We start from the raw sequence: 72,089 nt of genomic DNA on the forward strand, positions 1-72,089 counted from the left end.
GGTGGCGGCCATTACCACTGCGGCGGAGGGGGGGCCAGTAACAGGGGGTAGACCACTCCACGCGCTCGGCGGTCCCGGCCGCCGGAACGTTTTTCCCCAGGCCCCTCCACCAGAGCCCAGCGCCACCCTAGGAGCCCGGTGACGGACCCGCCGCCCCCCCTGCAAAACGTTCGGGTGCCACAGTGCCTGGGGGGTCCGGGCGGAATCCTCTTCATTGGCGGGGCTCGGGGTGCGGGGCTGAAGGTGCAGCAGGAGCCAGCTCCCCACCGGCGAGGACAGTGCAGGAGGGGACGGCGGTCACCTGTGGAAGCGCGGCGTCTTTGCCGCAGGGGGGGCCCGGCGTAGGAGGAGCAGTGTCACGCCTGTGCGCCAGCAACCAGACGCTGCGGGCATGTCCGGACGGTCAGATGGGAGAAGATTGGCGGCAGAGGAGAGAGGGAGAGCTGGGGGACCGGTGAGGAGTCAGATGGCGGCGGTCACACGGAGCGGAGCCGGGGGGCGAGACGACAGTGTGCGGCCTTCTACAAGCAGTTGTCGATCCACGGCCGCTGGGGTGGAGTCGCCCGGCAGGCTGAGCACGCCTCTGCTACCTACGGCAGGAGAGCGGTCGGAAGGTGAGCTATCGGGTTCGGAGGAGGAGATCCGGGACGGCGTTGCGGCGGCTGGAGCATCCGGAGCAGCGGCTGACGGGGGCAGACCCAGGCAGCCAGGTAAGACTTTCCATCTCTTGGCTAGTGACTTTGATGCTGCTTTGTGTGGGATTGTTGGGGGGGGGGATGTGCGGGCTGCTGGGGGTGGTGTTGGGCCTGACACAGTGGGCCCGTGGGGGGCGGGCGGTCAGCCCGCCGCCAGCGGGTCACAGGATCATTTCCAATCCTTATTGGGGGGACTCCAGGTTCTGATTCACCGGTTTGCGGCCGGGGCCACGGGGGTCCACCCAGGGGCGGCTCCTTGGGTTGGGGGTCCGGGGGGACACCTGGGGCTGGGGTCACAGGCGCAGGTGGGCAGCTTGGGGTGTCCCATGTCGAGTGGGGTGCTGGTGGCCCAGAAGGTTTCGGAGGCCCTGGTGGGGGCGAGTGCGCAACAGGAGGCGCAACGGACGGCGGGGACTCCACGGGAGGAGGGCTCTGCACCTTTGGCAGCGGCTCCGCCGGTGGTCGTGCCTCTGGCGGTTTCGACGACGGGGGACGCTGGGGTAAGTACTCCGGGGGTGGAAAAGAAGGGGGAGGCGGCAGCGGCGCCCAGGGTGGATGTGGTTAGGATAGCGGACGCCGCGAAGTGCGAGGTATATGTGTGCTATGAGGGGCCGTTGGGCGCACATCTGAAGCAGGAAGTGCGGGATAAGATCACCAAGGGTGAGTATGTGGAGATATTTTCCTTGCTGCCCCTGGAAAAATTTAATCTGGATAGGGTCAAGCCTGATGACTCCAAGAAGGACGACGAGGAGAAGAGGCGGTATGGGCTTATACCGCGGACTTTCGTGAACTGGCTGCAGGCGTTCGCCATCATGGCCAGCGTGATCGGAGAGAAATATCCAGAACACTGCTCGGCTCTCTTTTGCTATATGGACGCCATTGGGAAGGCGCATAGGGTTTATGGGGGCTCGGCGTGGCTAAGGTACGACGAGCAATTTCGGCAGAGGAGGGCGGTTCGGCCGGATATCAGGTGGGATCACAAGGATATCAGCCTTTGGATGCGCTTGATGTCGTCGGCGAGGGCTCCGTCGCAGTTTTTTCAGGGGGGAGGTGGGGGAACCCCTGCCTCGGGACTTCAGGCTGGCAAGAAGTTTGGGGTGTGCTGGCAATTTAACGAGGGGTCTTGCAAGTTTGGAGGGTCCTGTCGTTTCCGGCATGAGTATTGCGGATGTGGGGGGAGCCACGCACTGTCCCGTTGCTTCAAGCGGGGTAAGCGCGGCGCAGACGCTGCGTTTAAGAGGGACAACGCCGGTGAGAGTGGAAAGGATGCAACCTTTCCTAAATAGGTACCCGAATAGGGAGGCGGCGAGAGTGTTGGGGGGAGGGTTTTGCGGTGGGTTTCAAAATTCCGTGTTCCATGGCTGAGGTTCCGCCGATGGCTCGGAACTTGCGATCCGCGCTGTTACATCCGGGGGTGGTTTCTGAAAAATTGGCCAAAGAAGTTGCGTTGGGGAGGATGAGTGGCCCTTTCTCGGATCTGCCGTTGCCGGATCTGGTGGTGTCCCCATTGGGGGTGGTGCCTAAGAAGGAACCTAACAAGTTTCAGCTTATTCACCACCTTTCTTTTCCGAAAGGGGGTTCAGTGAATGACGCAATTGACCCGGAAGCCTGCACGGTGTCTTACACTTCCTTTGACACGGCAGTGGGTTGGGTGCGTCATTTTGGGCGGGGAGCACTCATGGCAAAATCGGACATTGAGTCGGCGTTTCGGTTGCTGCCGGTACACCCGGAAAGTTTTCGTCTTCTGGGGTGCTGTTGGCAGGATCGCTTTTATGTGGACAGATGCTTGCCCATGGGCTGCTCCGTCTCCTGCGCCCTGTTTGAGCTCTTTAGCTCTTTCTTGGAGTGGATAGTGCGCGATTTGTCCGTATAGGGTTCAGTCATCCACTATCTGGATGACTTCCTCGTAGTGGGCCCCCCAGCTTCCAATGTGTGAGCGATACTTTTGGCCACGTTGCTGAGAAGTTCGGGGTCCCTCTAGCGCCGGACAAAACGGAAAGGTCCGGTGGAGGTGCTGAGTTTTTTAGGCATTGAGCTGGACACGGTCGCCATGGAATGCCGGCTACCGCGGGACAAGGTGGAGGGACTCCGGACGGAGATAAAAGAGATGGTGGGGCTGCGGAAGGAGCAGCTCAAGAAGCTGCAGTGGGTTTTGGGTAAGCTCAACTTCGCTTGCCGCATCATCCCCATGGGAGGGTGTTTTGCCGACGGCTGTCGGCGGCCACGGCGGGAGTCTCAGCTCCGACTCATTTCGTTAGATTGACAAAGGAACATAGGGAGGATTTGCGGGTTTGGCACACATTTTTGGAGGATGACAACGGACGTTCTGTGTGGATGGATGGGCCGGTGAGTAACTTCGACCTGGAGCTGGTGACGGATGCGGCGGGGTCGTCAGGATACGGGGCGTATTTTCAGGGTCAGTGGAGTGCGGAGGCCTGGCCACGGACTTGGGTAGAGGAGGGGTTGACTAAGAACCTGGTGCTGCTGGAGCTATTTCCAGTGGTGGTGGCTTTGGAATTGTGGGGTGCGTCCTGTCGGGACCTTAAGATTAGGTTGAATTGCGATAATATGGGAGTCGTGCAGGTGATTAACCGGATTTCGGGTTCTTCCCCTCCGGTGATCAGGCTGCTGCGCCACCTGGTGCTGAGGTGCCTGCAGATGAACATATTTTTGTATGCCGAAAGGTTTCTGGGTACGGCAGGCGTTGAAGGGGTACCGGAAGGGTAATCAGAGGAAGGACGGGAGGAGGCCGGTGACTTTTGCTATTTTGCAGGCGATTTGCCGGCAGTTGGGTGGTTTGTGTGCGTCAGGTTATGAAGCTCAGCTGTTTTGAACAGCCTTTTCCTTGGCTTTTTTCGGGGCCTTCCGGGTGGGTGAGCTGGTCAGTCCAGCGAAGAACGTTGGGGGGGGGGTTTGTTGGGTCAGGATGTGGCATTGGGGGAGGGTTGCGTGTGTTTGAAACTGCGTAGGTCTAAAACGGACCAGAAGGGGAAGGGTGTGGACGTTTGGTTGTATGCATTACCGGGTTCGGAGATCTGTCCGGTGATGGCAGTGATGGAGTTCATGAGGCTTCGACCACAAGGGGAGGGTCCACTGCTGGTGCATCGGGATGGGAGTTTCCTGTCCAAATTCCAATTTATAGCAGTGTTTAGAAAATGTTTGACGTTGGGGGGGTTCAACGGGGCGCAGTTTGCTTCGCACTCCTTCCGCATCGGGGCGGCCACAGAGGCTGCCAGATGCGGGTTGGACGAGGCTGCGATAAAACGGATTGGGCGGTGGGAGTCCAGGCGTTTCAGGTCCTATGTTCGGCCGCACTTGGTTTAGGCTGTTTTTCTGTGTCGGGGGTGCTTGGGGCTTGTGTAAGGGGGTTGTTGAATTTTGTCTGTGTCATTTCAGATGGAGGTCTACCACGCCTCGTCTGGATTCTTGGACACTCATATGTTTTTTGGGGTGCCAGGCGAGCAGATGTCAGGCCGGAAGGACGACAGCTGGGGATCCCACGTAGAGAGGCTTGCATCAGGTGGTTGGGTATCCCGGGGATGAAGTGGGGTAGGGTCATACCTGAAATACACCGGTACGCCAGAATGGATAGGCCCCCTGATGTGCTGGTTCTCCATGTTGGGGGGAATGACCTGGGGATTAGGTCTACTCGGGACATAATTGCAGACGTGAAGTGCGATTTTCTGATGCTTCGGAGGGATTTCCCGGGTATGGTCATAGACTGGTCTGACATTGTAGCACACACGGCCTGGCGGATGGCACGGTCTGTGGTCAGACTTAACAAAGCCCGAATTAAAGTTAACAAGGTTTTGGGGAGGTTTATAAAACGTAATGGAGGTTTAGTGGCGCGCCACTTGGAGTTGGAGGTGGGTATGTATCTTCGGGGGGATGGGGTCCATCTATCGGCAGTGGGCATTGACCTTTGGGCGTTGGGGTTGCAAGATGGGATTGAACGGGCCCTGCGGGTGTGGAGGGGCCCTTAAGGATAAGGGGGTCATCCTTGCGGGCTGTGGCGGTGTCTTTTGGTCTTTGATGGGGCAAAAGGAAACAGATGATGGAAATGTGGGGGGGAGCTCCCTTTTGGTGTATCCCAGCGGAAGGGTAGGCTGGAATACGGGATTTGGTGGCATTGCAGGAAGGTGGTTGTCTCCAGGCTTATAAACGGCCGGAGGCCTGGTATGGTAAAGGTGGTCCCGCAGTGGAATGGTGGAAAAAGGTTATGTTTAAAAGGTGGAACGTGGTACCGTCAAAGACCAACTGACTGGGAGTTCTTTTAAAATTACCATTACCAAACAGTTGATATATATATATATATTTAATAAAGTTATTTAAGTTATTGGTTTGAAGAGTGTTAATAAAAGGCTGCTATGGCCATTTATACTCCAACTCCTGTGTGGCCTGATTATTGGGTAGAGGGTAAAATTTAGAGAATAATGGTAATAGGAATTATTAGAAGGGAAAGAAGGGGTAATTACAAGGGGTAAAAGTACGGAGAGGTATGTCCCTAATGCATGGGTCATGGTAAGCTCATCAATGTATATCACCATATTTGGATTACATGGTGTGTTTGTTTTTTTTTTTCTAGGTGATGTGGAGGAAGATTCACGTTTTACCAGTGAAAGTGCCCAGATCTTGATCGGGGAGATGATGGGGTGCAATAGGGATTTGGAAATTGTACAACAAAACATCAATGATGTTAAAAATAAAATGAAGAACATCATTGATGTTTTGGGGAGAGTGTGAAAACTAAAAAACTAGATAGGGTTTTATTTTTGCTTTTTATCAAAAAAAAATTAGTATTTTGCATAATTCCAAATTTGGAAGATGCACAGAGTGTGTAAACATGCACTATCTCCCATCATGGGGGATCAATGTACATGTTTTGTGGAAAGTGTCTGAGATGAAGGGGTTGCAGCCCCAAAGCATGTACATTGATCCCCCATGATGGGAGATAGCACATGTTGACACACTGTGTGCATCTTCCAAATTTGTATTTTTCAGGGGTCACACCCCATGTGATGAAGGCAAGATCAGGCCAGTTTGTACATACTCATGTCTGATATTGTCTTCACTTTTCCAAGATGAACTTTATAAGTGCCTGTGTTCTGTATTTTACGCTTTGATACATGCCTGTTTACACAAAAAAACAACTCAAAAATAAATATGATTAAACTCGGTTTTGGATACCCAAAATATCTTGGTTTGTTGTAAAAAACCTTTACTAAACGCACATATGAATGTGCTTGTATTAAAATGTTGAATTCTCAACAATGTGTGGCTTCCTTTTTCATTGGGCTTAAAATGTATTTGTAGTGAAATTTGAGTTTGTGCTGAGAAGGAGTGTGATTTACTAAAGGCAACTCCACTTTGCACTCCAAGTGCAGTTTCAGGTGTACTTTTGCAGTGCACTTGTAGCGCATAGTGGATGTGCCTTTAGTAAAAAGCACCCACAGTGAGGTGTAAATTTGGACAATCATGACATTTTCCTGCCATGGGGCTGAAAATGAGCATGATTTTGATCAGTAATGCACTACATACATTAGTTAACAAAAAGAAGGTGTGTGTGTAGCAGACCCACAACATAATAAGATTATCTGAAGAAGAGACTGTCCCCTCATCTCACTCTGAACTTGGGTTTGCACTGTTGGGCCGCGTACACACGGGCGGACTGTTCGTCCAACTTTGTCCGCTGAACAGTGTTTGGGCGGACAGTCCGCTCGTGTGTGGGCTTTCAGCGGACAGTTTCAGCGGACAGTTTGACGGACAAGGTTTTTCGGAAATTCCGTAAAACTGTCCGCTGAAACCTTGTTTCAGCGAACAGTCCGCTCGTGTGTAGGCTTGTTCGTCAAACAAAGTTGCGCGCATGCTCAGAAAGGATTTTCACGCCGAAAGCTATAATGCAGTGTATAGGACGTCGTATTTTTCGTCCCGTCGTACGTGCCGTTCACGTCATCGCGCACGGTTTCAGCAAACTGTTCGTCCGTCGTGTGTGGCCATGTCCGTCCATGCTAAGTTTGAGCGGACTGTTTGCCGAAACTGTTGGACGGACAAAGTTGGGCGAACAGTCCGCGCGTGTGTACGCGGCCTTGGTGAAAAAGGCACAACTTGACAAAAAATGGCAAAGTGGGAGGCCACAGTCTGCCATTCCTGTGGCGTAGAAGGACACTGTGTAGTGACACAAGAAAAAAAAACTAGTAATTTTACAAATCAACATTGCATGCAGATTAGACACCCACATTTTTGGACAAAATTAGTATAACATTTTTTTAAATGAGTATTTAAAGCCTAAAGTATAAGGTCCCCTTATGAGAGTCATAACCCCCCCCCCCCCCCATCTGATGGGCCCTTGATAAAAAATGTGGGGGGATGTTTAGGACAGGTAACCCTCTCCACTTGATTGAGAGCTGAATGCCTAAATAATGTGTGATACTTTGTGAAGCCCCTCCTTACTTACACTATTGGCAGCCCACCGGACAGGTAAGAAGTGTCATAATAACAAAATGGAAGCACATGTTGACATTCTGCTATTACATAGCAAGAAAATGAATGTGTTAAAAAAAATCAAAATAGCATTTGAAAGTATTGAGGCAGGCCCTTACACTACATGCTTTGGTGAATTGTTCCATAAATGTGATCATGAAAAAGGTATTTAGAGTATGTATTGGGTTGGGTCAAGTCATGAGATAGAAGATTGCTATCAGCTGAGGGAACAGTTGGGGAGAGGGGGGTTACTAATGAGTTTGGCACAACTCCAAAAAACAATAAAAAGGTCACTTTGCATGAATTGAAGCACACACATCACATTTGTAGAGATTTTAGGGGGTGTTTAGGGGGAAAGCAATACTACGGAGCTGACAAAAGACATTGTCAAGGGACTAGACTATAGTTTTAGGGGCCAAGAAGAGCATGGTGGGGAAATTAGTGAGGCAAATCTGCATGAGGACAAAGAGGCAGAGCATATGAATTAGAGCATATTGCAATGATGGTAATTAGGGAATGAGGAAAGAAATGCAAGACATTAGCAATCATGAAATACATAGAATGTGATGTTTAAGGTTAAAACTTAGCATAATATAGTCCTTTAGCAGGAGCTGAATGATGGCAGAACAGGTCTCTGGAATAATGATCACCAGAGCCTGGGGGGGGAGATGCCTGTAGAGAACTTGAGGTCCTGAAGGCTTCTCCCTGTTGCCAAGTAGCACAACGTGGCGATGAGCCTCTGCTCCGGAGTGATGGCTTGCTGCATGCAGGTATCCTGCCTGGTGATATAAGGTGACAGCAAAGCCAGCAGACAGTGAAAAACGGGGTCCGTCATCCTGAGAATAATCCAGAAATGATCAGGATTATTCTCACGGATCTCACGGAGCAAAGGCATGTGGGAGAACTGGTGACGCTGGCGCAACCAATTCTTGGTCGTCCAAACATGTTTCATCTACGTACTCATCGTACGGTTTGTGCTGTGTAGGGGTTCTTACTTTGACTTTGACACAAGCCCTTTGGCTTATGTCAAAGTCAAAGTAAGAACCCCTGCACAGCACAAACTGTACGATGAGTACGTAGACGAAACATGTTTTGAAAACGGTCGGCTGGTCAGAACGGACACCAGAAAGCAACGCTAAACAGCAAGGCCTGAAAGGACGACCTGAATAGCAGAAGCAAGCAGACAATAAAAAATGCAAATCAAAGCGTACTATACCAAGATATAGTCCACAATGAGAAGCAAATACTTAATGACTGCACGCACTGATTATCAGATACGCAAAGACGAGCACAAACTGAAGAGCAGTAGCGATCTGAATCACTAATCTGAAAAGCGCGAATCGTCTTTCACCAAACTTCTACTAAAACATGAGATCAGCAGAAGGAGCCCAAAGGGTGCCGGACGTGGTGCTGAACTTCCTTTTTCTAGTCCCGCCGTACACGGCTTACGTCACCGCGTTCTTGGCAACCGCGAAATCAGACAACTTGGCCCGACCGTGTGTATGCAACAGTTTCAGACACAATCCGTCGGACTAAATCCGACGGGCAAAATCCGACCGTGTGTATGTGGGCTAAGAGAGGTATGGACTCCAGAGAGAGAGGTATCATTTTGGCCCTGTACAAATCATTAGTAAGACCTCAACTGGAATATGCAGTTCAGTTTTGGGCACCCGTTCTCAAAAAGGATATCGGGGAACTGGAGAAAGTGCAGAGAAGAGAAACCAAACGGATAACAGGCATAGAGGAGCTCAGCTATGAGGAAAGATTAGAGGAATTGAATGTATTCACTCTTTAGAAGAGTAGAATAAGGGGGGATATGATCAACATGTTCAAATATATAAGGGGTCCATACAGTGAACTTGGTGTAGAGTTATTCTCTGTAGGGTCAACCCAGAGAACACGGGGGCACTCTTTACGTCTAGAAGAAAAGAGTTTTCATTTTCAAATATGGAAAGGTTTCTTCACAGTAAGAGCGGAGAGGATGTGAAATAGACTCCCACCAGAGGTGGTTCTGGCCTGCTCAGTAGATTGCTTTAAAAAAGGCCTGGATACTTTACTGAATATACATAATATATCTAGGTCCTAACATTTATAGGTAAAGTTGATCCATGGAAAATCCGATTGCCTCTCTGTGATCAGGAATGAAATCTTTTCTCCTGCTATAGCAAAAAGGAGCATGCTCTTCTGGGTTTTTTTTAATTTTGCCTTCCTCTGGATCAACTGTGGTTAAAAAAATTGTGTATATTGTAAGATTTTTTAAATTATATTTATTTATTGTTTCTAATGTTGAACTGGATGGGCTTGTGTCTTTTTTCAACCAGACTATGTAACTGTGAATGGATGGAGATGGGAGACAAGAGATAGAGTGATGCATATCTAATACATTGGGATGGAGGGATGGACATGAGAGAGAGATGTGACGGAGACAAGTGTGTATTATAAATAAGGTGGAGGGATGGATGAGCAGACATAGGGATGGAGGGATGGACATGAGAGAGATGTGACGGAGACAAGTGTGTATAATAAATAAGGTGGAGGGAAGGATGAGCAGACATTGGGATGGAGGGATGGATGAGCAGACATTGAGATGGAGGGATGGATGAGCAGACATTGAGATGGAGGGATGGATGAGCAGACATAGGGATGGAGGGATGGATGAGCAGACATTGAGATGGAGGGATGGACATGAGAGAGATGTGACGGAGAGAAGTGTGTATAAAAAATAGGGCAGAGGGCTGGATGAGCAGACATTGGGATGGAGGGATGGATGAGCAGACATTGAGATGGAGGGATGGATGAGCAGACATAGGGATGGAGGGATGGATGAGCAGACATAGGGATAGAGGGATGGATGAGCAGACATTGGGATGGAGGGATGGATGAGCAGACATTGGGATGGAGGGATGGATGAGCAGACATTGGGATGGAGGGATGGATGAGCAGACATTGGGATGGATGAGCAGACATTGGGATGGAGGGATGGATGAGCAGACATTGGGATGGAGGGATGGACATGAGAGAGAGATGTGACGGAGAGAAGTGTGTATAATAAATAAGGTGGAGGGATGGATGAGCAGACATTGGGATGGAGGGATGGATGAGCAGACATTGAGATGGAGGGATGGATGAGCAGACATAGGGATGGAGGGATGGATGAGCAGACATAGGGATAGAGGGATGGATGAGCAGACATAGGGATAGAGGGATGGATGAGCAGACATTGGGATGGAGGGATGGATGAGCAGACATTGGGATGGAGGGATGGATGAGCAGACATTGGGATGGAGGGATGGATGAGCAGACATTGGGATGGATGAGCAGACATTGGGATGGAGGGATGGATGAGCAGACATTGGGATGGAGGGATGGACATGAGAGAGAGATGTGACGGAGAGAAGTGTGTATAATAAATAAGGTGGAGGGATGGATGAGCAGACATTGGGATAGAGGGATGGATGAGCAGACATCGGGATGGAGGGATAGATGAGCAGACATCGGGATGGATGAGCAGACATCGGGATGGATGAGCAGACATCGGGATGGAGGGATGGATGAGCAGACATCGGGATGGAGGGATGGATGAGCAGACATCGGGATGGATGAGCAGACATTGGGATGGAGGGATGGATGAGCAGACATAGGGATGGAGGGATGGATGAGCAGACATCGGGATGGATGAGCAGACATTGGGATGGATGAGCAGACATTGGGATGGAGGGATGGATGAGCAGACATAGGGATGGAGGGATGGATGAGCAGACATCGGGATGGAGGGATGGATGAGCAGACATCGGGATGGAGGGATGGATGAGCAGACATCGGGATGGAGGGATGAATGAGCAGACATCGGGATGGAGGGATGAATGAGCAGACATCGGGATGGATGAGCAGACATCGGGATGGACATGAGAGAGATGTGAAGCTGGGATGCATGTAAAAATAACATTACTGCCTAGGCAATGTGGTGGTGGGGGGGCGTTTTTGTTTATATTGTGTATGAGGAGGAGTCACAGTACATGCTTGCTGGTGCATGAATACAGTAAAGGAAACCATCTAAATAAACTTTATATTGCAAATGGACAGTAATTAAATAGTCCCCTATAATGTTTGGTTAAACATGACCTTGTTGGTTAATATAAAGTTTAGAGGCTGCACATGGGCGTCCGCAGCAGGGGGCAAGGGGGGTCAAGTGCCCCCCCCTGGAATCCCCAAGGTGTTGCCGCCGCCGCCGCCGCCATGCTGCACTATTTTTTTTTCTGAGTCCGCTCTCTCCTGTGTATCACAGCGCTGGATGTCTGTGTTCGGCGGCCGCTCTGTAACACAGTCCCGCCCCCCCAGACCATCTCGTGTGATAGTAGAGAGAATCAACGCTCCGCCTATCACATGAGCCGGTCGGGGGGGGGCGGGACTGTGTTACAGAGCGGCCGCCGAACACAGCCATCCAGCGCTGTGATACACAGGAGTAGATGCCCATCCATGCTACAGTGCCTGGATAGGAGGATCGAGGGGGGAGGGGGGCTGCAGTGCTCTCTTCCACCACTGCACTCTCCTGCCCCCCCCAGTGCTCTCCTCCACCACCACACTCTCCTGCCCCCCCCAGTGCTCTCCTCCACCACTGCACTCTCCTGCCCCCCCCCAGTGCTCTTCTCTTCCACCACCGCACACTCCTGCCCCCCCAGTGCTCTCCTCCACCACTGCACTCTCCTGCCCCCCCATGCTCTCCTCCACCACTGCACTCTCCTGCCCCCCCCCAGTGCTCTTCTCTTCCACCACCGCACTCTCCTGCCCCCCCAATGCTCTCATCCACCACCGCACTCTCCTGCCCCCCCCCCCCAGTGCTCTCCTCCACCACCGCACTCTCCTGCCCCCCATGCTCTCTTCCACCACTGTGCTCTCCACCACCACACTCTCCTGCCCCCCCCAGTGGTCTCCTCTACCACCACACTCTCCTGCCACCCCCTCCAGTGCTCTCCTCCACCACCACACTCTCCTGCCACCCCCTCCAGTGCTCTCCTCCACCACCACACTCTCCTGCCACCCCCTCCAGTGCTCTTCTCCACCGCCACACTCTCCTGCCCCCCCAGTGGTCTCCATCACCACCACACTCTCCTGCCACCCCCTCCAGTGCTCTCCTCCACCACCACACTCTCCTGCCCCCCCCCCCCCCCACAGTGCTCTCCTCCACCACCACCACCACACTCTCCTGCCCCCCCCCCCAGTTTTCTCCTCCCCTGTTCTTGCTGCTCTCCAGCTCTCCCCATCCTTCTCTAGCCACCACCCCAGTGCTTTCCCCCCCAGTGCTCTCCGCCCCTGTTCCCCCCAGTGCTCTCCTCCCCCCGTGCCCTCCACACCCCCCAGTGCTCTCCCCCAGTGCTCTCCTCTCCCCCCCTGTTCTTTCCCCTCCAGTGCTCTCCCTTCAGTGCTCTCCCCTCATCCCAATGCTCCCCCCCTGTTCTCCCCCCCCCCCAGTGCTCTTCAGCTCTCCCCATCACTCTCTAGCCCCCACCCCAGTGCTCTCCAGCCCTCCTTACTACCCACCCCTGTTCTATCTGCCCCCTGGTGCTCTCCAGCCCCCCTCCCCAGTGCTCTCTACCCTCCGTGCTCTCCACCCCTGTTCTTTTTGGCTCCCCCTTAGCACCCTCCACTCCCCACCCCTGTACTCTCCTCTCCCCCTGCATTTTGCGCCCACCCATGTGCTCTCCACCCCCCATAGTGCTCTCCAGTCCCCCGTGCTTTCCACCCCTGTTCTTTCTGGCCCCCACTGGTGCTCTCAAGCTCCCCCCCATTGCTCTCCACTCACCCCTGCTCTTTGTGCCCCCCCCCAGTGCTCTTCACCACCCCACACTCTTAGCCCCCCAGTGCTCTCAGCCTACCGTGCTCTCTACCCCTGTTCTTGTTGGCCCCCCCAGTGCTCTCAAGTTCCCCCCAAGTGCTCTCCGCTCCCCACCCCTGTGATCTCCACTCCCCCTCACTCTTTGCCCCCACCCATGTGTTCTCCAACCCCGCCAGTACTCTTTGCTCCCCCTTCTCTCCAACTCCCACTCAGTGCTCTCCACTTCCCCAGCACCAGAGGGCAGGCTGACTGGGGCCAGAAAATGAGGACGGCTGAAGGTGCAGGTGGCCAGGGACCACTCCATCTCACAGCAGACAAATCCTCTGGAAGGAGCACCGTCCCCATCCAAAACGAGAACAGACCCTGCCTGCTGCAGGCTGTCATGGATATCCTGCTGGCATGCAAGGTACTGTACCGAGCATAAACAACACACCTTCCCACAGACAGGGACTGCAGACTGGGACATGGGGCACAGGAGGAGCTGCAATGATGTGCACAGTGAGACTGAATTCACGGCACAGTAAAGCTGCATTTGATGGACACAGTGAGGCTGCATTTGAAGGGCACAGTGAGGCTGCATTTGAAGGGCACAGTGAGGCTGCATTTGAAGGGCACAGTGAGGCTGCATTTGAAGGGCACAGTGAGGCTGCATTTGGTGGGCACAGTGAGGCTGCATTTGATGGGCACAGTGAGGCTGCATTTGATGGGCACAGTGAGGCTGAATTTGATGGGCACAGTGAGGCTGAATTTGATGGGCACAGTTAGGCTGCATTGGTGGGCACAGTGAGGCTGAATTTGATGGGCACTGGGGAGGCTGCATTGAGCTCTTGCATCAAGTCTGCAGTCTCTGTCCATCTCCTGTAGCATGTCTGAAGTCTCTGAGGGAGTCTGGAGAGGAGTCAAAAGTGGGAGCACCGCCGGGATGGGGGTCATGGGAGAAGTCAGACTTGTGTGGACTGTGGATGGGAGACTATAGGATAAAACCTCCAAGCTGGAGCAGACTGATTGAGCCCTGCACAGTGCACCTGAGAGGAGGCCAGTGAAAGCACCGCCAGGCCAGTCGGGGGTCACTGATGTAAGGGGGGAGTGAATACGATAATGTAAGGGGCATTGATATAAAGGGTTTCCTCCTTATATTAGTAACCCACCCCCCTTACCTTAGAGTATTCTTTCTGAAGAAGGTGGTTCCCCCCCACGTTCTGAGTTTCTGGGGTCCCCCTTGATGATTGATCACTTACCACTATTAACTGGAATTTGAATATATATATATATATATATATATATATATATATATATATATGGTTTTTCCCTTTCATGAACCAGAAAATAATGACGTTATGCTGTTGGGCTGGTATAATAATGCTGTGAGGCTGGTATGAAATTTTTTCCAGGGCTGGTTTTTGAAAGCATGGGCGTCCGCAAGGTTACTCAGGTGGCTGCGTACCATGCCCATATAGCCTAGAGAATGTACATCTTTTTACATTGCAATACATCTGTTGTTGCCATATTTTTATCTTGATGAAAACAGCCTATACAGTGACAGTATGAGATCAAAATATGGCCACAACAGATGTATTGCAATGTAAAAAGATGTACGTTCTCTAGGCTATATGGGCATGGAACACAGTCAGAGTAACTTCCAATACAAAGTGAAGATGAATTATCTGTTATATAACACATATGTATTACCAGTGGAAAGATTTTCATGAGATTGTCGAAAAGGGGCGGAGCATGAGTGGCATTGAAATGATGCCCCCCTTTAGAAAAAGTTCTGCGGACGCCCATGAGGCTGCAGCTGTTTTCTTATCTTAGACTTTAGTTTAGAAGATCTTCCGTTTATGATTCCTAGTCTGCAGACTGCTAGGGGGCGGAGTCAAGGCGGGGCTGTGTAGATCAATGCAGAATCCTAATGAGGAATAGAAGGAGCTGCTGCATCACTGTAGACACACCCACAAACCACCAGCCCCTGTGTCTCTCTGTGGTATGTACAGAGCGTCTCCACGCAGGGCTGTAGTACTAGCCTGGGGGCGAGCGACTCCCCACCACCACACCAATGGCTCAACACAGTGAGAAGCACCAGGAAGTACTACAGAAAGTGAAGATTTTGAAGAGGGACCAGTGACAATTGGAGAGGAATAGAGGGAACAGGTAAGTGAAATAGCTCTGCCTCAGCTTAGAAGAAGATAATTAGCTAATAAAAAAAATAACTTTACAACCCCTTTAAGCACTTATTCTAAAGCTCTATAACCAAAATACTAGTAAAGGGGAGAAGTCATATTATTCAGTATAACAGAACTCACCACTTGCACGATACCTGAATATTACAAGGGAAACTTACTTCACTCGAAATGAATTTGCCCCTCTTGGGACATCATATAACACAGTGAAAACAAGGCTACAGGGGGCTGCCTTACCCCATACAGCCCCGTATCCCACACAACAGATATCCTCCTATTACTTTTATGCAAATGTGATAGACAAGAAAAGCCAGATAGAGCAAAAGTTTGTGGGTCCCTAACTAATTGCCTTATTAACCCTCATCTTATTCTCCTTCCCAAAAGGAGCGTAATATTACGTTTTTAAACTTCTTACAGGCTTAGCTAAAGCCAGGCTTCCCAAAAGCCACTTCTTAACAGGTACGGTCCATCTCCCTTCTCTTTTTTTTTTTAGAGACTAAGGTTTTATCAGAGCTGAGGCAAGAAAAATCTTAGGACAGGTGAGCCTTATCTAAACTCAGTCCAAAATTCAAAAATCTGAAGCGGTGCCTCCATCTGAAGAGAATCAAATGGTATTTCTATATACCTGACAAGACCAGCTAGGTATAATCACAGCAATTACCGCACTCACAGGACCCTCTCAGTACTGAGGAGATAGCTTCTTTGTGAACACAAAAGAGATGATGCAGAGTCTAAATGTTCAAAGCAATCTGATTTAATTCTGGGCGGGTATACAACTTATATACATCACCATTAACCAATCATTGCATGGAACATGGGTGTACATTTCATATCATTACATGTCATTAACCACTTAACGACCGCCGCATGCCATTGTACGTCATCACAATGGCATGTACAGGCACAAGCACATACATGTACGTGCTTGCCTTCCAGCGGGTGGGGGGTCCAATCGGACCCCCTCCCGCTGGATGCGGCGGTCCGTTTCGCTTCAGGAGCGATCTGGTATGAGGGGATGGCCGTTGGTTTCTGGCCATCCCCTCTCAATCGCTCCTGGCGAATGAGAAGCTTCCTCCCACTGTGTATTGTATACACAGGCAGGGAGCAAGTGATGTCATTCTCCTCGGGGCAGTCTTTTTGACTGGACTACGAGGAGAAGACTAAAAGTAAGTGTGCACCAACACTACACTGACATGTAGGCACACATAGGCACACAAACCCCCCCCATCACCCCCCGATCGCCCCCGATCCCCCCCGCCCCCCCCAGTCACAGTGTCACTGATTGCAGTGATCATTTATTTACTGATCACTGCATTCAGTGTCAGTTGTAAAAGTAAAAAGTGTCAGGGTAGTTAGTGTTAGGTCCAGGGTAGCCCCCTACCACCCCCCAATAAAGGTTTAACCCCCCGATTGCCCCTAGAGTTAACCCTTTCACCCCCTTTGGCCAGTGTCACTAAGCGATAATTTTTCTGATCGCTGCATTAGTGTCACTGGTGCCGCTAGGTAGCTAGTTATTTTTTTAGGTTCACCGCCAGGTTTTTATAGCGCTAGGTACCCCCATATACTACCCAATAATGGTTTTAACCCCCTGATTGCCCCTAGTTAACCCTTTCACCAGCGATCACCGTATAAGTGTCACTGGTGACGCTGGTTAGCCAGTTAGTTATTTAGTTATTTAGGTTCCCCGTCAGGTTTTTATATAGCGCCAGGGACCCCCATATACTACCTAATAAAAATTTTAACCCCCTGATTGCCCCTAGTTAACCCTTTTACCAGTGATCACCGTATAAGTGTTACTGGTGACTCTGGTTAGTTAGTTTGCTTTTTATAGCATCAGGGCACCCACCATTTATTACCCAATAAAGGTTTAACCCCCTGATCACCTGGCGGGTGATATCAATTAGGTTTTAGGGTCAGGGTCTGCGTCGCCCCAGGCAGCGCTAGGTTAGTGCCAGTACCGCTAACAGCCACGCGCAAAGCATACACCTTCCGTAGTGGTATAGAATCTGAACAGATCAATATCTGATCTGATCAGATCTATACTAGCGTCCCCAGCAGTTTAGGGTTCCAAAAAAACGCATTGTTAGCGGGATCAGCCCAGATACCTGCTAGCACCTGCGTTTTGCCCCTCCGCCCAGCCCACCCAAGTGCAGTATCGATCGATCACTGTCACTTACAAAACACTAAACCCATAACTGCAGCCAGGGCCGCTGATAGAAATCATGGGGCCCCGTACAGCCTACCTGACGGGGCCCCCTTCAGCTCCACCCTGGTCCCTCCTCCAGCCCCACCCCTCGCCCCTCCCCAGATGGTCAGAGACTGCAGATATAGTACAGGAGATGGTCAGGGACTGCAGACATTCCACAGGAGATGGTCAGAGACTGCAGACATACTACGGGAGATGATCAGAGACTGCAGACATACCACAGGAGATGGTCAGAGACTGCAGACATAACACAGGAGATGATCAGAGACTGCAGACATACTACAGGAGATGGTCAGAGACTGCAGACATACCACAGGAGATGGTCAGAGACTGCAGACATAACACAGGAGATGATCAGAGACTGCAGACATACTACAGGAGATGGTCAGAGACTGCATACATACCACAGGAGATGGTCAGAGACTGCAGACATACCACAGGAGATGGTCAGAGACTGCATACATAGTACAGGAGATGGTCAGAGACTGCAGACATAGTACAGGAGATGATCAGAGACTGTATACATAGTACAGGAGATGATCAGAGACTGCAGACATAGTACAGGAGATGATCAGAGACTGTATACATAGTACAGGAGATGATCAGAGACTGCAGACATAATACAGGAGACGATCAGAGACTGCATACATAGTACAGGAGATGATCAGATACTGTATACATAGTACAGGAGATGATCAGAGACTGCATACATAGTACAGGAGATGGTTAGGGATCGCAGACATGATTGATTCAGGAGATGGTCAGAGACTCCGTTTATGGCTGAACCCAGTGTACAAGTATATAGTATCACAGGGCTGATCCACTCTATTTAAACCACCTCTGCAAAATAAAGTCAGTGATTTTTCTTTGAAAGTACAACCAAGTGACAGAAGACAGCTTCACATCCAATTTCCAAAATACAAATTTTCTTCCAAACAGTGAACTGGTCAGGATTACTGAGGGCAGTAACCAGTTAATGGGTCTGTGAAGCTTCTAGCCTGATTCAGAAGTAAATCCTTCTCCAAAAAATAATTAAAATATCAAACAATCTGTGCAGCACACACAGAGCTCTGGCTAAATAGTTGATTATAAGCTGAAATGGTTAAAAGCTGCTGCAGAGTCTTCCAGGAATCTTATCAGTGTGATCAGGCAATGTGCAGGTCAGGTTAGGCAGATAAAAAAAAAAGTAACCAGCAAGACAAGAGGGAGGGGAGGCTGATCGATAACCTGTACACTGGCTGATCACATAGATATCTGGAAGACACTGCAGCCGGCCAGTTACATGTAACTGTGCTCCAGATCCTGTTACCTGCAGAACTTGTATAGCTCTAGTCATATGTCCTTGTGTCTCCCTCCTGGCTCTCCCCCATTCAGCCCCACTCCAGCATTGTTTACAGTTAAAGGTGAGGCTGAAGAAGGGGAGGGCTACACTTTTTTTTTTTTCGTTTTTTTTTTTTTAATTAGTTACTATGCATTCTTTCATCCCTGTTTATATTGCCTGGGCCCCCCCTGGTGGCTGGGCCCAGTACAACAGGGCCAGTCTTACTGGCTTATCAGCGGCCCTGACTGCAGCGTTCGCAGAGTCAGGCCTGATCCCTGCAATCGCTAACAGTTTTTTCTCTAGTCGTCTATCCAGGACAGCACTAGAGAGATACGCTCCACCTCCAGAGGCAGGAAACACAAACCAGATCTTCAAAGGGCGGTCTCCGTCCCTTCCCCTTCAGTCTTTGTGTTTCCTCCACCGGAGGAGGAGGCTGAATCAGGAGCTCTCCTTCCCCTGACGGTGGGATTGCCCATAAGAGACGGGGAAGGAGTTCTGGGTACCTGTTGTTGGTAACAGACATCTGAAGTCCTCCAGTCGGGTTGACAGCAGCTACGAACCACCGTTCTCCTTCTGAAGCCCGGGGAGGGCTGCCGTTTCCCCGCCTGGCGATAGGTTCAAAATTGGGCGCGAAGTCAGGCGGGGGGCGGGCACAGGCATCGAGTTCCGGCAACGCAGGAGGAGGATAGAGGATTTCCGGCAATCCACTACCGGTTCCAGGTCGCTCGGCGAGCGTGGACATTCGGGACCTTGGCGGCTATTTTAAAAAGCCCCGGCCACATAACGTTCGTGCTGCATCTCTTACGAAGGGAAAAGCCTCCAGGCGGTTAGGCAAGATTCCGATCGAATATGGATGCAGTGGAGAGTGGCAGTGGAGCCGAACCAGCTCAGGTAGGCAAACACAGAGGTGTCTTGTACCTACAGGGCTGGGAGAGAGGGGGGGGGGGGGGGGGTGATGGACTAATCAATGCAAAGGCATTCTGAAATGGTCCAGGTGTGTTTTTCCTCCCTCCCTCTCTCAAACAGGATCCGGACTAAAGAATCTTGCGAATCCTGTTAGCGGTTGGTGGGGTGCACATAGGTGTTTGGTGAAGGTGTCCTATTTTTGCTAAGGTTTCGCTGACGTTAGCTTGTCTGTTTTTCCCTTCTTTCTCTCCTTCTCTTGCCTTAGGCTCTGCCCAAAGAAAGAATGAGTAAAATTAAAAGAAGGATGGTCTAAGCCCCTTTGCAAACCATGCATAGACAAATTGGTCTATAAGGAAGCTACGGGAGCTTGTAAGGATTTTATTTCTGGAGTACAGAAAGAAATGGAGTCCATCAAAGCGATGTTAGCGGACCCTGAAACCCCACAACCAGCCGCAGTTCCCCCTGCTTCCACCCCAGTGGAAGGTGACGAATCAGGGGAAGAGGAATTTGATTCTCTGGATGGCCTAAGTGAGGCGGCATCATCCAGAGATGTTCCTGTGCAAGGGTCAAGCTCTCCCAGATACAGGCTCTCACTCGAGGAGGTTGATGCCTTACTAGAGGTCGACCGATATGGGTTTTTCTCTGGCCGATGCCGATGCCGATATTTAGAAATCATGGCGGCCGATAGCCGATATATGATGCCGATTTTTTTTTGGGCCGATATGTTAGGCCGATTTTATTTTATTTCTTTATTTTTTTCCTTTTTTTATATATTATTATTATTATTTTTTTAATCCCCCTTGATCTAACACACCTTTCCCACTGGGGCGTTTTTCAGGCGCTTTTGGGCTAAAAATAGCGCCTGTAAAGTGCCTGCAAAATGGCTCCCCTGCAGTCTGTGTGAAAGACAGAGTGCTTTCACACTGAAGCGATGCGCTGGCAGGATCTTAAAAAAAAGTTTTGCAAGCAGCACGTTTGGAGTGGTGTATACCACTCCTTCACCACTCCTGCCCATTGATATGAATGGGCACCACTGCCGAAGCGCATGCAATGCGATTTGGCAGCAGTGCTTCATGGGCGCATTTAACCTCTTCCTTGGCTGCTAGCTGGGTTAGATGTGCCCCACTAGCAGCCAAATAGCACAGCTAAAATTATGGTAAAGAGCCGCTAAAACTTGCGTTTTACCATCAACGCCTGCCCGCTCCAGTGTGAAAGCAGCCTTCATAAGTGATACAGAAAATTTCTTACATTTAAACATTTATTAAACAAAAACAAACCTCCAATCAGTTTACTTGTATGTATGATTTAGATAAAAAAAAAAAAAAACTATATATTAAATAAAAACAGGTAGTCAAAACTTTTGGACAAAAAAAAAAAAAAATGGGCTAACTTTACTGTTTTTATTTTATTTTTATTTTTTAAATAGTGTATTTTTTCCCCAAAAAAAAGCATTTGAAAGACCTCTGTGCAAATGCCGTGTGACATAAAATATTGCAACAACCACTATTTTATTCCCTAGGATCTCTGCTAAAAAATATATATATAATTTTTGGGGGGTCTAAGTGATTTTCTGGCAGAAAATACAGGATTTTTACTTGTAAGCAACAAGTGTCAGAAAAGATTTAGTCTTTAAATGGTTAAACTGAGAACTTCTACACACAGAGATGACTTCATTCATTCAAGTGTAAACATTGTATCATTTTGTTCTTTTCTTGGCAGCCTGCCCAGAGAGGAGGAAGACGTTTCTATGGCAACTTACACTGACTTCTATACAGAAGTCATTTCAAAGTCCCGCTGCAGTTCTATATTGGCTTTTTACCAGCACAATCGGCCGATGCCGATTAATTAAAAAACGGCAAATATCGGCCGATATATCGGTCGACCTCTATGCCTTACTGGGGGTGATTTATGAGACGCTCGAAATTAGAGAAGAGCCAGTCTCCCTGTCCTTGCATGACCGGATGTATCAGACCCTAAAGACAGATTCAGTTAGGGTCTTTCCGGTTCATAGCACACTGATAGATTCGATCAAGAGTGGGAGGAGCCAGAGAAAAAGCTATTTTTTCCTAAAAGTATGAAGCGGAGATTCCCCTTCAGCGAGGACCCCTCTTGTGTTTGGAACAAAGTGCCCAAGGTAGACGCAGCTTTTTCCGAGTGTGCAAAATCAACAGACCTCGCTTTTGAGGTCATGGGTGTTCTTAAGGAACCCATGGATAAAAGGATGGAGGTACTGCTGAAGAGGTCATGGGAAGTAACCATGACTAATTTAAAACCTGCAATGGCCACGACAATAGTGGCTCGCAACTTGGAGCTCTGGCTGGAACAATTACAAGGCCATTTGGAAGGGGGGACCTCCAGAAAGGAAATTCTGGATTCCCTTCCTATGCTACATAAAGCAGCAGGTTATATAGCAGATGCCTCTGCGGAGTCTGTTAAATTGTCAGCCAGGACCGCTGCCCTCGTAAATTCATCTCGCAGGGCACTTTGGTTGAAGTCTTGGTCAGGAGACTCGGCCTCAAAAGTGAGGTTATGTGGCATCCCCTTTGAGGGAGACCTCTTGTTCGGGCAGGATCTTGAGAAAGTCCTGGACCGTACTGCGGACAAGAAGAAGGCCTTTCCTGTCAAACCTAAAAAGACTACAAGTAAACGCTTTTTTCGTCCTCGAAGGCAGGTACAGTCACAAGGACAGACCTCTAAGGAGTCAACCCCTAAGAAACAGTGGATGGGAGGAAAACAGAAAGGCAATCTCTTTTCCTCTTCTAAAAACCACTAAATCCCAGTGACTTGGTTCCTGTGGGGGGGAGACTGGGGCAGTTCCTCCAACAGTGGGAAAACGCTACCCCAAATTCTTTTATTCTGAGGATCATCAGGGAGGGTTACAAAATACAGTTCAAGCACATCCCACCTGCGAGGATGTGTCTGACCAAGCCTCCCAAGGATCCCCAGAAAGCGACAGCTTTGCTGTCGCAAATTGGCGATTTAATAGACCAGAGGGTTCTAGTGCCAGTCCCGCCACAAGAAATAAGCCACGGTTTCTATTTGCACGTGTTTGTAGTGAAGAAACCGTCAGGCAAATTCCGGTTGATTTTGAATCTGAAGTTACTGAACAAGTGGGTAACTTACAAGAAATTCCGGATGGAAACAATTTTTACAGTGAGATCAGTACTCCCTCCAAATTGTTTCATGGCCTCTCTCGATCTAAGGGACGCGTATATACACATCCCGATTCGAGAAGACTCTCAAAAGTATTTGAGGATAGCGATTCTTTGGGGAAGTCAGATTCGATACCTCCAATTCAGGGCTCTGCCATTCGGTCTGTCTTCTTCCCCCAGGATATTCACCAAGGTCCTGGCAGAAGCGTTGGCTCCCCTAAGGCTGAAAGGGATCGCTGTCATACCATATTTAGATGACCTTTTATTCTTCGCCCCTTCAGAGCTCCAACTGCAGGGAGATCTGAGGGTAGCCATCTCTTGCCTAAAAAGGCTGGGGTGGTTGGTAAACGAAGAAAAGTCGCACTTGATACCAACACAGGCCATACAGTATCTAGGTTTTCTGGTGGATTCAGTGTCACAGAAAGTCTTCCTCACAGGGGAAAAAGTGGAAAAGGTGAAAGAGATGGTAACCTTCTTGCAGTCCAATCGGACAATTTCCATCCGATCAGCTATGGCAGGGTTGGGCCTATTAGTGGCAACAATCCCTGCAGTTCCCTGGGCAAGAGCTCATTTCAGGTGCCTCCAGGCCAATATTCTGAGCAGCTGGGACGGGACACAAGAGTCCCTGGACGGGACTATCCATCTATCCTCAAAGACCAGAAGGTCTCTTTGGTGGTGGAAGAGGGAGGAGAACCTAGTACGGGGTCTATGGTGGTCTCCTCCAGTGTCTGTTCGCATCACCATGGATGCCAGTGCTTGGGGCTGGGGGGCCCACTTGGGGTCGAAAGTAGCCCAAGGATGCTGGGGGAAGACACAGTCCCAGAGGTCGGCCAATTGGAGGGAGTTGCAGGCAATCTGGGAAGCCTTAAGGGCGTTTGCCAGGGATCTGAAGGACCACCATGTACAGGTCCTCTCGGACAGTATAGTGGTGGTTTCCTACCTAAACAAGCAGGGAGGAACAAGATGCCCGTCCTTGATCAAGCTAACAAATATGATCATGCATTGGGCAGAAGAAAACCTAAAATCGGTTTCAGCGGTCCATCTAAAGGGGGCGGACAACCACCTGGCAGACTTTCTGAGTCTACACCGGGTGTACGAATCAGAATGGTCAGCGAACACCCAGGTCCCAGTATACTTCTCCCTAGAGAGGGAGGCAGGGGCAAAAGGGATAGACGCTTTGGCACAAAACTGGCACTTGCTACGCCTTCCCCCCATTCAAGCTAATTCCTCTAGTCCTGAGGAAATTTTTGCAGGAGCGGACCACATTGATACTGGTGGTTCCGTATTGGCCAAAGAGACCATGGTTCTCAATGCTGCTGTGCCTGACAGACGAGCCTCCCCTCATACTGCCCGAGAGAGAGAGGATCTGCTGTCCCAGGGTCCAGTTCTGTTGCCAGAAATACAGACCCTAAAGTTATCGGCCTGGCATCTGAAGAGAGTCTCTTGAAGTCTAAGGGACTCTCGGATAGGGTAAGCTAGTCAGCAGGTTCTTTAAGGGGTTGACCAGGATTAAACCTGTTCCTTTCAAAATTTTACCCAAATGGGACCTGTCAATTGTGTTACAGGGATGGGTAAAAAAGTCTCGGGAAGAAGAACTTTTCTTGAAATGGATCACGCTTAAAACTGTGTTCCTAGTGGCTATTTCCACAGTCAGACGCATTAGCGAGCTTCAGGCACTTTCGGTGAAAGAGCCATTTTTACAAATTTTTGAAGATAGGCTGGTGTTGCGCACGGACCCTGGGTTTTTACCCAAAGTGGTGACAAAGTTCCATAGAACACAGGAAATTGTTTTACCTTCGTTCTGTGGGTCTCCCACTAATCCTAAGGAGGTAGAGTTTAACCAACTGGATGTGAGAGCCTGTGTCTTACAGTATCTGGAGATGTCAAAAAACATTAGAAAATCAGATGCATTATTTGTTTTACATGCGGGTAAAAAATTGGGGTCACAAGCTTCGAAAAATACAATTGCAAGGTGGATCAAACGAGCTATTGTAGAAGCCTACAAAGGAATGAAAATGGAATGTCCTTTTTCCCCCCATGGCTCACTCCACACGGGCACTATCGACCTCATGGGCAGAGCGAGCTGGAGCAACACCAGAACAAATTTGTCGAGCAGCAACTTGGTCAAGCTACTCGACGTTTATGAAGCATTACAGATTGGACCTTATCTCAGCGCAAGACCAGGCGTTTGGGAGAAAGGTCCTTCAAGCGGTAGTCCCCCCTAATCTGGTAAGTTCTCGTTGACTCTCTCTAGTGCTGTCCTGGACAGACGACTAGAGAAAACGAGAGTTAGACTTACCGGTAACTCTGTTTCTAGGAGTCGTCCAGGACAGCATGGATTCCCTCCCTATATGCTGTTATAATGCTGGACAAGTGTTTTTGTCGTTACAGAAGCCGTTTCCGGGGAAGTTCTCGTTTACAAGACTGAAGGGGAAGGGACGGAGACCGCCCTTTAAAGATCTGGTTTGTGTTTCCTGCCTCTGGATGTGGAGCCTATCTCTCTAGTGCTCTCCTGGACGACTCCTAGAAACAGAGTTACCGGTAAGTCTAACTCTTGTTTTTTGGTAGCGTTTTATATTTAAATCCGGAAGGCGGTGCTTGGTTTTCGGGGTCCTGTACGCGGCTAGGCTCCCAAAAAGTCCCCCACATGTGGTATCCCTGTACTTGGGAGAAGCAGCAGAATTAATTTTGGGGTGTAATTTGACTTAGGCCCATAGCATGTGTGAGCAATATATCATTTAGTGACAACTTTGTGCAAAAAAAAAAAAAATTTGAAATATTCCTGCAACTTGTGGCAAAATATAAAATATTTCATGGACTCAACATGCCTCTCAGTAAATAGCTTGGGGTGTCTACTTTCCAAAATGGGGTCATTTGGGGGGGTTTTGTGCTATTTTGGCATTTTATGGCCTTCGAAACTGTGATAGGTAGTGAGGAGTGAAATCAAAAATTTGCACCCTTAGAAACCCTGAAGGCAGTGATTGGTTTTCGGGGTTCAGTACGCAGCTAGACTCCCAAAAAGTCCCACATATGTGGTATCCTCGTACTCAGGAGAAGCAGCAGAATATATTTTGGGGTGCAATTCCACATATAACTATGGCATGTGTGAGCAATATATCATTTAGTGACAACTTTTTGTAAACTTTTTTTTTTTTGTGTCATTATTCAATCACTTGGGACAAAAAAAAAAAAAATATTCAATGGGCTCAACATGCCCCTCAGCAATTTCCTTGGGGAGTCTACTTTACAAAATGGGGTCATTTGGGGGGGGGGGGGGGTTGTACTGCCCTGCCATTTTAGCACCTCAAGAAATGAGATAGGCAGTCATAAATTAAAAGCTGTGTAAATTCCAGAAAATGTACTCTAGTTTGTAGACGCTATAACTTTTGCGCAAACCAATAAATATACGCTTATTGACTTTTTTTTTTACTAAAGACATGTGGCTGAATAAATTTTGCCCTAAATATATGACTAAAATTGAGTTTATTCGATTTTTCTTATAACAAAAAGTAGAAAATATATTTTTTTCTCAAAATTTTCGGTCTTTTTCCATTTATATCGCAAAAAATAAAAACCGCAGAGGCAATCAAATACCATCAAAAGAAAGCTCTATTTGTGGGAAGAAAAGGACGCAAATTTCGTTTAGGTACAACATTGCATGACTGCGCAATTACCAGTTAAAGCAGTGCAGTGCGAAATTGTAAAAAGACCTCTGGTCCTTAGGCTGACAATTGGTCCGGGGCTAAAGTGGTTAATACTCAAATGCCCAACCCCTTAAACATGGCTGACATAGCAACTATAGTAACCATGCCATCTGCTTCCATGACTCATAGTCATGCCTTTGGTGTTCCCCTTTATACAGGAAAATATCCCAGACCCCTCCACACCACATAAGCTTTATATATAAAGGCACAGAGCAAAGACGCTGCTGTAAGCTATATTTTCCTATATGTGTACCTTGCAAAAACTGTTACAGTCTATCACTGTCTGAGAATACGGAACTTAAACTAACTTGCAGATTATAAGTTAATCTTATATGAATTTATATAAAAATTGAGTCACTTCTGTTCAGTCATATTACTACACAGTGAATTCAGAACTGTCTACTACCGCCGACCGAATCCCTCATATTCTGTGTGACGTGCTCTCTCTCATACTTACCTTCCAGCTCCGCTCGGGGCAATGCGAAGAACGTAGCTGCAGACTGCCGACGCCACGTCCGGTTTCCATCTGTTCCACGAAACCCGGAAGTAACCTCCACCTACATTTAAACAACAATGCTCCCCCCTGTAGTGATTCTACGGATGGCAGCTGCTCTGCGATTTCAATTGAGAGCAGGTAAAAATCCTGCAAATGAAGTCTCACGTCTGCAATCTTGTGATTGCAATAACATGGCCCTTCCCATAGTGCACTGTGTCCGGCGCCTGAACACAGTGCACTTAGTTAAAGGACTTTTTTTTTTTCTTAAAGGGGCCGTTTTAAAAAGAAAAAAATTATTTTTATTTTTGGTGACTACCAGAGAGGGGGTGACACCCTGGCACCCCCTATGGATGGGCAGCCACTGCTCTCAGGACTTCCATGTGTATATATCTCAGAGCTATTTGTTCTATGCAACTGCATGTACATTCATTCTGTGCAAATGGGAGGTCAAATCAAATGTCGCTATATTCTCTCCAGGAGAAAATGCAGAATAGTATGAATCAGAAAAAATACTGCATTATGGCCACTAGATGGCTCTGAGGATCAAATTAATTAACCCCTTCCCACCGAGCGTACACAGATCTGCGTACTCTGCTTCCGGGGGGTATACCGGGATGATGCCCGCACCTGCAGGCATCATCCTGGTACCGTTTTTTCCAGCAGGCGATTGGCTATACAGCCATAACAATCGAAGCGGCTAAAAGCCGCTTGGCTGTTATGCCGGAGGAGCGGGAGGGGACGTCCCCCCTCCCACCGCTGTTACCGGTGCTCCCGCTCGATTGGGAGCACCGATTCAAGATCCGATGCCTCCGGCTGCTGGGGAGGAACTGGAACGAAGCCGTAATCGACTTCGTTCCATTATCCTAATAGTAAACACGGAAGCGACATCATGACGTCACTTCCCGTTTACTTGGCTGCCAATGGCGCCGGTTTTCAGCGATCTGAATACATTGAAGTGTAAAGGAGGGATGGGGGGTCTTTTAGACCCCCCCCCCATCCCTCCATAAAGAGTACCTGTCACCACCTATTACTGTCACAAGGGATGTTTACATTCCTTGTGACAGCAATAAAAGTGATCAAATTTTTTTTGTTTTAAAAAAAAATTTAGTCATTTTAATATAAATAAAATAAATTAAAACATTTTTTTTAAAGCGCCCGCCGTCCCCGCGAAGCAAAGAAAACGCATACGGAAGTCGTGCCCGCATATGTAAACGGTGTTCAAATCACACATGTGAGGTATCGCCGCGATCATCAGAGCGAGAGCAATAATTCTAGTACTAGACCTCCTCTGTAACGCTAACCTGGTAACCGTAAAAAAAATTTAAAGCGTCGCCTATTGAGATTTTTAGGTACCGTACTTTGTCGTCAATTAACGAGTGCGTGCAATTATAAAGTGTAACATGTTTGGTATCTATTTACTCGGCGTAACATTATCTTTCACATTATGCAAAAAAATTGGGCTAATTTTACTGTTTCGTTTTTTTAATTCATGAAAGTGTCCCTTTTCCCAAAAAGTTGCGTTTAAAACACCGCTGCGCAAATACCGTATGACATAAAATATTGCAACAATCGCTGTTTTATTCTCTAGAGTCTCTACTAAAAAATATATATATATAATGTTTGGGGGTTCCAAGTAATTTTCTAGCAAAAAATATGGATTTTAACTTGTAACTTGTAAACACCAAATTTTAACTTGTAAACACCAAATGCCAAAAATAGGCTTAGTCATGAAAGGGTTAAATGCTCATTTACTATGATCATCAGCTCCATCTAGTGGCCTTATTGTGGTATGTTTCCTAAAAACTCTTGTTAGAGCGGACCTTTAGGACCCTTTCACACTGGGGCGGGAGCGGCGTCGTTTTAGCGGCGGTAATCGGCCCCTAGCGGGGCAGTTTTAACCCCAGCTAGCGGACGAAAAAGGGTTAAAACCACCTGCAAAGCACCGCTGCAGTGGCGCTTTACCGGCCGTATAGCCGTGCTGCCCCATTAATTTCAATGGGTAGGAGTGGTTTAGGAGAGGTGAATACACCGCTCCAAAGATGCGGCTAGCAGGACTTTTTACCGTCCTGCTAGTGCACTGCTCCAGTGTGGAAGCCCTCCGGCTATTTTTTAGTGCTGTAGCACCTGAAAAAAGCCTCAGTGTGAAAGGGGCCTTAGTCATTTTTGTTCATCTTTCCATTTATTAAATCTTCTGCCCTTCTTGTTTTAACTATGGACAGTAAAAAAAATTTTCTGCCAGTAAATCCCTTATACAGCCCACTTCATTTTGCTTGTCTGGTCATTAACCTAGGCCTATGACATCATGCACAGCTCTCTAGAGAAAGAAAGAGAGAGTTTTCAAAGAAGGGAGGGGGATGAGTCATAAGAGGGCCAAAGAGAGCTTCAGAGCTGGAGGTGTGCCTCTGTGTGTCTGTGTAAATCCAGGAAGTGAACGAGCAGCAGCTTCAGCTGCCCACAGTTAAAATGGTTGCAGCCAGACTCAGTGGAGGGAGATTTCTGTAGCATATTTGGCAAGTACAGAATCACAGTATATATAAAATAATATGCAAAGTAGTTGGAGGGAAGCTTCAGAATGGCAAAGAATTTTACAAATTATGTGAACAGACTGCAGCTCCTCTTTAAAGCGGAGCTCCACCCTAAAGTGGACTTTTCGCTCATCTGAACTCTCCCCCCCCCCCCCCCCCCCGGTGCCACAATTGGCACTTTTCAGGGGGGGAGGGGGTGCAGATACCTGTATTATACTTCCAGGCATAGATAGCCACAGAATCTGCGGGTATTTACGCCACTTCCTGTCCCCCGCCCCCCCCCCCCCCGCTTTCTGCTGGGAAACACATGGGTCCCAGAGACAGTAGGGGCCATCCGTATTGTGCAGCGCGACTTGTGCATGTGCAGTAGGGAACTGGGAAGTGAAGAGCGACAGATCGGCTTCGGGTGCCGACATCGCGGGTGCCCTGGACAGCCAAGTGTCCATATTTTAAACGTCAGCAGCTACAGTATTTGTAGCTGCTGACTTTAAAAAAAAAAACTCCCGCTTTAAATACATATTTACTATGATCATCAGCTCCATCTAGTGGCCATAATGTGATATGTTCCCCTAAAACTTTATTGTTAACAAATGAATAACATTTGACCTGGAGAGTAAATAACCTCATAAATATCATTCAATTTTGCCCCCATTCTACATATGTGAAAACATTTTTTTTTTTCATTATATCTACAGCTCAAGCCTTTAAATATACAGGTGAAACATCTTTTTGGCGGATTTTGGACATTTGTGATTGCATTCAGTAAACCCTTCAGGGAAAGGGGGTGCTGAGAGGAGTCAGGAGACTCACTGAAGTTTAGGAAACATAAATCAATTTTTTCTTTCTGATTTGGGGGTCTGTAAAGTTTAGCAAACATTTCTGTATATGGGACAGACCCCATGATGTCCCCAATAGCACATTATTATTATTTTTATTATTATACTGGATTTATATAGCGCAACTTATGACACAGGGGGCGGAGCTTGTAGAAAAGGGCATTAATATTGAGACCTGCCTAGAGCGGTGTGATGTCTAAATGCAGCGCAGAGTATAATGTATTGTATGGAGTATGAGATAATCTGCATGAGCAGTAATATTCTGCAGTGATCTGATAAATGAACATTGTACAAGATGATTTAAAGGGACAGTCCACTGATAATTATGGATGGGTGTAATGCTCAGCAGGGATGAACATATCATTGAGGGAAATTGGTTTTGCCCCCCCCCCCCCTCCCAAAAAACAACTTGCTCCTCTCATTAGCTTCTTAGCATAGACCCAGAATAGAAAGGACACAGTTTTGTTGTGCTGGAATCATAAAAATAGGAAAAATTCATGTAAAAGCAGCTGACACAATATGCGAGGCAGGGCTCAAGTCCTGCGGGAACGCATGGGAACGGAGTTCCTGTACTTTTTCCACAACAGGAACTCAGTTCCCATTAGCAGCCGTGTCCTGCAAGACTTTGAAGTATGCGAGGTGTGTGGCAAGTAAGTGCCGCACACCAGGGGTGGACTGACCATTCACTCTATATACAAAATAACATTCCCCAATAAAGATCAGAACATGATGTTCACATTTGCATGGAAGCACAATGGAATGAATGCTGATTATTCAGAGAATTACCGTATTTATGTTTATTGAGGATTGTTTTTTTTATTTTTTATGTACTAACAGTTAAGCTTCATACACACAATACGAACATTGGATGAAAAATACCACTTTTGAAGTGTTCGTGCATATGAGCGTATCATTTTTTTTTTTTTTTGGTGGGGGAGTGGATCTTGGGTGGGAGTTCCCACACTTTTTCCCCCAGGACTTGACCCCTGATGCGAGGATTGCACAGTAATTGATGTAATAAATGGCGTAGCGCTAAAATTGTATAACGAGCTTTCAGTGTTTCAGATGAATAAAACAACTTCCCTTTAAAAGTCCATAATTACAGTGATGAATCTTGTGAGATCCGGTTGCAAAGAAGCACTTTTGCCTCCAAGAGCTAAATTTCAAGAAGTCATGCCAGAAAGCTCCGGGCATTTCCTCAATCTTTTTCTTCTTCTTCGTACCGGGGGGCGGTGCTGTGCGGTGTTTGAGGTGCGATGCTCTGCAGGACTGGGGGCAGTGCTGTGCAGTGTTTGAGGTGCGATGCTCTGCAGGACTGGGGGCAGTGCTGTGCAGTGTTTGAGGTGCGATGCTCTGCAGGACTGGGGGCGGTGCTGTGCAGTGTTTGAGGTGCGATGCTCTGCAGGACTGGGGGCGGTGCTGTGCAGCATTTGAGGTGCGATGCTCTGCAGGACTGGGGCGGTGCTGTGCAGTATTAGGGATAGTGTTGTGCAATATTGAAGCTACAATGCTCTGCACTACTGAGGACAATTCTCAGCACTATTTGAGGTGCGATGCTCTGCAGGACTGGGGACAGTGTTGTGCAGTATTTGGGGGGCAATACTTTCAGTATTAGGGATAGTGCTGTGCGGTATTTGAGGTGCAATGCTCTGCTGCATATATATTATATAATAATGTCAATTTTGTTTTATAGCAGAATGTTGCTGTGGATCCTTGTCAGTGTGTGCGCCATCACTGCAGGTAAGAGATCCTCTTCTTTCATCTGATAGATTCACATCTCATGTCACCATATATCTTATATCTGGAGAGTGGTGATGTCACTCCTGTATAATATATTATATATAGAAAATAGCGATGTCACTCTTCTATAGTATATCTTATATCTGGAGAGTGGTGATGTCACTCCACAGCTGTTTTGCCTCCTTAATTCCTCAGCTCAGCAGAGCAGCTTCTCGTACTCCGGTGAATATGGCGGTACGGGCGGAAAGCGATTTTCACACTCTGGAAACCAACTGGATGGACAAATCACAGCCCTGAGAGTTCGTAGCGACCGTCACTACATCACCGGGTGAGACACACGGCACAGGTTTTCCTTTTCTTGCTTCATACTAATACATGTGTATATTGGGGGGATTCCCAGTGTCTGTCCCTATTCTCTATTATCACTGAGCTCAGCTGCTCCGGGTTTAGAGAACAGAGTTTGGCAAACTTCAAAGAAGTTCAGATGCTGAACCCAATGGGAGCCAAATCTGTCTCAGGGCAGTGCCGGGACAAGGTCATTCGATGCCCAGGACGAAGATGGCAAACTGTGCACCCCCCCCCCCGGGTGTAAAGAAAGAGTTAGTGTCAGTGGTAATCAACTATGTTTCCTGTGTGCAGGGCCGGACTGGGAATAAAAACCAGCCCTGGAAAAAAATTCATACCAGCCCCACAGCATTATTATACCAGCCCAACAGCATAACGTCAATATTTTCTTGTTCATGAAAGGGAAAACCATACATTTTAAAGCACATTTGATGAAGAGTGTATTATATATAGATATGAAATCACATAGGGATATATATATATATATATATATATATATATTTCCAGTTAAAAATGGTAAGTGGACAATCATCAAGGGGGACCCCAGGAACTCAGAACGTGGGGGGGCTGACCACCTTCCACAGAAAGAAATACACTAAGATAGGGGGGATGGGTGCCCACCAAATGCAGCTTTACTCTGCCCGTGAATGCAGTCTCACTGTGCCCACCATTGCAGCCTCACTGTGCCCATCAAATGCAGCTTTACTGTGCTGTGAATGCAGTCTCACTGTGCCCATGAATGCAGCCCCTCCTGTGGCCCATGTCCCAGTCTGCAGTCCCTGTCTGTGGGAAGGTGTGCTGTTGATGCTCGGTACGGTACCTTGCATGCCAGCAGGATATCCATGACGGCCAGCAGCAGGCAGGGTCTGTTCTCATTTTGGATGGGGACGGTGCTCCTTCCAGAGGATCTGTTTGCTGTGAGATGGAGTGGTCCCTGGCCACCTGCACCTTCAGCCGTCCCAATTTTCCGGCCCCAGTCAGCCTGTCCTCTGGTTCTGGGGAAGTGGAGAGAACTGGGTGGGAGCTGGAGAGAAGGTGGAGCAGAGAGTACTGGTGGGGTTGGAGGACACATGGGTGGGGGCAAAGAGCAGGGGGTAGTGGAGATCACAGGGGTGGGGAGCAGAGAGCGCTGGGGGGGGGAACCTGAGAGTACTGGGGGGGACAAAAAGAACAGGGGTGGAGAGCACGGTAGGCTGAGAGCACTGAGGGGGCTAAGAGTGTGGGGTGAAGAAGAGCACGGGGGGGGCAGAAAAACAGGGGTGGAGAGCACGGGGGCTGGAGAGTACTGGGGGGGTACAAAGAGTAGGGGGGAGTGGAGAGCAATGGGGGGGAGCTTCTGAGCACCAGTGGGGGCCAGAAAGAACAGGGGGAAAAGCATGGGGGACTGGAGAGCATTATGGGAGTTGGAGAGCACTGGCGGGGTTGGAGAGCACATGGGTCGGGGCAAAATGCAGGGGGAGTGGAGAGTACAGGGGTGGGGAGTGCTGGGGGAAGCCAAAAAGAACAGGAGTGGAGAGCACGGGGAGGGGTAGAGAGCACTGGGGGGCTGGAGAGCGATGGGTGGAGCTTGAGAGCACCAGGAGGCCAGAAAGAACGGGGGTGAGGAGAATGAGGGGCTGGAGAGCACTGGCGTGGGGGCTGGAGAGTGTTGGAGAGAGTTGGAGAGCACTGGGGGGGGGTGAGAGAACGGGGGGGAGAACAGGGGGGAAGAACAAAAAGAACAAGGGGAGAGAGCACTGAGGGGAGTGAAAGAACAAGGGGGAGTGTAGAGCACTGGGGTGGGGTAGAACAGGGGGGAGAGCACTGGGGGGGGGGGAAGAACATGGGGAGCACTGGGGGGAGTGGAGAGCACCACCGGGGGGAGGAGAACGGGGGAAAGCACTGGGGGGAGTGTAGAGTACTGGGGGGTAGAACAGGGGGGAGATCACTGGGGGGGGAAGGAGAACAGGGGTAGAGAGCACTGGGGGGCTGGAGAGCGATGGGTGGAGCTTGAGAGCACCAGGGGGCCAGAAAGAACAGGGGTGGGGAGAATGGGGGGCTGGGGAGCACTGGCGTGGGGGCTGGAGAGTGTTGGGGAGAGTTGGAGAGCACTGGGGGGGGGTGAGAAAGAATGGCGGGGAGAGTACTGGGGGGAGTGGAGAGCACTGGGGGGGGGGGAGAACAGGGGGGAAGAACAAGGGGGAGAGAGCACTGAGGGGAGTGAAGAGCACTGGGGGGGGGGGGGGGGAAGAACAAGGGGGAGTGTAGAGCACTGGGGGGATAGAACAGGGGGGAGAGCACTGGGGGAGTGAAGAGCACTGGGAGGGAAGAACAGGGGGAGCGCACTGGGGGGAGTGGAGAGCACAACGGGGAAGAACAGGGGGGGGGAAAGCACTGATGGAATGTAGAGTACTGGGGGGTAGAACAGGGGGGAGATCACTGGGGGGAGTGAAGAGCACTGGGGGGGGAGCACTGGGGGGGGAAGGAGAACAGGGGGGGGAGAGCAGGGCTCAAGTCCTGCGGCAACACATGGGAACGGAGTTCCTGTACTTTTTCCACAACAGGGACTCAGTTCCTGCAAGACTTTGAAGTATGTGAGCTGTGTGGCAGGTGCTACACCAGCAGCCGCTGACACAGCTCGCAATAGTAAGTGCCGCACACCAGGGGTGGACTGACCATTCAGGCATTGCCAGTAGGGGGCCCCATGACAGCTTCCACTTCGATCTACCTGTCAATCACAGCTAGCTGACGGGTAGATCAGGTCCCTGCTGCTAAGAGATTGGATTTAGTCAGACCTCTCGTGATGCGCTCCTCCCCGCCGGGCCCTCCTGATTTTCTGTCTCCTCATCCTCCTCCCCCCCCCCCCCCCCAGTCTCCTGCATACTTGCTCTGTGCGTTCCACTGAATCCCCCCTCCTCTATCTTCCATTGCCATATGATGAGAGAACCCAGAGGAGGAGGAGCACAGCTATTCTGCTCACAGGACATGCAGGGAGAGAGGTGAGCTGAGGGAGGAACATCAGTTTGGGGTGGTAAGCCGAGCACAATACCTGGCAAAGTTTAATGCCAGGAGGGAAGTTTATGTGGAAATATGTGAAGGGTTGGAATAGCAGCGAGTGTGTGTTGGAGCCCCTGCAGAGTTTGCAGCCCCCCCAACCTAACATACATCTCCTAAGCAGGAACACATCACTATCTCCCCAAGCATTCTGTCCAGATAATGTGCACTTCATTTATCACCTTTCCGTTTAACCCTGTGTTATCCAAACTCTGTTCAATGAAAAGTGTAAACTCACCACATAAACACTCTATATACAAAATAACATTCCCCAATAAAGATCAGAACATGATGTTCACATTTGCATGGAAGCACAATGAATGAATGCTGATTATTCAGAGAATTACTGTATTTATGTTTATTGAGGATTGTTTTGTTTTAACAGTTAAGCTTCATGCACACGATACGAAAATTGGATGAAAAATACCACTTTTGAAGTGTTTGTGCATATGAGCGTATCATTTTTTATTTTTTTGGTGGGGGAGTGGATCTTGGGTGGGAGTTCCCACACTTTTTTCCCAGGACTTGACCCCTGGGGGAGAGCACTGGGGGGGTGGCGAGCACTGGGGGGGGGGGGGGGGTACAGGGGGGAGCACTGGGGGAGTGGAGAGCACTGAGGGGGAAGAACAGGGGGGAGCACTGGGGGGGAATAGAGAGCACTGGTGGGGGGAGAATGGGGGGAGTGAAGAGCACTGGGGGGGACAGGGGGGGAGAGCACTGTGGGGAGTGGAGAGCACTGGGGGGGAAAAACAGGGGGGGAGAGCGCTGGGGGGAGTGGAGAGCACCGGGGGAGCAAGAGGGGGAGAGCACTGGGGGGAGTGGAGAGCACTGGGTGGGAGAACAGGGGGGCACTGGGGGGAGTGGAGAGCACTGATGGGGGGAGAACAGGGGGGGAGAGCACAGCACTGGGGGGGAGAACAGGGGGGAGCACTGGGGGGGGGAGAAGAGCACTGGGGGGGCGAGAACAGGATGGGGCGGGGGAGAGCACTAGGGGGGGGGGGAGAGCACTAGGGGGGGAAGAACAGAGGAGGGGAGCACTGAGAGGAGTGGAGAGCACTGGGGGGAGAACAGGTGGGGAGAGCACTGGGGGGGTGAAAGCACTGGGGGGAGTGGAGAGCACTGGGGGGAGTGGAGAGCACTGGGGGGAGTGGAGAGCACTGGGATGGTGGCTAGAGAAGGATGGGGAGAGCTGGAAAGGGGGGGCAGAAAAAACAGGGGTGGAGAGAACTGTGGGGGGGGGGCTGGAGAGTGTGGTGGGGAGAAGAGCACTGGGGGGCGCAGGGAGCACAAGGTGAACTGGGGGAGGGGGCAGTAAAATAAGTTGTATAGGAGGATCGGCGGGGGGGCTGCTTATAGAGGAAATGATCTTTCTATATTCCTCCATGCAGCCGCTGAATGCTTGATTCTCCTCCTTTCCCTCCTGCAAGCATTCAGCGACTGCATGGAGGAATATAGAAAGCTCATTTCCTCTATATGCCGATCCCCCTGCTGATCCTCCTATCCAGGCATACAGGGCGGGCTGTACGGGCGGCATCTCATCCTCTTGATCACAGCGCTGGCTGGCTCTGTGTTCGGCGGCCACTCTGTAACACGGCCCCGCCCCCCCAGACCGCCTTGTGTGATAGGCGGAACGTTGATTCTATCTACTTTCACATGAGCAGGTCTGGGGGGGCGGGGCCGTGTTACAGAGCGGCCGCCGAACACAGAGCCAGCCAGCGCTGTGATCCGCAGTAGAAATCACAAATGCAGCCGCAAGTAAAAGCGGCCCCAGGGCAGGCGGGCTACCGGGAAATCTCCTGGTATCCCAGTAGGCCAGTCCGGCCCTGCCCGTGTGTGCTGCTTTCTACTGCAGATCGATTTGTTCTTTTTCCTTTGCAGGGAAAAGAAAAAAAGTGATCATTCCCTCTGTAAAGAGCCCTGTATTAATTATCAGCCCAGGGCTCAGAGCAACAGGTCATATACCACCGTCACCGTCACAAGCAAGTATCCAGACAGGGCAGCGGCGTGGTTATTGGCTTCGGGTTTTCGGGAGGGTTTTAGGACACCTGGTGCACTGGCGGTGGTCCTGCCGGTGGCGAGGAACCTAAAATCGGCTTTGCAGCATCCTGGGGTGGTGGATGAAAAAATTGGGGAAAGAGGTGGATATGGGGCGTATGGGAGGGCCGTTTGCGGAAAGGCCTTGGCGAGACTTAGTGGTGTCTCCGTTGGGGGTGGTCCCCAAGAAGGAACCCAATAAATTTTGTCTGATACACCACTTGTCCTTCCCAAAAGGTGACTCCGTCAATGATTTCATTGACCTGGAGGCGTGCACGTTATCCTACACTTCATTTGACGTGGCAGTCAGATGGGTGCAACGCTATGGGAGGGAGGGCGCTCATGGCAAAGGCGGACATTGAATCAGCGTTTTGATTGCTTCCAGTGCACCCAGACAGCTTCTGGCTGCTGGGATGCCACTGGCGAGAGCAGTTTTACGTGGATAAGTGTTTGCCCGTGGATTACTCCATTTCGTGTTCAATGTTTGAAGCTTTAGCTCTTTTCTGGAGTGGGTGGTTAGAGATGCATTGGGTCTGGAGTCAGTCATACACTATCTGGATGACTCTGTGCATAGGCGCCCCTGCTTCCGTTGTGTGTGCGATTCTTCTTTCCACGTTGCAGCACATCGCAAGCATTTTCGGGGTGCCATTGGCGGCCGAAAAAACAGAGGGCCTGGCGTCGGAACTGAGTTTTCTAGGGATAGTGATAGACTCTGGGGCCATGGAGTGCCGGTTGCCAAAAGCCAAGCTGGAGGACTTACAGGGGGAGATTCTGGAGATCCAGGGACGGAGGAAGGTACAGCTGAGGACCTTGCAGTCATTGCGGAGGAAACTGAATTTTGCTTGCAGCATTATCTCAATGGGGCATGTCACAGCGGGCAGCCACAGCAGGGGTAAAAGCCCCTACTCACTTCATTCGCTTGACGAAAGAAACATAGGGGGACTTGAGTGTTTGGCACGATTTCCTATCCTCGTACAATGGCAGTGTGGATGTCCGGACTGGTGAGCAATTTTGATGTGGAATTGGTCACTGATGCAGCGGGGTCAACAGGCTATGGAGCGTTTTTTCAGGGCAAGTGGAGAGCGGAACCGTAGCCGCAGTCTTGGGAGAGGGCAGGTTTCCTTGGGAACTTGGTGCTGCTGGAACTTTTCCGGTGGAGCTGGCCATGGAACTTTGGGGGGAATAATTCAGAAACTTGAAGCTGAGGATAAACTGCAATAACATGGGAATGATGCAGGTCGTTAATCGCATTTCAGCCTCATCGCCACCGGTCATACGAGTATTGAGGCAGCCGGTGCTTAGGTGGTTGCGGTTGAACGTTTCTATGTATGCCATTCACATTCCGGGGGTTGACAACTCATTGGCCGATTCCCTGTCTTGTTTTCAGTAGGACAAGTTCAGGGAGCTGGCGCCTGGTGCGGAGGTGGAGGGGGTTCCTTGCCCGGAGTGGATCTGGGCGATGCCCTTGGAGTCACCACAGGATGGATACGGCAGTCCATAAGTGAGTCCACTTGGACGGCATACTTGAAGGTATGGAAAGAATGGCGGGATTGGTGCAGAGGCAGACGAAAGTGGGGCTGAAATGCGTTTGCTGGTGCTGTACTTCGTGACTAGGAATATGGAAAGTGGGCTTTCTGCTGCGTCAATTGATCGGAAATTGGCGGGTTTGTCATTTCTTTTTAAATTGTTGGGGTCGGAGGACTGGACGAAGGATTTTTGGGTGCCGCAAGTGCTGAAGGGTTATCGGAAACAGCATAAGCGGAAGGATGCGAGACGCTCGGTCACGTTTGAGAATCTATTTGCGGATCGCGCTATGAGGCTTTGCTGTTTATGGCAGCGTTTTCATTGGCATTCTATGGGGCGTTTCGGATAGGGGAGTTGGTCAGCCCATCAAAGAGGGTGCCAGGGGGAATGTTTGATCAAGACGTGCGGGCAGGGTTTGATAGGGTGTGTCCGTGGTTGCGGAGATCGAAAACTGATCAACAAGGAAAAGGAGTGGAGGTGTTGCTGTTTGATTTATGTCCAGGGTTTGCCCAGTGGATGCAGTACGTGAGTATCAGAAGTTTAGAACTGGGAGGGCAGGGCCATTCCTGAAGCATGAGGATGGGTCCTACCTGTCTAGGTTTCAGTTTCTGTAAGTGTTCAGAAATTTTTTAAAGGCCTTTCGGCTGTGGCGGTATCTTTCTGGTGGTCTTTGACGGTGGCGGTAAAACAGAGGTGATCTGAAAGGGGTGGGGGGCTCATTGATACTACGGGCCCCTCCGGTGTATTCCAGAATGGTGGATGGAATACTGGGATGGTTTTACTGCAGGAAGGGGTTGTCTCCGAGCGGTCACAGCTGGAGGCCTATTATGTTAAAAGGTACCGCAGTGAGTTGGTGTTATGTGATAAAATTGGGTCACCGTCAGAGATCACCAGACTGGGTTTAACAAATTAGTTATGTTGTTGTGGTTATATTTAATGGTTGCATATACAGTGGTGTGAAAAAGTGTTTGCCCCCTTCCTCATTTCCTGTTCCTTTGCATGTTTGTCACACTTAAGTGTTTCGGAACATCAAACCAATTTAAACAATAGTCAAGGACAACACAAGTAAACACAAAATGCAATTTGTAAATGAAGGTGTTTATTATTAAAGGTGAAAAAAAATCCAAACCATCATGGCCCTGTGTGAAAAAGTGATTGCCCCCTAAACCTAATAACTGGTTGGGCCACCCTTAGCAGCAACAACTGCAACCAAGCGTTTGCGATAACGTGCAATGAGGCTTTTACAGCGTCCTGGTGGAATTTTGGCCCACTCATCTTTGCAGAATTGTCCTAATTCAGTTACATTAGAGGGTTTTCGAGCATGAACGGCCTTTTTAAGGTCATACCACAACATCTCAATAGGATTCAGGTCAGGACTTTGGCTAGGCCACTCCAAAGTCTTCATTTTGTTTTTCTTCAGCCATTCGGTGGTGGACTTGCTGGTGTGTTTAGGATCATTGTCCTGCTGCAGAACCCAAGTTCGTTTCAGCTTGAGTACACGAACAGATGGTCGGACATTCTCCTTCAGGATCTCTTGGTAGGCAGCAGAATTCAACTGTGTATATATATATATATATATATATATATATATATATATATATATATATATTTTTTTTTGGAGTGAGTTATTTTGGTTGTGTTAATAAAGGCTGTTGTGGCCATTTTACTCCAAAGAAAGTTGTGGTCTCATCGTTATAAGGGGTAATGAATGGGTGGAATATAAATGGTTAACAGGGTGAAAGTGAAGGAGACATTTGGGCTACACTGGTCAAGTACTGGTTATTGACTGAGAAGTCAGCCCAGTCCTCCAGGAACCCAAACCCTCCTTACTACACCAACTCTTCAGCCACTTGTTTACTTCCCTAATCTCCCTCTGCCTTTCTGGTGTGGCTCGATGTACCGGTAATATTCCTGAGAATACTACCTTGGAGGTCTTTTTCCTCAATTTAGCTCCCAAGTCCCTAAAATCATTCTTTAGGACACTCCATCTGCATCTGACTTTGTCATTGGTGCCAACGTGCACCATGGCAGCCGGGTCTTCCCCAGTCCCTCCCAGTAATCTGTCCACCAGATCCGTGAAGTGTCGAACCCGAGCGCCTGGTAGACAAAATACTGTTCGGCGCTTCAGGTCTTTGTTACAGATTGGCCTCTCTGTCCTTCTAAGAATTGAGTTCCCTATCACCAGAATCTGTCTTTCCCTCCCCAACTCTCATCGGAGGAGTTCTTCCCCCGGCAGCTAGGAGAGTCCCTCAGCTCCAGCAGTGCTGGTCCCTGACTGGTTTTACCAATGTCACTCAATGGAGCGTACTTATTGGGATGCTCCAGCCCTGGATGGGCCTCCCTTAGACTTCCCCCTCTACCCTTCCTGACTGTCACCCATCTACTCTTTGCTAGTGCCTGCACCTTTTGTCTCCACCCGCCTCTGTGCTGGCCCCTGCTGTGTACGTTCCTGGCTCTCCTATAGTATGGAGGGACTTCTCAGTGTTGACAGTTGTTTCCCCAGATTCAGAACCTGGATTCCAAGGAAACAATGCGCTTACATTTTGCACAGCAGTATTCACCCTTGATTGGATGATCAAGGAACACATACATGCCGCAAGATGTACAACAAGTCGCCTCTCCACACCCGCCGGGCATCGTACCTATTCAATTTAATGAGGATTGGGGATTATACCGTCCAAATTACCTAACAACTAGCTTCCTGACACTAATACTCAACAAGACAATACACAGGTACTCAACAAGACAATACACAGGTACTCAACAAGACAATACACAGGAACTCAACAAGACAATACACAGGCACTCAACAAGACAATACACAAGTACTCGCAGAGCTATGTGCACTTGCAGACCGCTGACAGAACTACATCCACTCGCAGAACTACATGCACTCACAACACACAAGTATATAGTACACAAAACACAAGTACTAACGATCCACACACACTACTCAGACAACACTCGGGTACTCACACTACATATTTACTATGACCCCTGTTATAATGTCCTGTTTTAACCAGTTGCCGACCGCTGCACGACGATGTACGTTGACAGAATGGCACGGGCAGGCATATGGGCGTACCTGTACGTCCCTGCCTTCCCGCGGGTGGGGGGCCCGATCGGGCCCCCCCCCCGGTGCCAGCGGCGGTCGGAATCCGTTCAGGAGCGATCCGGGATGAGGGGGCGGCCATTCATTCATGGCCACCCCCTCGCGATCGCTCCTGACGAATGGAAGTGCAGCATGACATCACTTCCTCTCCTGTAATGTAAACGCAGGTAGAGGAAGTGATGTAATCTCTCCTCCGTGTCGGTATTTTTCGTTCCGGCACCGAGGAGAGATGATCGGTGAGTTGCACCAACACTACACTACACAGTAGAACATGCCAGGCACACTCACACCCCCCCTTCACCCCCCGATAACCTCCCCCAATCACCCCTGCACCCCCAGTCACAGTGACACCAATTGCATTTTATTTATTTTTTTGCATTGGTGTCATTTGTGACTGTAATAACTGTTAGGGCAGTTAGGGTTAGCCCCCTTTAGTTCTAAGGTACCCCCCCAACCCCCCCAATAAAGGTTTAACCCCGTGATCACCCCCCGTCACCAGTGTCACTAAGGCTGGGTTCACATTGCAGCGGTTTATGAGAACGGATGTGATTCGCACCGCACTGCAGTGCAAATCACATCCGATCTCTGTGCGATTCGAGTTCAGCCATACACATAGTATGGCTGAATTCGCGCCGCACCCGCCGCAAACTCGCACGGGACCCTTTTTTTGGTCTGCAGCAGAATCGGATCGCATGGTTGTTCACACCATGCGATCCGATTCCTGTCCGAGTTTGCAGATCGCACTGCGATATGCAAACTGATCTGGGGGTGTCATTAACATTTCACTGACACTCCCAGCAGTTCGCATAGGGCAGTGTGATGCGGGAACCCGCCGCAGAATCGTGGCGTTCCCGCATCACTCCAGTGTGAACCCAGCCTAATAAGCGATCGTTTTTCTGATCGCTGTATTAGTGTCACAGGTGACGCTAGTTAGGCAGGTAGGTATTTAGGTTCGCCGCAGCTTTTTATAGCGCCAGGGACCCCCATATACTACCGCATAAAGCCCCCTGATTGCCCCCTAGTTAACCCTTTCACCAGTGATCACCATATAACTGTTACAGGTGACGCTGGTTGGTTAGTTATTTTTTTATAGTTTCAGGGCACCCGCCATTTATTACCTAATAAAGGTTTAACCCCCTGATCACCCGGCGGGTGATATAAGTTTGAGGGTCAGATAAGGTCTGCGTCGCCCCAGGCAGCGTCAGGTTAGTGCCAGTACCGCTAACACCCACGCACAAAGCATACACCTCCCTTAGTAATATAGTATCTGATCAGATCTATATTAGCGTCGCCAGCAGTTTAGGTTTCCCAAAACGCATTGTTAGCAGGATCAGCCCAGATACCTGCTAGCACCTGCGTTTAGCAGCCCACCCAAGTGCAGTATCGATCGATCACTGTCACTTACAAAACACAACACACATAACTGCAGCGTTCGCAGAGTCAGGCCTGATCCCTGCGATCGCTAACAGTTTTTTTGTAGCGTTTTGATACAGTCGCTGACAGCCTAGGTGCTTTTTTACCTGTGAGTCTCACTAGTGTACCCTTAAATTTAGGGGTGTCTACTTTCCAAAATGGGGTCATTTGGGGGGGGGGGTTTGTGCCATCTTGGCATTTTATGGCCTTCAAAACTGCGATAGGTAGTGAGGAGTAAAATCAAAAATTTACACCCTTAGAAATCCTGAAGGCGGTGCTTGGTTTTCGGGGCCCCGTACGCGGCTAGGCTCCCAAAAAGTCCCACATATGTGGTATCCCCGTACTCAGGAGAAGCAGCAAAATTTATTTTGGGGTGTCATTTCACATATGCCCATAGCATGTGTGAGCAATATATCATTTAGTGACAACTTTGTGAAAAAAAAAAAGTTTGTAATTTTCCTGCAACTTATGGCAAAATATAAAATATTCCATGGACTCAACATGCCTCTCAGCAAATAGCTTGGGGTGTCTACTTTCTAAAATGGGGTCATTTGTGGGGGTTTTGTGCCATCTTGGCATTTTATGGCCTTCAAAACTGTGATAGGTAGTGAGGAGTGAAGTCAAAAATGTACGCCCTTAGAAAGCCTGAAGGCGGTTCTTGGCTTTCGGGGGCCCGTACATGGCTAGGCTTCCAAAAAGTCGACCACATGTGGTATCCCCGTACTCAGGAGAAGCAGCAGAATGTATTTTGGGGTGCAATTCCACATATAACCATGGCATGTGTGAGCAATATATCATTTAGTGACAACTTTGTGTAAAAAATATAATTTTTTTTGTCATTATTCAATCGCTTAAGGCAAAAAAATAAAATATTCAATGGGCTCAACATGCCTCTTATCAATTTCCTTGGGGTGTCTACTTTCCAAAATGGGGTCATTTGGGGGGGGGGTTTGTACTGCCCTGCCATTTTAGCACCTCAAGAAATGAGATAGGCAGTCATAAACTAAAAGCTGCGTAAATTCCAGAAAACGTACCTTAGTTTGTAGATGTGACAACTTTTGCGCAAACCAATAAATATACAGTTATTGACTTTATTTTTTACCAAAGACATGTGGCTGAATACATTTTGGCCTAAATGTATGACTAAAATTGAGTTTATTGGATTTTTCTAATAACAAAAAGTAGAAAATATCATTTTTTTTCAAAATTTGCGGTCTTTTTACGTTTATATCGCAAAAAATAAAAATCGCAGAGTCAGTCAAATACCTTTAAAAGAAAGCTCTATTTGTGGGGAAAAAAAAAAAGACGCAAATTTTGTTTGGGTACAACATTGCATGACCGCGCAATTACCAGTTAAAGCAGCGCAGTGCCAAATTGTAAAAAGACCTCTGGTCATTTACCAGCAAAATGGTCCGGTCTGAAAGTGGTTAAACTCTGGCTTTAACTCACCACTTAGACCAGTTCCACCAACTCTGGTTTTAACTCATCACTTGGACAGAGTTCCAGCAGACTCGAAGATGAGCGGGCTCACAATGAGTTCTGCACAAGGTTATATAGGCCTCAAGCACTTGTGACTAATTAACCACTTCCCTTAATTGTTAGGCTGAAGGAAGCAAAGAAAAAAAAGCTGTTTAACCACTTCAATACCGGCACTTGAACACCTTCCTGCCTAGACCAATTTTGAGCTATCAGTGATGTCGCATTTTGAATGACAATTGCACGGTCGTGCTACACTGTACCTAAATTACATTTTTATCATTTTTTTCCCACAAATAGAGCTTTATTTTGATGGTATTTGATCACCTCTGCATTTTTTATATTTTGCTAAACAAATAAAAAGAGACCGAAAATTTTGAAAAAAAAAATGTTTTTTTTTTGTTGCAGTTTCAAAACTTTGTAAATAAGTAAGTTTTCTCCTTCACTGATGGGGCTGCACTGATGAGGTGGCACCAATGAAGTGGCACTGATGAGGTGGCATTGATGGGCACTGATATGTGGCACTGATAGGTGGCACTGATGGGCACTGATAGGTGGCACTGATAGGTGGTAAAAATTGGCACGGATAGGCGGCACAGATGAGCATGGATGGGCACTGATAGGAGGCACGGATGGGCACTGATAGGTGGCACGGATGGGCACTGATAGGTGACAGTGTATAGTATTGTACTGATGGATGCCAATCAGTGCCAAACAATAATACATGCCAATCAGTTATGCCCATTGTGGGCACTGATTGGCATCCATTGTGGGCACTGACTGGCATCCATTGTGGGTACTGACTGGCACCCATTGTGGTCTAGGGTGGCATACCTGGTGCTGGGCATCCCTGGTGGTCTAGGGTGGCATACCTGGTGCTGGACATCCCTGGTGGTCCAGTGTGGGCATCCTGAGGGGTCTGCACTAATCATCGATCAACACAGACCCCCCCCCCTGTCAAAGGAGCAGCCGATCGGCTCTCCTCTACTCACGTCTGACAGACGCGAGTGAGGAAAAGCCGATCAACGGCTCTTCCTATTTACACTGTGATCAGCCGTGATTGGACATGGCTGATCACGTGGTAAAGAGTCTCCGTCGGAGACTCTTTACCAAGATCGTAGTTGCGGGGGGTCAGACTGACACACGGCAAACAACGATCACCACGATGCGCGCCCCCAAGTGGTTAAAAAGTGTCAGAAAAGAGTGTTAAAAAGATACAAGGAAAAGCCCCAAAAATAACCTAAAAATGCAACCCAGCAATCACCAGCAGTCAAAAAGCAAAACTTGGTCACTCTCCACTGAAGGTCCACACTGTTTAGCTTCCAACCAGATGTCACTTGCCAACGTCACCTGCTGCCAGATGCCTCCTCCCCTCCCCCAATCGGATCCAGACAGTTTGTTTATGAACCTACTGCAGATTAATAAATTAACTGTCTGGATCAGAATTTGGGAGGGAAGGAGGCTGGGGGGGGTTAATTACCATTGCTATTTTTAATTTCTGTAATATGCAGCATGGGGGGGGGGGGGGGGGGGTTAATGTACTGCCACTGGTCAGCCACTAATGCATCAGTGACCAGTGGCAGTACATTAACCCCCCCATGCTGCATATTACCAAAATTAAAAATAGGTAGTGTAGCGCCCTGCTCCTGATGGTTAGACGCTATTATTTTTTCAAATTTAGTTGTCTGAATCTGTAGTTTAGCTCAGACTAATTCTCTCTTAAAGTTCTGGTTTCTGTACCAGTCCAGCTGGGTTGCGCTGATTCCCACTTGACCATAGGTGTCGCTGTCACCATCGGTAAGTGCGGAAATGCAGCAAGCTGGATGCATTAATGCCACCTCTTGCTCGGAAATGGCTCAGTGGGTGTGGTTTCCCTGCTGTGCATTCTGGGAGAGGGTATTTAAGGTACCGACGCCATTTTTGGTGGTTCGTTTTCCGGGGTCCACTATCCCGACCTCATGGCCCTCCTGGCCTGGGGTCTGTGTCGCATGGTCTGCGCCTCGGGGGCCGTCTGGCCTGAGGCTTTGCAACTGAGAGTGTGGGCCCAGAAATGTCTTGGGGCCTGCTGATCCAGTGGAGGACTTAGCGCAAGGCTAGTGTCTCTGGAGGAGCCTGGAAACTCAGTTTGAGGACACAACCCGGATCAATGTCCATACAGTATCGCCGGGTCGGCTGAAAGAATCTGGTACTGTATGGTAGTTCTTCTAAAACTCTCAAGATTTCTAAGTTCAATTGACAAGTCTGGGGCAGAGACTTTGTTGAGCATCTCATCGGCTGCTAGGACAAGTGAGAGGGGCCAATCCAGTGATTTCTGGATCCAGTCTGTGGAGCTGTTTGTCCTCTGGATCTGACTAATACCTCTAACCCACAATTACAAGGTGCCTGAACTCCCCTTTATCCTCTGACCCTCTATTGAAGGAATGTGTTTTATCTTTCTTTGTGTTACCCCTAAATAAATCTTCAAAAAGTACTAAGTGTCGGATTCATCATCATTTGGGTTACTTTCCAACGGGACCCCCCTAAGCCCTTGTACACACGGTCGGACATTCCGACAAAAAAATCTGTCGGATTTTGTCCGAAACTGGTGTTGCATACACACGGTCGGACAAAGTTGTCAGAAAATCTGTTCGTTCAGAACGTGATGACGTTATTTCATTACGACGGGACTACATTCAGGCTAGTAGCCAATAGCTTTGGTCTAGGAATTTGATCTGAACATGCGTGGCACTTTGTCCGATCGGAATTCTCTACAAACGATCGGACAAAGTCCGATCGGCTCATGTTGTCAGAAAATTTTATGGCTCAGCTCTAAAACTTTGTCGGACGGATATTCCGACAGAAACAGTCCGATGGAGCCCACACACGGTCGGATTATCCGACAACATGGTCTGATCGGACATTTTCCGTCGGAATGTCTGACCGTGTGTACAAGGGCTAAGACGAAGAGGCGAGTAGGTGAGGTACCGGTAAGCCCAGCGGCTCCTTCGGGGGGGGGGGGGGGGGGTAGTGCTACGGTAGCATTGGTAATTATCCCCCTCAGCCTTCCCCCTCGTCCGATCCAGACAGTTCATTTATTAACCACTTCAATACAGGGCACTTTCGCCCCCTTCCTTCCCAGCCCAATTTTCAGCTTTCAGCGCTCTAGCGCTTTCAGTGACAATTGCGCGGTCATGCTACACTGTACCCAAATGAAATTTTTATCATTTTGTTCGCACAAATAGAGCTTTATTTTGGTGGTATTTATTCACGACTCCGTTTTTTTTTTTTTTTGCGATATAAGCGCAAAAAAGCAGAAATTTGGGAAAAAAAACAATATTTTCTTTTTTCTATTTTAAAAGAAATCCAATAAAATCAAATTTTGTCATAAATTTAAGCCAAAATGTATTCTGCTACATGTTTTTGGTAAAAAAAATTCCGTTAAGTGTATAATAATTGGTTTGTGTGATCACGGACATATTTACACAAATGATCATGTACATATGTGTGCAGGTGATCACGTACATATGTGTGCAGATAATCATTGGGACATGTGATTTTAGTGGGACATATGTGGGGGACATGTTTTTATTATTAGGGACATGTGTTTTTATTATTTGGGGACATGTATGTTTTGGGGACATGTGTGGGGACATTGTGTTTATACTGTGTGGTGTGTTTACTGTGTGGTGATTTGTGTGTACACTAGACTGGTGATCAGTGAGTAAAAAGCTGTAAAAAACAGCTCATACTCACTGATCATCAGCCGGCTGCAGCGATCTGCTCTCCTCTCCTCAGCGATGACTTCTGTGTGAGGAGAGGAGGAGCCGATTGCCTAGCAACCGACTGTTTGTTTACATCACATGACGGCCGTGATTGGACACGGCCGTCATGTGATCAGGAGGGCCAATCACAGAGCCCTCCTGCCGATCTGAGATGTGCCGTGTCCGGGTGACACGGGCGCATCGGGATCGCGCCGCTGCGCGGGCACGCGCGCGCGCGATCCCGCTACTTCTGATGGACGTTCCTGAACGTCCTATCAGGAGTAGACGGCTCCCACCCGGCCGTACATGTGCATTGGCCGGGTGGGAAGTGGTTAATCTGCAGATGGCATTTGGCAATCATCTGTTTAGCGCTTAATTTGGTGCAATCATATACACACTTTGCTGACCTAGTTCCTCCTCGGCGGCACCTCCACCTCCCAGGTCACAGCTTCAGCAGCAGCCCTCTATGCTCCTCCCATCCCGCCTCTGGCCGCGAGTGACGTCACGCCGCCGGGACGGGAATACGAAGCGTCTCCATAGGAGGGAGTGAAGTGCTGGCAGGGAAGGACTGGTGCGGTCTGTCTCTGTCTAGGTTTGTGCCGGGTGCCGGAGCGTACTTGGCACATTGTTACAGAGACAGGTACAGATGACTACAGTACAGGCACAGCTATTAGCAGCACCGGCTAGTGATTTCTGTGATACACACTGCCGACACTTCCCCTGCCCCCTCCCCCTCCTGCAAATTGTATCCGCCCAGGACATCCGCCCCTTCTACCACTTCCGCCTCTGCCTTGTGCCCACTCTGGCTCGGGGCAGTGCCCTGAGAATGTGTACCAGTGCAGAACAACATGTAAAACTTCCACTGGGCTGGGAGCAGTGACAGGTACAAAGGAAAAAAAAAATTTGACTGATGGCAAATTACATTTCCCATATGGCTTCTATTTAAAATAAAGAAATGGTCCACAGACCCCTGAAAAGGTCCCCCAAAAATTTTGAGGGACCTTTGGAGGATGTCTAATCCCCATTAGATTGCCTTTTACATCAGGGTCCCCATTGGACTCCCCCTTAAATCAGAATCCTTATTAGAGTGCCCCTTACATCAGGGTTCCCTCAAGAGTCCACCCTTATTTCAGGGTCCACATCAGACTCCACCTTTACATCAGGATCCCCATTAGACTCCCCTTTTATACCAGGATCCCCATTAGACTCCCCCTTTACACCAGGATCCCCATTAGAGTCCCCCCTTACATCAGGGTCCCTGTCAGAGTCCACCTTTATGCCAGGGTCTTCATTAGAGTCCCCCTTACATCAGGGATTGTATTAGAGCCCACTCTTAAGTCAGGGTACCCATTAGAATTCCCTGTTACATTGGGGTCCCCATTAGAGTCCCATGTTACATCAAGGTCCCCATTAGAGTCCTCCCTTAAGTCAGGGTTCCATGTTACATCGGGGCACTTCTCACATCAGAGACCCCCTTTATACCAGAGTCCCCATCATAATGCTCCTTACATCAGGGTCCCCATTAGAGTCACCCTTTACAAAGTCTGGGTGTGGGTTGGGGGGGTTGAAGTGGAGACCATGGGTGACCTCTGCTGACCTGCATCCTCAATCAGTACACACTGAGTATAACTCACTGACCCTAGCAGTGGGCCGGATAAGACCTTGCAGAGGGCCAGATGTGGTGTAGTTTGGAGATCCCTGATTTAGGACTATGACATGACTATTGAGAAATAATTGTGCTCCTCATCACCATCTAGTGGCCATAATGTGGTATTTTCCCCATTCACACATTCGAATTGCAGAGAAAATAGACTGAAGAGCATTTGATCTTGCCCCATTCACACAGGGTGAATGTACAGTACATGTCATTTCGATAGAGGAACTGCTCTGTAATTTTTTGATATTTGCATTTGTGTTTTATTTGGTGTATTTCATTGTTACATGTGTAAAGTCATTTACAATAATGAGACTAGAAAAACATGTCCAGGGTAGCTGAAAAGAGCCTCATCAGTAAAAATCAGTAGCCACCAGTGCAGCATATTAGTGCCTCCTATCAGTGCCCATCAGTGGTGCCTTATCTGTGCCCATCAGTGAAGAAGAAAAATTATAAATTTGTAAAATTGTATTACAGAAATGATGAAAAAGGGCTTTTTTTTTTTTTTTTTTCAAAATCTTCAGGCTTTTTTTCATTTGTTTAGCAAAAAAGAAAAAATCACAGAAATCCCAGTGGTGATTGAATACCACCAAAGCAAAGTTCTATCTGTCTCAAAAAAAAAAAAAGAAAATTGTCATTTAAAGTGTGACAGCGCTGAAAGCTGAAAATGATCCTGGGCAGGAAGGGGGTGAAATCGCCCGGTATTGAAGGGGTTAAACCCATGTATAAATCTTGTGATTTTTGGGGGAAATAGCTGCGGCACTGGCAGTAATGGGAATCGGATGCCATGGCATTTGTTTTTATTTTTTGCCAGGTAACCTGAGGCTGGCGTGGGGCTTATGGCAGTTTTATTCATATTATTTATCTTATGTTACAATTTTAGATCTTCTTTCTGTATTTCTCTTCTGAAGAATGACGTGGGTTTGTTCCCTCCACAGGATCCAGGTGCGATATGGGGCGAAGTGGTCAGAGTACATTGGGGACACATCGGGGGATATGGAGGAAATTTTACTTTACCCCGGAGAGCACATTAGTCAGGTAAACGGGAAATATACCTTTTGCATCCGCCAGCTGGTATTCATCACCAACAAGGGGCGCGTGTTCAGTTTCGGCAATGATATCGGAACCGCCTTCAGCGGCTCCCCTCTGTTCCCCGACACCTACCTGAGATGCATCAGCGGAAGCTCCGGCACCGGCATCAACGCCATCGGCTTCCACTGGGACAACCCCAACAGCAACTGCGACCACTGCGAGGAGTAATTTCCAGACCGCTGTGCCGACCTGAGCTACAGAGTATCGCCCCCTGTCTGTCATCTGTCTAACTTACCCCCATCTGTATCAGCTCCCAATATTCCGTGTATCCTCTCCTCATAATAAAATCTGCAGCTACAATGCCTGTCTGATTCTTTTATATTAAAACAAAATTCTGAAAGAACTATAGTCAACTACACTATATTACCAAAAGTATTGGGACACCTCCCTTTACACGCACATAAATTTTAATGGCATCCCAGTCTTAGTCTGTAGGGTTCAATATTGAGTTGGCAATTTTTTTTATTTTGAGAATCTTGCAAACAAGAAACACATTCCAACTTTTTTATACAAAAATAAATATTATATATAAATTTTTATATATATATATATATATATATATACACACACATACACACATACACACATATACACATATGCATAACATCTTGTATACACCACTAAACATAATAATAAAGGCTTACTTCAACCTATAATATGGGAAACAAAAGGTTTTTCCCAACCAAGAGAAATATCTCTGTATTATACCATATATACACATTCACATTATATATACATACATATATATATATATATATATATATATATATATATATATATATATATATATATATATATATATATATATATATATATATATATATATACACATACATACCCATTACTCAACTTGATTACCATTCAGACCAAGAAACAGATTATCATGTGTATGTAGCCTTTCTTCAAAAAAAAAATATGTTTAACTTTGAAAATCTAAGGGAGTGTTCAGAAAGAAAACAGGGAAAGAACCCAACACCCAGAGATCAACAAACAGCAGCTACAGGCCTGATATTCCGCCACGCCTTTATCCAGACCCTTTGCCGCCATCTGTCTTTCTCGAGACCCCGAATTTTCCCTACCTCACCAAGAATCTCACACACCATCACCAGAACAGGAAGGACTTTCTGTCGAAGGGATACCTGACACCGTGCATTCCAGGTGTAATATCGGACTACTAAGCTGACTAAAAAAAGAGTGTCCAAATCAAATCCCTTGCGATTCTGCAATGCTCCATACACCCACTCAGCATAAGACATGCTAGGCAGGAAAGGAATATTCAGAGCCCTCCCCACCTTTTTATAGACTTCTATATTGAAAGGGCACTGAAGCAAGAAGTGGTCCATGGTTTCCACCTCACCCTGACACTCCACTCTTGGACAACCGTGATTGTCCAAAGAGCGGAACTTCACGTCCCCCCTCACATAGAGCCTACCGTGAAAAGCGAGCCAGGCCTGGTCCCTAAATTTCAAGGGAATCCGCTCAGAATTTATTAAACGTAAACCCTCCCTCATAATATGACCTGGGCAATCCCTTAAGGGCAGTGGCGCATGAAAGACAGTACCCACGATCTTCTCACCCAGGAGTCTCCTAGGAAGGGACCTGATATCCTCCGCTGTCACATGCCACCGTTTAAGAATTTTCAGGCACGGGGCAACATAAGCCGGGAGCTTACCATGCTTGATCCTTAGGCTTTTCACTGGGCCACCACTCTCCGAACAGTCCAGAAAAGGTCTAAACCAGATCTGGAAAATACCTACCCATCCAGGCGGTCTCTCTGCTAGCATGTTACCAAAATTGTGCTTTAAAAACATCAGAGAGAAGAACACAACCGGGTTGACCATCCCTAGGCCACCCTTCCGCCTAGATAGGTAAGTCACATTCCGTTTCACAAGATTCAGCCTGTTCCCCCATAATAACTGGAAGAAACAACTATAAATCCTGGTATAGCAGGATTCTGGCAAGATGCAAATAAAACTGACATACAGAAAGGTAGAAATCAGGTAGGTCTTAATCAAGTCCACTCTTTACCTCAAGGAGAGCCACCACCCCTTCCAGCATTTCACCTTGACATCAGCATCATTCAGCCTGGCTTCCCAATTTGACTTACTGTAATCATCAGGGCCAAACTCGATGCCTAATACTTTGACTTTCTGCTGAGGCCTGGGGAAGGTGTCCGGAAGTGCAAAGCTCTCACCTCCCTCGCTCATCCAAAAAACTTCACTCTTATCATGGTTGACCTTGGAGCCTGATGCCTCAGAATACTGCTCTATAACTGAGACAACCTCTTGCGCCTCCTCTGTCCCAGAGATAAAGACAGAACTGTCATCAGCATAGGCTACAACCCTCAAGGGCGGCTCACCAGTAATGCACCCCGCACAACGGTCCGCTCTCTAGCCTTCTAATGAAGGGGTCGATTGTGAACACGTATAGCAGAGGGCTCAGCGGGCACCCCTTTATAATCTGGAGGCCCTGATGGTGAGATTTCCTCCGCCTCTGTTTGTGTCTATGCCCCTCCCACTGGACCACAACAAAGGTGTGGTTCTATATAGCTGGACTCCGCAATTATGTGACTTTTACATTTTAATGGAGAATCCATTGGGGAGATGGGGACATCATCATTTGACAATGTTAAGGCCAAAGTGGATGGGTAGGACTGGGAATCCTGATGGGGAGATTTCACCCTATAGGAATCCAGAATGGCATGCCACAAATCATTCAAAACTAAAATATGAATTTTTGGTGGAGTGGGCCAATAAAAAATATGTTTCATCCAAGCAATAGCAGGTCAAGTATGAGATAACTCTTTCTCCAGGTTTATTATAGGGTGAACTTTTTAGCCGTTTTAAAATGTTAAAAGTAAAAGTCTTGCCCAATGGTGGACACCACAAGATGCCAACTGTTCACTAGAAAACCCTACCTGGTGTTTCTATCTGAAACTAGTTTCACTTTACTAATGCAGGCCATACATGGTCGAATTTCGAACTAATTTTCTTTTCAAAATCAGAACGATTCTTTTTTTTTTTTGTGATCCGATGGTGTCGACCAAGCCTTCAATTTCAGCTCATGTTGCCGGGAATTTTTGTGGCCGGGAATCTTATTTTCGCTCCGTAAATCTTCTTTTCTCATTACATTTCTCGCACGATTCTCCCATCATTAATTAGAAAATCGTTTATTTTTAAAAAAATTTCCAACATGTCCACAAAAATTCCTCAAATTTGATTTCCGCACGAAAATCGGCTGTTGCTGCAGCCTCACTAAAGTGCGAAATTCGTACGATAAATCTTAGATATGATTTTCAAAAGAAAATTCTTTCGAAATTCGAACCGTGTATGGCTGGCATAAGTCATCTGGGTTAAATTTTCTATCTGCCAACCACCTGTCAAATCAGAGTTCTCCTGAGATAGCCTCGTTGTTTAAGAGAAGCAGCCCAAGTGTCAAAAAATCGAGCCCCTAATAACACAAAGACTACTTTCAGAAAGGTGCACAGGATAATTTTTTTTCTTGTCTAATAAAGGTAAAAGCTGGAACGTGTGCTGTCTTTAATACTGAAGCCGCGTACACAGGCGGACTGTCTGGCCAACTAAGTCCGTCAGACAATCCGACGGACAGTCCGTCCTACTTTTGAATGAATGGACTTGACCACACACGATGAACAGACAGTCCGTTGAAAGCTTGCGCGATGACGTGTACAGCACGTACGACGGGACTAGAAATACGACGTCCAATACACTGCAATGCAACCTTCGGCCGTGTAAATCCTTTCTGAGCATGCGCCATACTTAGTCCGTCCAACTTGCCTACTCACGAGCGGACTGTCCGCTGAAACCAAAGTTGGACGGACAATATTACGGAAATTCCGAAAGACTTAGTCCGCCACACTGTCCGCTGAAAAAGTCCGCTGAAGCCCACACACGAGCGGACTGTCCGCTGAAATGTGTTTCAGCGGACTAAGTTGAACAGACAGTCCGCCCGTGTGTACGCGGCCTGAGGTACGATGCAGTAATTTAGTTTTATGTGGCGCAGAAATTTATAAAACATGTTGATAGGAATTTTAGAATCATTTTATGGACATTTTTAGCCACAAGTATTTTTTCCCGCTATGTACCCGCTGACCTCAATCAGCCATAATCTTTTTATTTTCCTTCAGCAAACAAGGAACTCCTGTTGAATGTAACTTACCCATTCCTATCTGATAGCTCCGGTTTAGCATCCTTTTTCTTTTTAACTCTTGTATGACCACCACTATGCTCTGAAACATTGCATCCTGGGAGACCCAACAGAGATGGCTCAGGCTTCACTACCTTCATTGCATGTCAAGAGGTCAGTCTATACTTTAAGGATCAGATATCATAAACTCAAAACTGATACCATGCTGCAGTGCTGATCTGTCAGAACCTACCTATACTACAACAATTGGGACTGTACCTACACTGCGGTACTTTGTGGTAATACGCAGTAACGGTATGGAAGGTGTCATACAAGCAGACTAGGGAACTATAGACCAATCACTGACAACTCTACACTTCAACCTAAGCACTGGAGGGAGGTTTAAAAATATATTAAATATCCTTATTCTAAAGCGCAACTTAACCATCATTCTAACTTGTACTCCTTAACACAAACCCCTAGCCATCAATCTAATCCATATCCTTCAACTCAACCACTAACCCTCAAACTAATTCATAACTTTCAACCTAACCCCCAACCTTCCACCTAACCCCTGGTAGGTTAATTAGACCTTGTCTAAAACAAAAAAAAAATTGGCCTTAATATGTGTATGTCAATGTTGTATGTGTTTGTAAGCATGTCAGGACCTTACGGGGTAAAGGACCACGCAAAGCCACAGATGGACTCTGGTGGCAAGAAAGCGCCCTGAAGTGATTCAGTTCGCATAGGTAGCGCTATACAAGTCACTCACTCACTCACACACTAACCCCTAAACCTCAACCTAACCCCTAATCTATAACCCTATACCCCAACCCCTTACCATCAACCAAATCCAACAGTTAACCTAACCCCTAACCCTTAACTTAACCCATAGCTCTCTATCTAACCCTTACCCTTCAACCTAATCCATAACCCTCAACCAAATACATAACACTCAACCCAACCCCTATCCCTCAACCTGATCCATAATCCTCATTCCAACCCCCAATCATCAACCTAATCCATAACCTTCAACCTAACCCCTAACTGTCAACGCAATCCCTAACTATCAACCTTATCCATAACCCTCAACTTAACCTCTAACGATCAACCTAATTCATAACCATCAACCCAACCCCTAACTCTCAACTTTATCCATGACTATCAACCCAACCCCTAACCATCAACCTAATCCATAACCCTCAACCTATTACATAGCCCTTAACCTTACCCCAACCCTCGATCTAATCCATAATCCTAAACCTAATACATAACCCTCAACCCAACCCATAACTCTCAACTTTATCCTTGTAGATCAACCCAACCCCTAACCCTCAACCTAATCCATAACTCTCAGCCCAACCCCTAACCCTAAATCGTTTACATGACCGCCAACCCCACCCCTAACCATCAACCTAATCCATAATCTTCAACCTATTACATAGCCCTCAACCCAAACCCTAACACTCAACCTAATCCATAATCCTCAACCCAACACCTAATTGAACCTAGTACATAACCCTCAACCCAACACCTCTCAACTTTTTCCTTGACCATCAACCCAACCCCTAACCCTCAACCTAATACATAACCCTCAACCCAACCCCAAATCTCAACTATATTCTTGACCATCAACTCAACCTTTAACCCTCAACCTAATTCATAATGCTTAACTCAATCCCTAATTCTCAACTTAGCCTATAACCCTCAACATAACTCGTAACTTTCCACCAAACCCATTACCTTCCACCTAACACCTAAACCCAATCCCTAACCATCAACCTAACCCACATATGCCAACATAAAATATGCCAGGTAACTGGAAGAGTAAAAGCTGCCCTTAAATGTAATTGACAAGATGTTGTTTTATATCCCTCCAGCTCACCAAATATGGGCCTCAGTCTGGATCAACCAGATGTTAAATATGTTATGGTAGGGGGTTATTAGAAGAGTAAAGATTATGTTCATTAGAATAATAATAATAATAATAATAATAATAAAAAGAATAAATACAAGCCACATATTACCTCTTATGTTAACTCCATGTATCTCTTTCAGTTGCCCATATATTATACTGACCAGGAATGGAGTAGCATGTCATGGAAGGAGTTAATGTAACATCATCCAATAAAATTATTATATGATATCAGAGCGTTCTTGTGAATTAATAAAGCATGTGGCACTTGATGTGATAATACACACACTCCACTATATATATGCAAGTAGAAGAGGAGATAAATTAATACAGTGACTGGGGGCTAACAGGTGAGTGATGGCAACTTGGTCTGTGGTGGATTCGTACAGGGCTATTACAATATATAGGAGGATATATATGGGTTAATGTTCCTATTTTGAATGAAGCGATATTAGGATTCACAGAGGACTTCGGTCACCATGTACGCTCACAAGGCCAGTTGTAGAGGTCATAGGACACCAAGTTGATATGTTATCAGGAACTATCCTACTTTTCTGTCCAGTGGACTCGGGTCATCCACAGGGCAACCTAGGCTGGTGCCTGGGGACCTTTGCATGTCTAGGGGCCCTTTTAAAGGATGATTATCAAGTACCTCTGGTTCCTCCAGAGATTGCCGGGGGTTCCTTGAGCGATGAGCAATTTCTGCCTCTCAGATAAGTTCCCAATGACACTGATGATCTTTTTAGCTACCTGTAAGGGGGTAATTCTTCCCAATGACACAAGTGTAGGGGGGGGGGGGACTTCCCACTGGCCATCACACTAATGTTGTAGATATAGTGATTTTTAGCAGGGGTTCTCTGAGACTGGAAAGTTATTTCAAGGGCTCCTCTGTGTTGAAAAGGTTGAGAAAGGCTATGGTAGAGAAAGCCCTAGCTATAGGAACTGTGGGAATCACACATGATAGCCACCAGACACAAGCCTTAGGTGATCCATGGAGCACTAACTGAGCTTTCATCTTCCATTAACCGTTTGCCGACCAGCCGCTGCAGTTGAACTGCGGCTGCATGGCTCGGCTGCGCGAATCGCCGTTATGTTACGTCGTTGTGCCCAATGGTCTTGATCGCCGCCAGGCTCCCGTGATCGATCGGGGCACACAGAGAACCGGGATCTATGTGTGTAAACACACAGTTTCCGCTTCTCTGAGCAGTGAAATGACAGATCATTTCCCCACCTCCCCATCAACATCCCCCCTTCAGTTAGAACACTCCCTAGGATACATATTAACCCCTTCACTGCCCCCTAGTGTTAACCCCTTCACTGGCAGGGACATTTTTACAGTTATCAATGCAATTTTAATCGCACTGATAGCTGTATTAATGCCAGTGGTCCCAAAAATGTGTCAAAATTGTGCAACGTGTCCGCCATAATGTCGCAGTCATGATAAAAATCACTGATCGCCTCCATTACTAGTAAATATATATATATATATATATATATATATATATATATATATATATATATAAATAAAGATGCAATAAAACTATCCCCTATTTTGTAAACGCTATAACTTTTGCGCAAACCAATCAATACATGCTTATTGCGATTTTTTTTTTACCAAAAATATGTAGAAGTATACGTTTTGGCCTAAACTGAGGAAAAAATTTTTTTTTTATATTTTTTGGGGGGATATTTATTATAGCAAAAATTAAAAAGAATGTGTTTTTTTCAAAATTGTCGCTCTTTTTTTGTTTATAGCGCAAAAAATAAAAACCGTAGAGGTGATCAAATACCACCAAAAGAAAGCTCTATTTGTGGGAAAAAAAAGACGTCAATTTTGCTTGGGAGCCACGACCGCGCAATTGTCAGTTAAAGCGACGCAGTGCCGAATTGCAAAAAGTGCTCTGGTGTTTGGCCAGTCAAATGGTCCGGGGCTTATGTGGTTAACCACGGAAGGATTTACCCACTTCCTGACCAGGCCATTTTTTGTGATATGGCACTGCGTCGCTTAAACTGACGATTGCGCGGTTGTGCGATGCTGTACCCAAACAAAATTGATGTCCTTATTTTCCCACAAATAGAGCTTTCTTTTGGTGGTATTTGATCACCTCTGCGGTTTTTATTTTTTGCGCTATAAACAAAAAAATAGCTTTTTTTTTTTTACTTTCTGCTATACAGTTAAACATTTCCAAAAAAAAAACAAAAAAAAATGTATTCATCAGTTTAGGCCAATATGTATTCTGCTACATATATTTGGTTAAAAAATTTTTTTTCGCAATAAGCGTATATTGATTGGTTTGCACAAAAGTTATAGCGTCTACAAAATAGGGGATAGGTTTATGGCATTTTTATTATTATGTTTATTTTAATAGTAATGGGGGACTGCGACAGATCGGACACCTAACTGCCATTTTTGACACTTTTTGTTTGGAACCAGTGACATTTTTACAGTAATCAGTGCTAAAAATATGCATGTTATTGTACTGAAGACACTGACAGGGAAGGGGTTAACATCGGGGGTAATGAAAGGGTTAAATGTGTTCCCTGTTTGTGGTTTCTAACTGTATGGGGGGGGGGCTGTGAAATGGGGGACGGACTAATCCCTTTGGACCTAGTCTGCCAGAAAGTCCGGTCCTGTGTACGCGGCATAACTGACATTTTTGACACTTTTGTTGGGAGCCGGTGACATTATTACAGTGATCAGTGCTAAAAATATGCACTGTTATTGTACTAATGACACTGACAAGGAAGGGGTTAACATCGGGGGCAATCAAGGGGTTAAATGTGTTAAGTGTGTCCTGGGGAGTGATTCTAACTGTGGGGGTGGGGGGGTGGGCTACAACACACATGACAGCAATCACCGCTCCCGATGACAGAGAGCAGTGATCTCTGTCATGACCCAAGCCAGAACGGGGGGAAATGCCTTGTTTACATAGGTACTTCCCTGTTCCGCGGCTCCGTGACATGATCACCGGGAGACAGGCGTACATCGAGTCCACCGGTCATGCGCTCATGCTGTACGTGGCGGGCGTGTGCGCGCGCCTGCTATCCCCGCTTCTTAAAAGGGACGGTACAGGTACACCCATTTGCCCACCGCTGCCATTGTGCCAACGTATATCGGCGTGCGCTGGTCCGCTAGTGGTTAAAGTGACAATGTAATATATAATTAAAGTGCTCAAAAGCTCATAAATGAAAGTGCTTGTGTGAAGAAAGGTAGAATCCAATAGATCAGATATGCCTCCCCCTCCCTCCTCTCCATGGAGGCAAATTTGCAAACATTTCTGCAACAGGCCAGCTGGTTTGGAGATTTTTTTACAAATCAAATAATTTCCAGCAAGTTCCCAGGTATGGTCATCACCCATCCCCAGATCTCACCATATCTGGTCTCCATACTCGGTTTAGGTGAACACATGCAGATACAATATATGAATTCATGTGTAGGTGACCCTCTGCCTGACTGCTTTCTATTATCTCACCCTTGTAGTTCAGTCGCGGGGTTCCAGAAAATGGAGGCAAAGCTTTTTCAGGGAACCGTTCCTGATGAAGTCAAATGACTGTGACGAACACGCGTTGGAAACACTAGATACCGGAAGTGATGTGGTTGAGCTCGCTGCTCGTTTTTTGTTGCCAGTTTGATACTGTATGTAGCGGGTGACATTTTGGACAAAATGTCATACTCATTGTAAATTTAGTTTTTGCCTCAGAACAATAAAGGTTCTGAGGGTTGATTATGTAGGTTAGGCCTTAACACCAGTCTGGCCGGGCTGTGTTTAGAAGTTCTGCCTGGTCATGTGGACGGTGAGGTGCACATGACAGGCCAGAACCAGGTCTGGTTGGATGTTTGGGTATCGGCCTTCTCTGAACCAATCAGTGGGAGTGCCAGGGCCCGCTGAGGAGTCTGGGAAGGGGGTACTTAAGCGGTGTGGGTCACGTGGTCCGGGGAGGGGTGTTCGTGAGACCCGTGTGGTCTGTTCTGGTTCCAGGACCGGGGTAGCCCTGTGAGAGGTCCCAGTCACGGGGTGTTCGACATCCCGCAACATGTTCCTGTTAGTAGCCCCTGATAGACCCGCCTGGTCTCGGGTAGGGATCCGTCTGTTCCCGAGTCTCGGAATCTGCTGGTCCGAGGCGCAGTAACTGAGGGAGGATTCAAAGTGTCTGGGTGTGCTCTCGCCTTGGAGGGACACCACAGCTCGTGGAAGTGACCGGGGGAGGACTCTTCGGAGGAGGGCTGGTGTTCTGGCATATAGAGTCCAGCCATCGGATACTGTCCGCCCGTACTGTGCAGGCGCAGCGATTGCGCAGTACGGAGCAGAAGGAGCTTCAGAAAATCTCAGAAGATGAACGGTGCCTTCGCCGCGAGTCGAGGTGGTAGCCCCAGCATTCAAGTGGACATAGGGCTGCCGATATTATAGGGCCGCTCGCCACGCTTCGGGAACGGCCTCACTTCGCTCGGCTCTTTTTATTCTAACACTATGTCCACTTGGATGGTGGGGCTAGAACTTGGACTCACGGCGCAAGCGCCGTTCATCTTCGGCTATTTTCCGAAGCTGTGTGTGCTGTGTACTGCGCATGTGCAGTACACAGCGGACACTATCGGATGGGGGACACAATATGATAGGACACTGGTAAGAGGCATCCTGGGAAGTGCCTGGTTACTGAGTTGGGAAGGACATTGACGAATCCACACTTTTCCAGTACCATTGAGGAGACGGGAAACGTTCCAGGTATGGCGGAAAAAGGTTCCTGTTCACCCTCAGTTGATTGATCAAGTTTGAGTCAATGTGCTGACTGCCATGATATCTGGCTAGAGATCTGTTCAGCCTTGAAGTACCCAGCTGCGAGTGGCTACTCTCTGGGTGGAAATGGAGACTTTGCTAGACCTGCAGTTCAAGGTGCCTGAGTTCTTCACCTGTGCCCTCTGTTTCCTAAGAGACTGTGTTATTTGAGAGTTCTTACTGCAAAATAAAACCTTTTAAAGAGGACTCATCTGTGTCAGTGTACAAGTCATTGAGTATCAACCGGGAACCCCTAGACGTGGAAGAGCAGTCCAAGAGAAGGTAACCGGTAAGTCAAGGCCGCCCTGCCACGGGTTATGGCCGCTACATGTATAATGTGAGTACCTGTTTTTACTTTGTTGCTACTAATAAATATTAGACATGTGCATTCGTTTTCGTCCGAACGCATTTTCGTCCGAATTTCAGCTATTTTCGTTTTCGTTTTGACAAACGATAACGAAAGCACAAAATCCGAAAAACGAAAATCCGACATAAATAAATGCTTTATTTTCGTTCGTTTTCGTTGTTACAACAGTTCGATATAGAATAGGAGATTGGGTCCTGCCCCAGGGGACATGTATCAATGCAAAAAAAAGTTTTAAAAACGTCCGTTTTTTCAGGAGCAGTGATTTTAATAATGATTAAAGTGAAACAATAAAAGTGTAATATTCCTTTAAATTTCGTAGGGGGGGGGGGGGGTTGTCTATAGTATGCCTGTGAAGGGGCGCATGTTTCCCGTGCTTAGAATTGTCCCTGCACAAAGTGTCATTTATGCAGGAAAAAAAGTCCTTTAAAATCACTCATTGAAAGTCATTGATAAAAAAATAAATAAATAAAAAAAAAAAAAGCGTGGGGGTCCCCCAAATTCAATTACCAGGCCCTTCAGGTCTGGTATGAATATTAAGGGGAACCCTGCCTCAAATTTAAGAAAAAATTTGACGTGGGGTTCCCCCTAAATATCCATAACCAGACCCTTCAGGTCTGGTATGGATATTAAGGGGAACCCCGCGTCAAATTTAAAAAAAAATTGACGTGGGGTTCCCCCTAAAAATCCATACCAGACCCTTTATCCGAGCACGCAACCTGGCAGGCCGCAGGAAAAGAGGGGGGGACGAGAGAGCGGCCCCCCCTCCCTCCTGAACCGTACCAGGCCACATGCCCTCAACATTGGGAGGATGCTTTGGGGGTCTGTGACCCCTCAAAGCACCTTGTCCCCATGTTGATGAGGACAAGGGCCCCGCCCCCCCTCTGATGTAACGGAAACCTGCCTGTGTTACATCAGAGGGGTGCGGGTCACCCCTACGTCACAGGGAACCCCGGGTTTCCCCTTGCGTCAGAGGGGGGCGGGGTCAGGTGACGGCTCGTCCCCCCCTCTTTTCCTGCGGCCTGCCAGGTTGCGTGCTCGGATAAAGGGTCTGGTATGGATTTTTAGGGGGAACCCCACGTCAATTTTTTTTTAAATTTGACGCGGGGTTCCCCTTAATATCCATACCAGACCTGAAGGGTCTGGTTATGGATATTTAGGGGGAACCCCACGTCAAATTTTTTCTTAAATTTGAGGCAGGGTTCCCCTTAATATCCATACCAGACCTGAAGGGCCTGGTAATTGAATTTGGGGGACCCCCACGCTTTTTTTTAAATTTATTTTTTTATCAATGACTTTCAATGAGTGTTCTCTGTATTACGGAGCCGACAATTCATTATAGCCGCGAGTGATTTTAAAGGACTTTTTTTCCTGCATAAATGACACTTTGTGCAGGGACAGTTCTAAGCACGGGAAACATGCACCCCTTCACAGGCATACTTTAGACAACCCCCCCCCCCCCTACGAAATTTAAAGGAATATTACACTTTTATTGTTTCACTTTAATCATTATTAAAATCACTGCTCCCGAAAAAACGGCCGTTTTTAAAACTTTTTTTTGCATTGATCCATGTCCCCTGGGGCAGGACCCAGGTCCCCAAACACTTTTTAGGACAGTAACTTGCAAATTAGCCTTTAAAATTAGCACTTTAGATTTTGAACGTTGGAGTCCCATAGACTTTAATAGGGTTCTAAAGTATGCTATATACCGTATATACTCGAGTATAAGCCGAGATTTTCAGCCTCTTTTTTGAGGCTGAAAGTGCCCCCTCGGCTTATACTCGAGTCACCGCTGTCTGACTGCTCGATCAGCGTATCGAGCAGACAGACGGCGGACATTAAAATTCAAAAGCCGCGCCTCCTTCTCCGCCTCCGCCTGTGATAGGCGGAACACTGAATTTCCCAGCAGTCAGTGTTCCGCCTATCACGGACATCCGCTCATTCTCATACTACGGACGACGATGAGAGGATGTCCGTGATAGGCGGAACACAGGCTGCTGGGAAATTGAGTGTTCCGCCTATCACAGGCGGAGGCGGAGGCGCGGCTTTTGAATTGTAGAATGGCCGCCGAGAAGAGCGGCGATCCATCGGCACGACACGGGACGGAGGAGGCACGGGACGGAGGAGGCACGGGACGGAGGAGGCACGGGACGGAGGAGGCACGGGACGGAGGAGGCTCGGGACGGAGGAGGCTCGGGACGGAGGCTCGGGACACAGGTAGGCTGGACACACACACAAGGCTGCACGGACACACACACAGGGATGGATGGATGGATGGACACACACACACACACACACACACACACACACACACACACACAGGGATGGATGGATGGATGGATACACACACACACACACAGGGATGGATGGATACACACACACACACACACACACACACACAGGGATGGATGGATGGATGGATGGATACACACACACACACACACACACACACACAGGGATGGACACACACACAGGGATGGATGGACGGACACACACACAGGGATGGATGGATGGATGGACACACACACAGGGATGGATGGACGGACACACACACAGGGATGGACGGACACACAGGGATGGACAGCCATGTCTCACCCTCGGCTTATACACGAGTCAATAAGTTTTCCAGTTTTTTGGGGGTAAATTGGGGGCCTCGGCTTATATTCGGGTCGGCCTATACTCGAGTATATACGGTACTAGCTCCGTCAAATCTTCTTTATACATTGACAGACACCATAAGCCTTCCAAGACAGATTCGAACGTAATTCATGTGGATTTTTGGACGAATGCAATTTTTGAACGAAAACGAAATAAATAAAAACGAATTTCGGGAGTAACTAAATAAATTAAGTTTTCGGACGAAAACGAAATTCCGAAACGAAATATTTTACTCTGCACATGTCTAATAAATATTTGCAAGAATATTACACTATCGAGCATCCCTCCTGTTCCTATATCCACTCATGCCCTGTTTGCGAGGTTCACCCGCTCCAGTGAGTTAAAAGGGGACACTGATTTTAAACAGGATACATACACCAGCAGAGCCGGAGACGACAATTTGGGACGGCTACCAGGGGACACACAACGGTTCCAGAACAAAGTTATATTAACATGTTGTTACCTTACAGCAGTAAGGTAAGAGGACACCCATATATTTAGCTTCACAGAGGATAAGAAGATACCTATCACCAGCACTTCACTGCAGAAAGTGACCACCAGCACTCTATATATATTTTTTTATTGATATACAGTCACCATATATGCTGCACCATATTATATTTTTGGAAAAAAGGAATTCTTCACGGACCTCACAGAGCCCTTTTGCGCTTTATTTTATATAATTTATGTACAGCTCAGCACTATTCTTATTTTATCTATTTACCTGGGTTCTGACGTTTTCCTCATTGTTCGCAGCAGTACCCGCTCTATTCATTTGGTTGGCGCAGGGATATTTTTCTATTATAATCCGAGACCACTGCCAGCACTCTCCACTCTTTTCTTGTTCTGAGAGCCCCCTCAGCAAGCCAGCTGCTGAGGGGGCACCCATGCGGGCATGCTCCCAAGCTGGGCTGTGTGCATCCAAAGACACACACACAGCACCAGTCATCGATGCACCCGGCCCCCTCCCTACAGGATTTGACTGAACAGCAGCAGGAGCCTATTCATTGTGCAAATATCATGTGACATCCACAAGCGAATGCTGCACTTTGGGTACCTCAAATTTGAAAAAGTACTTCTAACATAAAAAAAAACACCAATATACTCCAAAAGAAGTGCAAAACCTAAAATACTACATTCTGAAACAAAAGTCCAATTTTCCTTTAAAGCAAAGCCTTGCAGCACAAAAATGGGGGGTTTGCTATGGGTGGATAGGCAGCAAAAAATGGTTGCATACATTTTTTTATTTTTCCAGAGACGCACACAGGTCATTATTTTCAGGCAATAAAAGATAATAGCTGCAATCTTGCAGTGCGTAAAATTTACAAATGACTGACAGTAACACTGGACGTTAAAATAACGTTATAAAAACGCCAGTAGCTTTGCAGTGAGTTTTTCAACTTTTTCAAAGTTTTTGCAATAGCGTTTTTTTTGCGTTTATAAGCGTTTTTCTGCGTTTTTTTCCTTTTTTTTTTTAAAGAAAAAATATATCATTTTTTTTCAATGGATCAAAAACATTAAAAAACGCTGGTGAGCAATGTGTTTTAGCGTTTATCGACGTTTATAAGCGTTTAAGCGTTTTTACAGCTTAAAAACTTATCTCCAAACCCACTAGGGGTTTTTTACTACTCAAAAACTGCTAACAGCCTATGTGTGCATGGGCACCTATGATAACATGATGGAGAGTTTAATGACTGCAGAAAAAAAAACGTCTACAGCCAATAACACCTGCTGTAAAAATGTCTAAAAATGTCCAGTGTGCATAAGTAACCTCTGCCTTGTTTTATGCTGTTTTATAATGCAATACATCAAATAAACCATTATGTATTGTAATGATAACTTAACCACTTGCCGACCGCCGCACGACGATGTACGTCGACAGAATGGCACGGGCAGGCATAAGGGCTTACATGTACGTCCTTGCCTGCCCGCGGGTCGGGGGCCCGATCGGGCCCCCACCCGGTGCCTGCGGCGGTCGGTATTCGTTCGGGAGCGATCCCGGACGAGGGGACGGCCATTCATTCATGGCCACCGCCTCGCGATCACTCCCGACGAATGAAAATGCTCCGTGACATCACTTCCTCTCCTGTAATGTAAACACAGGAGAGGAAGTGATGTAATCTCTCCTCCGTGTCGGTATTTTTCGTTCCGACACCGAGGAGAGAGGATCGGTGAGTTGCACCAACACGACACTACACAGTAGAACATGCCAGGCACACTCACACCCCCCCGATCACCCCCCCAATTACCCCTGCTCCCCCAGTCACAGTGACACCAATGTCATTTTTTTAAATTTTTAAATTTTATTTTTTTTATTTGCATTGGTGTCATTTGTGACTGTAATAACTGTTAGGGCAGTTAGGGTTAGCCCCCTTTAGTTCTAATGTACCCCCCTAACCCCCCCAATAAAGGTTTAACCCCGTGATCACCCCCCGTCGCCAGTGTCAGTGTCACTAAGGCTGGGTTCACATTGCAGCGGTTTATGAGAACGAATGTGATTCGCACCGCACTGCAGTGCAAATCACATCCGATCTCTGTGCGATTCGAGTTCAGCTATACAGATAGTATGGCTGAATTCGTGTCGCACCCGCCGCACCTGCCGCAAATTCGCACGGGACCCTTTTTTTGGCCCGCAGCAGAATCGGATCGCATGGGTGTTCACACCATGCGATCCGAGTTTGCAGATCGCACTGCGATATGCGAACTGATCTGGGGGTGTCATTAACATTTCACTGACACTCCCAGCAGTTCGCATAGGGCAGTGTGAACTGCTGCCGGGAGGCATGCGATGCGGGAACCCGCCGCGGATTCGTGGCGTTCCCGCATAGCTCCAGTGTGAACCCAGCCTAATAAGCGATCGTTTTTCTGATCGCTGTATTAGTGTCACAGGTGACGCTAGTTAGGCAGGTAGGTATTTAGGTTCGCTGCAGCTTTTTATAGCGCCAGGGACCCCCATATACTACCGCATAAAGCCCCCTGATTGCCCCCTAGTTAACCCTTTCACCAGTGATCACCATATAACTGTTACAGGTGACGCTGGTTGGTTAGTTATTTTTTTATAGTTTCAGGGCACCCGCCATTTATTACCTAATAAAGGTTTAACCCCCTGATCACCCGGCGGGTGTCATTTGTGACTGTAATAACTGTTAGGGCAGTTAGGGTTAGCCCCCTTTAGTTCTAAGGTACCCCCCTAACCCCCCCAATAAAGGTTTAACCCCGTGATTACCCCCCGTCGCCAGTGTCACTAAGGCTGGGTTCACATTGCAGCGGTTTATGAGAACGGATGTGATTCGCACCGCACTGCAGTGCAAATCACATCCGATCTCTGTGCGATTCGAGTTCAGCCATACAGATAGTATGGCTGAATTCGTGTCGCACCCGCCGCACCCGCCGCAAATTCGCACGGGACCCTTTTTTTGGTCCGCAGCAGAATCGGATCGCATGGGTGTTCACACCATGCGATCCGAGTTTGCAGATCGCACTGCGATATGCGAACTGATCTGGGGGTGTCATTAACATTTCACTGACACTCCCAGCAGTTCGCATAGGGCAGTGTGAACTGCCGCCGGGAGGCATGTGATGCGGGAACCCGCCACGGATTCGTGGCGTTCCCGCATCGCTCCAGTGTGAACCCAGCCTAATAAGCGATCGTTTTTCTGATCGCTGTATTAGTCTCACAGGTGACGCTAGTTAGGCAGGTAGGTATTTAGGTTCGCCGCAGCTTTTTATAGCGCCAGGGACCCCCATATACTACCGCATAAAGCCCCCTGATTGCCCCCTAGTTAACCCTTTCACCAGTGATCACCATATAACTGTTACAGGTGACGCTGGTTGGTTAGTTATTTTTTTATAGTTTCAGGGCACCCGCCATTTATTACCTAGTCTCACTAGTGTACCCCTAAATTTAGGGGTGTCTACTTTCCAAAATGGGGTCATTTGGGGGGGGGTTTGTGCCATCTTGGCATTTTATGGCCTTCAAAACTGTAACGCCCTTAGAAAGCCTGAAGGCGGTGCTTGGTTTTCGGGCCCCGTACGCGGCTAGGCTCCCAAAAAGTCCCACATATGTGGTATCCCCGTACTCAGGAGAAGCAGCAGAATTTATTTTGGGGTGTCATTTCACATATGCCGATGGCATGTGTGAGCAATATATCATTTAGTGACAACTTTGTGAAAAAAAAATTAAAGTTTGTAATTTTCCCGCAACTTGTGGCAAAATATAAAATATTCCATGGACTCAAAATGCCTCTCAGCAAATAGCTTGGGGTGTCTACTTTCTAAAATGGGGTCATTTGTGGGGGTTTTGTGCCATCTTGGCATTTTATGGCCTTCAAAACTGTAATAGGTAGTGAGAAGTGAAATCAAAAATTTACGCCCTTAGAAAGCCTGAAGGCGGTGCTTGGTTTTCGGGGGCCCCGTACGCGGCTAGGCTCCCAAAAAGTCCCACATATGTGCTATCCCCGTACTCAGGAGAAGCAGAAGAATTTATTTTGGGGTGTCATTTCACATATGCCCATAGCATGTGTGAGCAATATATCATTTAGTGATAAATTTGTGTAAAAAAAAAAAAATTTTTTTTTTTTTGTCATTATTCAATCGCTTGAGGCAAAAAAATAAAATATTCAATGGGCTCAACATGCCACTTATCAATTTCCTTAGGGTGTCTACTTTCCAAAATGGGGTCATTTGGGGGGGTTTTGTACTGCCCTGCCATTTTAGCTCCTCGAGAATTGAGATAGGCAGTCGTAAACTAAAAGCTGCGTAAATTCCAGAAAACGTACCTTAGTTTGTAGATGTGACAACTTTTGCGCAAACCAATAAATATACAATTATTGACTTTTTTTTTACCAAAGACATGTGGCTGAATACATTTTGGCCTAAATGTATGACTAAAATTGAGTTTATTGGATTTTTCTAATAACAAAAAGTAGAAAATATCATTTTTTTTCAAAATTTTCGGTCTTTTTACGTTTATATCGCAAAAAATAAAAATCGCAGAGGCAATCAAATACCATCAAAAGAAAGCTCTATTTGTGGGAAGAAAAGGACGCAAATTTTGTTTGGGTACAACATTGCATGACCGCGCAATTACCAGTTAAAGCAGCGCAGTGCCAAATTGTAAAAAGACCTCTGGTCATTTACCAGCAAAATGGTCCGGTCTGAAAGTGGTTAAATAAACATATCTGTTCTTATGTGATCGCTCTGTATTCTTGTGACTACACCAACCTGAGAGGGTGACAAACCTGGCACACCTTGTGTCATAGATGACTGACAACAGGGAGATGTAACATATATGACATATGATGTGTTTCTTTCATCAAGCAACAGGTCAAGAAGTCAGTGTGTATCACTCAAAACTAACATTTTTGGGGTGGGTGAGTGGTATTTCACCAGCAAAGCACCAGGTTAATCACCTGCTACCCCTTAACCTCAGCCTAATCTCTAAAGAAAATCTGCCATGGGAGGAATACTTGGATCGCCATTAATAGCTCATCCATATAAAAATGCTTGTAACCCTTAAACCTTAATTCTCCCCCTAAACCTTGACCTTACGACAGCTCTCTCTTACCAGTCCTTAGCCTGGCCTGAAATACTTAATCCTCACCCTAACCCCCACCTAATTGATAACCCTCAACCCAACCCCTAACCCTCAGGCTTATAATAACCCTTAACCTGGTCCTCTACCCAATCCAGAACCATCAATCAATCCCTCAACCTTATCCTTAAATCCAAACCTATACCAAAACCCTCATCTTAATTCAGCACCTTCAGTATAACCTGTAACCATCATTCTAGCCCATTACCCTTCACCTAATCCATAACCATAAATCTAACCCTAAATCTAATCCCTAACCTCAAACAGGATCCGTAAGCCTGAACCTTAAGGTGAAAAAACATCTGACAGTGTCTGCGCCCCCAGCTCCCCCGTTTTACTTACCTCACCCCTCGAATGTCCCGCGCTCGTCCCCGTTCAGCCTGACCGCTGATTGGCTGAAGTGGATGGATGGAAAGCAGCGCAGCCATTGGCTCGCGCTGCTGTCAATCACATCCACTGACGCGGAGCGCCGGAGGCGGGGCCGTGTGATACAGCGAGCGGCTATAGCCGCCGGCTGTATCACGGGAGCGCGCCCGCAGATGCTTCTCACCATCCGAGGGAGCTCGCATGAACGTGAGAAGCATCTGAGGGAGGAAGCAGAGACAGCCGCCAAGGGACCCCAGAAGAGCAGGTTCGGGGCCACTCTGTGCAAAACGAGCTGCACAGTGGAGGTAAGTATAACATGTTTGTTATTTAAAAAAAAAAAAAATCACTTTACAATCTCTTTAACCTTTTCCATTACACTCAGCCTTATTGCCATGGTTATGCAGTGATCTTCCTCTGTTTGCTTACCTCCCCTCATGTGTTCTGACTAAGAGGCCAGCCACTTCCACCTGGTGGTTTTTATAACCTCTCTTCTAAGCATGGCTCCACCCCAGGCCCTATCAGGGAACCCTATATTAACCTGTGCACTGCAAGCCAACAGTGCTGATCAACCATTGTGTGTTTGGCTTCCTGCTTGCTGTGTGCTCTATGGTTGTCTCTGTTACCGACCTTGGCGTGTTCTCAACGATTCCTGTCTGCTTGTGACCTTGACCTTTTGCATGTCTCCGACCATCCCTGTCTACCTGTGACCCTGAACCTTTGGTGTGTATTCTGTTGTTCCTGTCTGCTAGTTTCCATGACCTCTGCCGTATCCCCTTACTAT

The 72,089-nt window shown here is 47.7% G+C and overlaps 1 protein-coding gene across 3 annotated transcripts; it reads left to right on the forward strand.

Moving 5' to 3' along the window:
• Nucleotides 1-14,961: 14,961 nt before the first annotated feature.
• Nucleotides 14,962-51,794, forward strand: LOC143923576 (zymogen granule membrane protein 16-like). 3 transcript variants are annotated; one of them, XM_077447347.1, is made up of 4 exons: nucleotides 14,962-15,156; nucleotides 32,028-32,071; nucleotides 32,267-32,399; nucleotides 51,341-51,794. In XM_077447347.1, the coding sequence occupies exons 2-4, from the start codon at nucleotides 32,029-32,031 to the stop codon at nucleotides 51,660-51,662; spliced, it is 498 nt and encodes a 165-aa protein (XP_077303473.1). In that variant the 5' UTR covers nucleotides 14,962-15,156; nucleotide 32,028; the 3' UTR covers nucleotides 51,663-51,794. The 3 variants fall into 3 exon arrangements, with proteins under 3 accessions (XP_077303473.1, XP_077303471.1, XP_077303472.1); XM_077447345.1 differs by having other exon boundaries at nucleotides 14,963-15,156; nucleotides 32,025-32,071; XM_077447346.1 differs by lacking the exon at nucleotides 14,962-15,156 and adding an exon at nucleotides 25,096-25,311 and having other exon boundaries at nucleotides 32,025-32,071.
• Nucleotides 51,795-72,089: the final 20,295 nt, after the last annotated feature.

The sequence above is a fragment of the Lithobates pipiens genome, unplaced genomic scaffold (assembly GCF_037356315.1).
Source record: "Lithobates pipiens isolate NorthernLeopardFrog02 unplaced genomic scaffold, aLitPip1_a1.2 Scaffold_22, whole genome shotgun sequence".
Classification (NCBI taxonomy): Eukaryota; Metazoa; Chordata; class Amphibia; order Anura; family Ranidae; genus Lithobates; species Lithobates pipiens.

Coding starts and splice junctions, on each gene's coding strand:
- LOC143923576 (XM_077447347.1), top strand. CDS start 32,029: ATGTTGCTGTGGATCCTTGTCAGTGTGTGCGCCATCACTGCAG. Junction 32,072..32,266: donor TGTGTGCGCCATCACTGCAG/GTAAGAGATCCT, acceptor TTAATTCCTCAG/CTCAGCAGAGCAGCTTCTCG. Junction 32,400..51,340: donor GACCGTCACTACATCACCGG/GTGAGACACACG, acceptor TTCCCTCCACAG/GATCCAGGTGCGATATGGGG.